The following is a 66,201-nucleotide window of genomic DNA, read 5'->3' on the forward strand; positions in this document are numbered from 1 at the left end:
TCATTACTGAAATTACTGAATTCACAAAACGAATTGCCAGAAAATTGTCGGTACGAGCAATTTTTTTCAAGTTCTATTCCCCTTGCACCTCTCTCCATCAAACAAAGACTTGCCGCAATTAAACTCGCCTAATATAAATTGGGACATAGTTAGTGATATTTTATTTATTATTTTGAAAATTTAATTCTATTAGAGGGGTTGGCCCACTGGAGGAAGCGATAACGGCAAATAGGTAAGAAAATAAAACGCTGTATTTTTTAATAATTATCTTCACATAATTCAAAAGAAACGATTGACTTTCATTGGCAAAAAAACAAATTTAATATTTTCTTATTACAGACTTACCAATGATGCATCCACTGTCCTTGGTCCATGAATCCCTATGTAATGTTTTCGTCCCAAAAGATATAAAATAAATATTAATTTTAAAAATGTCAAATATATTGCGTTTTTTTCTATTTTTTTTTTAAATATTTACATTTCTGTTTAAACCAACATAACTTTATAAGGAGTAAATGTTTAGAATTCATTTTGAAGCTTAAATATCTAAAAATTTGATTCGCTGAAGTATCCAATATTTTTGTCGTCTTAATATTTCCTCCTTTCTGCATCTCTCTTACAAAATAGGCTGACTATTTTGTGCGGAAAAAATATGCCTACTAAAGCAAATCTTTTTTGTCCTGAAAATGTGCAAAACCAATACAAAGGGAATAGATCGCAACAAATTTGATCCAAATTAAGAATATCGTAATATTTATATGAAACCTAGATTATGACCTATGATGAGATATATCGGTCTACACCTTCTGCTACTTCCTCCACTAAGTTTCTTATTTTAAAAAATTGTGAATATAATATCAAGCTAAAGCAGTATCCCATTTGACCCACATTTTGTACATTATCATATTTTTACCAAGCCTAGATCAATACCCGCCGGCCCTCTTCAAATTTAATAAAAATTTGCTCCACCTAGAAAGTCGAAACTGTTGATAAATATGTCTTGTACCTTAAATATACCCAAGCCGAGGAGATTGCGTTGGAATTGACTTTTTCATCGACAGTATTTTTTTTCCAAGTTGGTGTACCGTTGGTAAGACCTGTATGTAACTCTCTACACGATCTTATAAAATTTATTAAAGCTTTAGGTGTGTGTCAGCAAATCCAATAGATACCACTGAAAACTCACTTTCCTGAACCTACAAGTTTTCCAATGATTGCATTCACTTGTGTAGTAATGGTAATATTAAACCGAAATATGGCGCCCATTTACATATTTTCGTATTTTTCCGCTATTTGTCTACATACATCAATAGAATTGATATCAGATTAATGGTCAATAGCTCCTTATTCATATATTGCCAAAAATTCCGTATTATGTCTTCCCGGATTGAGCATATACGTCTAGGTAGCGAAAATGTTGGTCAGATACCCCTCATCGTGTAAAATTCATGATATTAGGGTCATAATGTTGGACCCTAAAGCGACCAGAAAAACACATTTGCGGTTCATTTGAAAAATTTAGTGAATATTAATCCATAACTGAGATCTGTACTTTGATTACAAGTTATATTGGATAGGCAGACAGACCCACAAAGCTATGTCGATTCAGTTAATCAATATATTAGATATGTAGAACTAGAACCACTATTTCGTGGTGTTAGAAAATCATGGTTCCAAACGAATATAATATCCTTGCAAACATTGTAATGTAGATTAGACCTTGTGTTGATTTCCCCAACCGAAATGACTCTTATTTGGCGTTGCATAGATAATAAAGTGATCTGGGAAATTTCTGGTCATTGTTTTGATATTACACCCATTTAAAAGTACAATGGAATTCCCAGAAAAATGTCCATGTCATGACTTGGGAAAGCCCCACATAAATGGGGCTTAATGGTTCCTGGTCCTCATATTTTCCATTCGATGTAGCTGTTATTTTGCATTTTTGTTTCATGGTGGATTTTGACATATTCACATGGGATCTAAAAACCTTATCAGCCTTACGACCGAGGGTATTCATATAACAGATATTTGAATAAATGGAGTTATATGGCAACATTATTGAAATAGTGGACAGTTCTGGGTAATTTGTATGCCCTTCACCACACTGTGGTACAGAGTATTATGTATTTGTGCATATGTTTGTAACAGGCAAAAAGAATCGAGATAGACACATGGTTCCTTTTTTGAGAATATGCATAGAATATCTTTCTGTGTCGATTTATGTATGTCCGTCCGTCTGTCTGTCTATGTTAAATTGTAAACAAAGTACAGGTCGCATTTATCATTGGAATTGAATGAAATTTGGCACAGTACATTTGTTTGACTCAGGAATGAACCCTATTGAAATTGGAAAAAATCGGTTCAGATTTAGATATAGCTCCCATATATATTTTCGTCCGATTTTATGTAAATGGTGTAGAAAAGTTCCTATATATCTCCCGATTTGCACGAAATTTGATATAGCGTAATGATTTAAGTTTAGAATAATGTGTGCTAAGTTTCGTAAAAATTGGTTCAGATTTCGATATAGATCTCACATATATATTATCATCCGATTGGTGTACAAAACTCCAATTTGTTTCCAATTGACACGAAATTTTGCACAACGAATCAAATTGAGACTAGAATAACGTTATGGCTCCCTTTTTTTGAAATTGGTGTAGATGCAGACATAGCTTCCATACATATTTCGAACGGATGCATACCGTATCAAGTGTTCTATAAATCGATTTACACAATTTTTTCGATTGTATGCAAACGACTCTAAATCTGCCGGAATGAAGTGAAATTTAGCATAGGTTGAAGAAAGGCATGTGTATGGATGAAAGGTCTCGGAATGTACTTTCAGAATATATACACCTTATACCGAAAAACAAACCTTCGCCTAACGGATTTTCTCGATTTTCATTGCAAGTCTCAGTGACAGTGGGGACTCTGTGTAGAAAACGCCATATAGCGCAAAAACTAAAATGGATGCAGTATGAAGACCCACATCAATTGAAAGGTCTCGAAACGTACTTTCAGAATATATACACCTTTCGATCACGTTCCTTACTGATTGTAATTATTTTAATTTTGCCAATTATTTTAATTCGTCACACTATTTGCAATACATTCTCTGTGTGATATATAAACCTCCAAAAGACAATCGAATATCATTTCTAAACGGATTTCAATATTTCGGACTTGATATAGGGTTGGTGAATATAATAGGTTGTGCAATGTTTGGTTGAAATATGGCATTCCATTCGCCTGATATTGAATTTACAAATATTGAAAATTCTGACCATTTGTGGGAGAGGTGCCAGAAGCAGTGGACCAATGGGTCCCATCTTCCTACTTGATCTAGGTTTGGTAAAGATAATAGGTTGTGCAAGGTTCGGTTCAAATCTGACATTCCATTCGCCTGATATTGCATTTATAAATATTGAAAATGTTAACCATTTGTGAGAAAGGTACCAGAAGGAGTGGACCAATGGGTCCCATTTTCAAACTTGGTCTATTCTTGGTAAAAATAATAGGTTGTGCAAGGTATGGTTCAAATCAGTCATTCCATTCGCCTCATATTGGATATACTAATATTGAAAATGTTGACCATTTGTGGGGTAGGTACCAAAAGGAGTGAACCAATGGGTCCCATCTTCGAACAAATGGGTCCCATCTTCAAATTTGATCTATTCTTGGTAAAGGTAATAGGTTGTGCAAAGTTTGGTTCACATCGGACATTCCATTCGCCTGATATTGGATTTACAAATATTGAACATTTTGACCATTTGTGGGGCAGGTACTAAAAGGATTGGGCTAATGGGTCCTATCTTCCTACTTGATCTACGCTTGGTAAAATAATAGGTTGTACAAAGTCTTATTAAAATCGGGTAGTCTGTATCCATGTTATTATAAAATAATTTTTTAGAACAGTTTTGACCATTTTGTGGCTGAGTTACCAGAAAAAGTGGACCGATGGGTCCCATCTTCTAACCTGATCTAGGCTTGGTAATGGTAATATGTTGTAAAAATTACGTTAAAATCGCATAGTCAGTTAGCATGTTACTAAAAAATTAATTTTTAGCACAATTTTGAATATTTTGTGTGGGAGGTACCAGAAGGTGTGGACCGATATTCCCCATCTTCGAACTTAAACTATGTTTGGAAGAAATATTAATATGTGCAAAGTTTGAATGAAATCGGTTGCTGCCTTCGAGAGTTATCGTGCGAACCAGCCAGCCATACAGACAGACGGACAACGGACGGACATGTGCAAAACGACTCCAAATTTTCTGAAACGAATTTAGTCCAAAGAAACATGGGGTCTAAAATCAATATTTCGATGAGGCACATTTTCACCGTACCAAAGTGTATATACCCGCATTAGCCATAAGACGGAGGGTATAATAATTGAATTCTTTTTTCCCAATCTAATATATAGGGAGAGGGGGGCACCTTTGAACACTTTTTGCTTTCAAGCCTTATAAAATTTTTTATTTTATAATTTTTGGCTTCTTATAAATTTTAACTCATAGGTACATATGTAACCTTTAAAATGAATATACATATGACATACTATAAGCTTGATAAATATATTTTATTACTGTTTTAATGGACGAACTCAAAGTGTTCAAAACTGCCCCCCCAGGGGGGCACCTTTGAACAGGGGTTGGCATTTTTGAACGACATGGTTTTTTACAGTGTTTATGTTCAAATATGTATGTATTTTATTTATGCATATCAGAAATGCATTTATTCATTAAAAAATATATAAAAAATGTTCAAAATTTAAAAAATTTAGATCAAAAGTTATTAAAACATAAAATGACTTAAAAATGCAAATTAATATGGTGAAAAATGCAGTTAATTTCGTAATCTTATTAGCCCATTTGAAATTTTGAGAAATCGAAGCCAAAAGTTAAAAACTCCTTTTTTTACTCGAGTTTAATGGGCATGTTCAAAGGTGCCCCACCCATGGCATTTTACGGAAATTTAAAATAACTTTTTTTGTAATAAATATATATGAAAGAAATTACATTAGTTATGTTTGAAATTATTGTTGGAATGCAAAAAATTTGTTTGACGAAAGAAAACTATCACAGAATTCTTCCTGCGCCCTTACAACCAAATGAATAAAAGTTTACAATGACACTGAGAAAACATCGTCACCCATGCACAATTTTTCGACAACTGAAAAAGCAAGCCAAAGTGGTTTACGCATATAGAGAACAAGATTGCCATATACAAAAATGTGGTTGCGGGTCGGAAAAATATTAAACCAAGATTTTATGAGCGCTGTTCAAAGGTGCCCCACGTTCAAAGGTGCCCCCCTCTCCCCTATATATATGAACCGATTTCAAAAAAAAATTGATACGAATTCAATACGTTATGTAATATTTCGTGTTAATCGAACAAACGTAGATTCGCTGGTCCATCATATATATAAAATCGAAAATATATATGGTAGTAATATCTAAATCTGAACCAATTTCAACGAACGGTACGACGCAATGCAATATTTAATTTCAATAGGACAATATATAGAAGATCGCTGCATCTAAATCGATTCGGAAGAAAATATATATTAGAGTTATATTTAAATCTGAACCGATTTCGACGGGCTCAATTTGGTATACTCTGTAAAATTTCCTAAAATTTCGAACGAACATTGGAACTTTTATGGACCTTAGGCCAAATAAATACGACCTGTACTTTGTTCACAATAATACATGGACAAACGGACTCAGAATGTGATTCTATGTACATCCTCAAAAGTAAATATTGGACACAATAATACATATGAGAAATTACAAAATTCTTTTAAAATTCCATTAAACAAATTTTAAATTCTTTTTTGCGAGCACATTCATGATTTTTGGTACATAGTTTAAGAAAAATATGCTGATTCTAAATCTGTTCGCGTTCACAAATTCGGATGCTGCGCACAAAAGTTATAGCGGTTTTAAATCATGTAATTTAAATATAAATTAAATGAATTCCTATTTGTTGTAAATCGTGAATTTCTTCACAAATTGTTAAACACATTTCTTTTCTTTGCATACTTGTCAAATCACATTCAATTGCGGTTACATTGTCGCGAAAAACAAATAGAAGCATGAAGATATCTGAAAAAAAAACAATTTTTTAATTAAGACAAAACGTTTATTTGAATTTTCGATTTTTTAGTATGGTTAAGGGAATAAGGTTTTACCTTAAGGGGACCCCCCCATTCTCGGTGTGAAAAATTTTGTTGATATAATTCGAATCTACACTAATTAAATAATGTCCCTACAAATTTTCAAATGAAAATCTCAAGAACTCTTGAAGATATAGCCGATTTATTGTGTCAGCATCAAGTGGCTAAAGGGCTTCTCAAACTTTAAACGCGTTTTTCTCTAAACATTTTTTTGCGAATGGCGGGCACGATAACTCAAAAACTAATAACCCAATCGATTTCAAATTTTTACACGTTTCTCTGTGAGTGTATAGCTATCGTATGAACAAGAATAAAGCCAATCGGTGAAGATCTTCCTTATTTTTTGACTTGGGTTTTGGTAAAAATTCGGCGATTTTCCAAAAATATTTTTTCAAAGGTCCGCCATTTTGTTCATTTTAGAGCGAAGTCATTAATGCTAGTTTATACGAGAGCCAGACATGTACTCTTTCTAACACCGTTGGAATTTTCGGATTCCGATGTTCCAGTGAGGAGTTATCATGCCCGCCATCAAAAATAAGGACTTTTCTTTAATTACAAAAAACAACAACAAAACAACAACAATTTTTTGTAAATTATTTTTCTTCTATTTTAAATCTTCTATTATATATGTGTAAAGTTACAAACCTTAACAAGCATTGGTATTGATTTACCAGCCCATTGAACATCTTGAAAAATTAAAATCGAGAATGGGGGGGCGCTTTCTTTAGCAAATACTTTTATTCGTGGAAATCAGTTGTTGCGCATGTGGTTTTCGTATAAACCGAATCAATCTCTTCCAAAAATTATGAATTTTTCGATGTTTAATTTAGCGGTCAAAGTGTGCTGCTCGATGCACTTTACTATGCAAAAACCCTAAAAATGGCTAAAAATCACACAACGTGCATACGATTTTTATGCGCATCCGATTTCAGTAATCTCCTATGAAAATACACCACCTATTTTAAAATGATCGGTTAAGAACCGCGGATTTTGGATAAAATACGCATATTATTCGCGTATCGATATGTTTTTGACCTATTTTCACACAGATTCGCGAATATGATAACACAAGAATGAATGTATGTGAAATCAATTCGAAGAAAAACGCGTCTTATTGGGCAGAATTGAACATGGATGAGCTCATTAGATCCGGCACGTAAAAAAACTAAAATCACGCGGGGTTCCACGGAATTTGAATGGACCTTCTTAAATTAGGACTCAAAAAATGAGTTTTTATAAAAATTTACGCACCTAATTTTCGTCTTTGGAACCCAATTGCAAATAAGCTACGGTGAGCACATTCATAAGATATATACTAAACGAAGCAAAATCACGAGCTCTACAATCCTATAATTAGTTTAGTCCATTATCTGGATGCGCATCCTAATTATAAGAAAAATTCTAAAAACACCGAAAATCCGGCTTCAAAATGACAGCATCCATTTTGGGTGGATGCACTGATTATATCAAAAAATCATACATTATAACCATATTGTCCATGGGGTATTCTGCAACTTAGTCACTGATCACATGTGTGTGCGTTGGGAAGTTTAGCCACAAATCAGGAACGAACACAAAAAAACTCGTTGACTTCAACCGTTTTTTACCCATTTTTATACCCTTCACCACACTGTGGTACAGGGTATTATGTCTTTGTGCATATGTTTGTAACAGGCAAAAGGAAACGAGATAGACACATGGTTTCTTTTGTGAATATGCATAGAATCACTATCTAAGTCGATTTATGCATGTCCGTCCGTCCGTCTGTCTGTCCATGTTAAATTGTAAACAAAGTGTAGGTCGCATTTATGATCCGAATTGGATGAAATTTGGCATAGGTGACCTTTTCGGCCCAAGGACGAACCCTATTGAAATTGGGAATAATCGGTTCCGATTTAGATATAGCTCCCATATATATATATATATCCGATTTAATGTAGACGGTCCCTATATAACTTTCGATTTGCACGAAATTTGGTACAGCCTAATCATTTAGGTCTAGAATGATGTCTGCCAAGTTTCGTGAAAATCGGTCCAGATTTAGATATAGCTCCCATATATAGTTTCGTCCGATTTCATGTAAATGGTGCCCCAAAGACCATATATATCTTTTGATTTGCACGAAATTTGGCATAACGTACTCAGTTAAGCCTAGAGTGATGTCTGCTAAGTTTCGAGAAACTCGGTCCAGATTTAGATATAGCTCCCATATGTAGTTTCGTCCGATTTCATGTAAATTATGCAACAAAGTCCCTATATATCCTTCGATTTGCACGAAATTTGGCATAACGTACTGAATTGAGCCTAGAGTGATGTCTTTCTTGTTTCGTGAAAATCGGTCCAGATTTAGATATAGCTCCCATATGTAGTTTCGTCCGATTTCATGTAAATTATGCAACAAAGTCCCTATATGTCCTTCGATTTGCACGAAATTTGGCATAACGTACTGAATTGAGCCTAGAGTGATGTCTTTCTTGTTTCGTGAAAATCGGTCCAGATTTAGATATACCTCCCTTTTATTATACATTGATTTTAAGTAATTGACGCACCAAAGAACCAATAGGAACAAAACGTTCTGAAATTAGTATAACCTAACCTGTGACAAGTTTGTTTGAAATCGCTTAATATTTGGATAGAGCTTCCATATATATTTTCGCGATTTCAAGTAAGTTGGGCATCATACTCCTCATGTTAGTCAGATTGACATCAAAAATGCACAACGTACAAAATTGAGCATAGAATTACGTAGTTGCGTTTTCTAGAAGTACAGACATAGCCCAACGGATGACCTATTTATATTTGTTTGAAGTCGATTTACATACTTTATGGATAGATCTTGGTAGATTCACATTTAAATAAATATCACATATTTTATTTCATCCAATTTCATGTTAATAGTCTTGTTTAATATACCCATAGTGGTGAAGGTCCGTCCGACTTTACTACTTTCCTTACTGGTTTTACATTACCACCATCAGAGCTTCGACCCAACTTATTATTTATTACCAATATTTTAAGATTTTGACAAGAGCACTTCATTTTATAGAAATTAATTTAAATATATGCAATATTAATTTAAATATTCGCGAGTTATAAACTTCCAAACCTCAGCTTCAAGGAACTTAAAAGATTTTTGTAATTTCCCATATGTGGAATTGTGTAAATTCGATTTATATTATATACCATTCTTGAAAATATATTTCCGATCACGTTCAGAATTTGTTTTACTACAAAAAGACCATAACTGGCATTCGAACATCATTAGTGCTCATATAGTCACAAAAATGAAAGTACTATCGCTTGGATTGATTGCATTTACATATATATTGTGTATTGGAAGATGTAAAAAACCTTATGTAAGTAAATATTATATTATTATATTTTTTTCAGCAGAATAAGAAATTTTGTACAAATATAATGTAAAAATTTTCGGACTAAACTTTGTTTTTTCAAATATACAATAAGCAAATTTGAAATTTGATATAAGTTCTGCGAAAATATAATATTATGGATCCAGTCGCATGCTTTAACATTTATGTTGATAAAATTTAAAATAAATTCAATTGGATAGGAACACCGCAATTTGAAATCAAATCTGGAACTATCACGGCAATGTATGATTTTTTTAATATAATTATTTTTATTTTTTTACAGATTTGTGATTGCATTCCTTGCCCTTGAATTACTGCTGTATGGACGATATTTGAAATTTGTTTTTAAAAGCATATAAATTAAAAACACTTCAATAATACCAACAATTTTAGTATTCAAATAATTTTTAAGTATCGTATTCAGTATACAGTTCTTTCCCTTATATTTAGTATTTAGTATGGATATGCGTTTGTCTCAAAATAAACATGGGGATATTATCAATTAATAGCAATTTTCTAATTCATTACCTATTGAAATAAAATGCAATGTGTAAATTACATGGCCCAAACAGTGCCATGTACGTTACACATTTTCGAAAAAATCCAGTATTTTCACTCTTTAAGCATCTATTTTGTTTCTATAAATTCATTTTGTTTGTTTATTTAAAACCAAGAATATCTGCTTTAAATTATAATTATATTTAGCATTTTAATTATGATTTCAATCAAAATTATAACGGTCTTGTTTCGAAAAAAAAAACCAAAGAGATATAATGAATACAAGGCAATGGACAGGGAACAACACAAACAACCGTAAACACGTTTCAATTGGACCGTAACCGATTTGTCGAATGGAACAAATAATTGCAGAAACAATTAGAATATACCTATTTTTTTAACTTTGCAACTTGTTTAACACTTGTTCTGTTCAATTTCTGGATAATCGCAATGTTAATTAACATTTTAGGATAAAGACGAAATATATTATTTATTTTATGGCACCAAACATAGGTTTTTTGTGTTTGTTGTCATAGAATGAATAAAAATTGGAGTTATACCTTAATTATATATTGAAAAAACGACTACTAAATCGACATTTGGGGGTGCATAATTCCTTATGACACCAAAAGAACAAATTCCCCATACGTCAATGATTTTTTTTGGTAACTTGAAATTCGGAAGCTAGAACAATAGATTCGGTTGTAGCTTCAAGTCGTAAAAAATGGAACCACAAATCAGTTCAAATTTTCTACCATCGGATTTAGGTGATCACTTTCAATAATCCAAAAATCGGGTTTGTTATCTGAAAATCCGGTTAAAACTATAAGTGATCCTGATCTGTATTCCGCGAATAAATTTTATTAATGATATATATTTATTGTAAATATTTCAGATAAATTCGACAGTTTTTCTGATGTACAATTAATTTAAAATGTATCAATGTTTTCTGAACAGGGATCGGGTAAAATTGGAAAACGACGATGGCAATTTTTCTTTGAGGACCCTATATATAATGTTATGGTCGAAATTTTTGTAGACTATTTCAAAGCCAAAAAAATCCCCTCTTGTGGTATTTAGTTTACGGATCAACAAAACAAGGACAATAATAATGTACAAGGACTCGAAATCGAAGGAAGATATGTTTTACAAAAATAGTTCTGATTCAATTTAACTGCAGGCATGTCATCTCAAAAATAACCTGCAATAGCCGGAAGCAAAGATGTAAAGATATATAACATTTCCGATTCTATTATGTATATATTCTTGATAAAAATTATATGACGATCTATAACGAATTTAGATAGACCGCAAACCTTTAGCATAGAGTCATCTTTTGTCTGCAAAGAGATAATTTAAGTCCGTAAATTGACTACATCGGTCCACTTTTAGGCATAGCTCCCATATTTTGGGGTTCTTGAGTGCATTCGTAAATAAGATAAATATAACGGTACCCCATATTTTCAGTTTTCTGACCGAATTGGATGTAATTTAGTGCTTTGAGTCCACTAAAAATTATAATTAAAAATTATTATATAAGGGTACCCCCAATTTTTAGTATTTTTGGTTCTTGAGGCCGTTTTTTAACCGAATTCTCTGTAATTTGATTTTTTGTAGCCGTATATGGTACAAAATCTCCCTCCCAAAAATTATTAATATAACCCTTTTTATACCCTTCACCACACTGTGGTACAGTGCATTATGTCTTTGTGCATATGTTTGTAACAGGCAAAAGGAAACGAGATAGACACATGGTTCCTTTAGAGAATATGCATAGAATCACTTTCTGAGTCGATTTACACATGTCCGTCCGTAGATGTTAAATTGTAAATAAAGTACAGGTCGCAATTACGATCCGATTTGGCTGAAATTTGGCACAAGTCACTTATTTGGCCCAAGGACGAACCCTATTGAAACTGGGGACAATCGGTTCAGATTTAGATATAGCTCCCATATATAGTTTCGTCCGATTTAAGGTAAATGGTGCACCAAAGTCCCTATAAATCATTCGATTTGCACTAGTCGGTTTACTTATAGATAAAGATCGCATTTTAAGGTCCGTAATTTCATGTCAATGTTCCTTCGAAAAGACTACATCAGTAAAGATAAATATGTAGAATATCCCCAAAGTGGTGAAGGGTATCATATAGTCGGCCCAGTCCGACTTTACTGGTTGAAATTTGTAATTGGTGTACATTATGGTTTACATAAATCGATTTGTAGAATTGTCGTTGTATTGGCCCACTTTTTGGTATGTTCCCTATATTTTCATTGCAATTATTTGTCAGTATATCCATTCAAAGTTCGGTCCGGACAAACATAACGCGCTTTTCACTTGTTCGTTTAGGGGTATTGATATTATCAGCGAGGACTTTCTTCCCCATATGGAATTTTCCATCCTCAGCTTTTACGCTATCCTTCATTTTTAATAAAAACAAAACCCGAAAAAGATTTTGCAATCTTTTCTAGAACGCACAAGATCACAAAAATTTGCATTGATTTTATTGTATTTTGTAAAAATAAAGTACGAACAATGCTATGAGACCCTATGCTGCGTTCTAGACTTTAGGGGGCTTGTCAATGCCACACAACTTGATGTAAATAAGAAATGTAAATTTAAATAATACATATAGAGTAATTTAGCTACTAAATATTTCAGACAGCAAAAAAAGTGAAAGGAATCCATAACATATTATGATATACTACAATTGGCTTCATGGTTTCATAAATGTTTCATATAACTTTTGTCTACAAGAATATTTAAATCACGTACACAACAGATGCGCTGGAGATTATTTCACACGTCATGTCGTGCCGTTAATCTTTTCCGAAACATTTATTAAACTCTTCTTGTTAACTGGAATTTATGAGAACTTTTGGCATTTCCTTCTACTTTAGTGCTAGTTTAAATTAATATTTCATTTTTTTTTATTTAAAAATATTCCACAACCTTGTATGACGTTGGCTATTCTCGATACACAACACAGAAGTCATTTACACCGGAAATGTTTTAACTGACCAGCGACAAAATGTGATTTTACCACCAAAATTTACCACGAATCCGAAACAGATTATAAAAAGCAAAATTAATATTTTTCGGCGAAGCTGCGGCCAAAGGATGTATGCAAAATAAAAAAAACAACAACTTTATAGACTACATAATGCTCGGCAGAGGTCGTCGACCGGATTGACCAGTTTCGTAATCAAAATATTACATATAAAATTGCATTGCGCGTGTTGTATGATGTGGTTTCGTCCATAAGGACTGTGTTGTATTAATTTGTGCCGCATGTGCACATATGTAGGTATATTGATATTCTAGGAAATAACTTAAGTTTAATTTGTTATACTCCCCTTAATGAAGGTTCTTGCCAAGAAGATTCCTGTAATTTTATGTAATGACTAAACAGTCATTATTGGCTTCAGTTAGTATATTAAATACTGTTTAAAAAGAAATAAACCACCCATGTTACGGCTGTTCACTTTTGTTTGTGAATAAGGGGACAACCCTGCTTCACGATTCCAAATGTTGTTGATTTTCGATAATATGGTAAATTAGCAGTAAAGAAAGGACAAAAGAGTCTTCACCACTGTTCAACAGGATTTTGAGGAGTGGAAAAGGTATGAAATTAAGGAAAGGTTGATTACCAGCCGAACTATTCAAGACCGGTTGTCAGATATTGGTCAGGAGTATGCACCAGCTGATTATTACAATTTGTGTAGAGCAGCGGTAGTCAACCTGGTCCCTACCGTCCACTAGTGGGCGATATGGATTTTTTGGTGGGCGGTAGGATTTTCCTAAGTATATTATATATTTTAAGACATTTTGAATTTGAAGACATTTTGAACTTACAGGTGTACCAATGGATGAAAAATCAATTTACAGCTAATGCTAAGGAAGCTGTTACAAAGTATCAAGAATATTATTAGAAATAAAATATGATGGAGATTCTAAACTTTTATATCCAAATATGTGGAAAGAAGTATTCAAATTCCAATCAGGATTTGGTGCTGTTAACCACATCATGAACAAAAGAAGAAACCGCCTTAATATTTCTGAAAGAGGAGACCTTCGCTTGTTTTTGACGAAAATAGAACCAGATATTAAATATTTAATTTCGCAGCATCAGCCTCAGGGATTCCATTAAATACTTAACATTTCACTATACTTAATTAAAATTACTTAATAAATAAAAGTAGTTTATCAATAAACAACACTGTGGATTAGGTGGGCGGTAAGGATATGTTTCTATCACTCGAGGTGAAAAAGTGGGCGGTAATTAAAAAAAGGTTGATGTAGAGGAATGCATGCCTAATGATTGGAACCTCAGCATCCTGTGTCCCGTGCACAAAAAAGGAGACAAGACTATAAGCTATCCAGCTTACTGTGTGAACGATAGAAGCCTATGATCAATACCATTATTGGACCATACCAATGCGGCTTCAGACCTGCCAAATCCACCACTGACCAGATTTTCTCTCCTAGCCAAATTCTGGAAAAGACCCACGAAAAACATATCGACACTTTCCACCTATTCGTCTACTATAAAGCCACATTTGTCAGCCCTAAAGCTATGTCTGCATTCGGCATTCCTGCGAAATTAATATGGCTATGCAGGATAACTTTAACTGACACTCTCGGAGCCCCTACATACCGAACGAGGATTCAGACAAGGTGACAGTTTGTCGAGTGATCTTTTTAACATCCTGCAGGAAAATAAGTTATAAGCGAGGCAAAAGTGAACAGAAATGACACTCTGTACACCAAACAGTATATGTTACTTGCGTACGCCGACGACATCGACTTAACGTATCGAACATTGTAAGCTGTAGCATCCACTATTAAACGAATTGAGAAGGAGTCGGCCAAAGTGGGGCTGGCAGTAAATGCGAGAAGACCAAGCATATGGTATCAACGCGCAAAACGTCCAATAGACTCGAACCAACTGTGGAACTTGAGAACTACAACTTCAAGGTTATGAATAATTTTATATACCTCGGTCCCGGCAAAAGTAATAACGTCAGTTTTGAAATTCGGAGGAGCATAGTGTTTGCCAACAGATGCTACTATGATCTGAGTAAGCAATTCAAAAGCAAGGCCACCTCTCGCCAAACCAAACTCACACTATACAACACGCTGATACTGCCCGTGCTGTTATATAGATCTGAAGAATGGTTACTTGCAAAGGCATATGAGGCAGCTCTTTGAGTGTTTGAGAGAAAAATGCTCCGAAAAATCTATGTTGACGGTGCATATCGCCGTCGAGTGACTTACGAGTTGTACCATCTATTCTTAGACATTGGTCAGACGTATCGAGCTGCGGCGACTACGTTGGCTAGGTCATGTTGTAAGAATGGATGAGGATGCCCCAGCACAAATGGCATATCAAATCGAACCAACTGATAGCTCGTGGGGGCCACGAATTAGATGGAAAGATCAACCAGAAGAAAACATTTTGGAACATGGTATTTCAAATTGGAAAAACCGACGCGCCTTGAAATCTTATGGGACAAATATTCTGTAACAAGTCAGCTAAGTAAGTAAGGGACCAGATTATCGGATACACTTGAAAAATTCAAACGAAATTCTGCTAAATTATTAACATGAAAATTTTCGTCCAAAACTGCAACATTAATTTACACTGATGCAGTTGAAGAAACAATGCAATAATAATGTTTACCTAGCCTATACTGAATCCAAAGGTGGCACCCATGGATCCGCTTCTTCTAAAAAAGTTGTAAATTTAATTAGAAACGAATAGAATGACCCAATCCATTTTTTAACCAGTAAGGAAAGTAGTAAGTCGGCCTGGGCCGACTATATGATACCACTTTGGGTATATTCTACATATGTATCCTAAAAGACGTCGCTATACTGTTTAAAATTTAATCTCAATCAGAAATCCATTGATTATTTGGTGTACAATTAACATAAATAAGTCGAAATTATATATGAAAGCTAAGTTATATCTATATCTGAACCGATTTCAAGCAAACCTGCCAGAGATTAATTTATATTAACTTCAGTACGTTGTGTCATTCGGCCTAGCTATCGATCTTTAGTGCACAATGTACCTCAAATCATCACATCATTCTAGACGTAATTTATGTAAATTTCGATTTGCAGGGACTTCGGTGCACCATTTACCTAAAATCGGCCGAAACTATATGGGAGCTACATCTAAGTCGGAACCGAATTTCACGAAACTTAGTACACGTCATTCTAGACTTAATTCAATACGCTATGCAAAAATTCGTGCGAATCAAATGATTTTCAGGGACTTTGCTGCACCATTTATCTAAAATCGGCCGAAACTATATATTGGAGCTATATCTAAATCTGAACCAATTTTCACGAAACTTAACACACATCATTCTAGACCTAATTCAGTAGGCTATACCAAATTTCGTGCAAATCGGAAGATATGTAGTGACTTTGGTACACCATTTACCTAAAATCGGGCGATACTATATATGGGAGCTATATCTAAATCTGAACCGATTTTCACGAAACTTGGCACAAGTTTATCTAGACATAATTCAATACGCTATGCCAAAATTCCTGCAAATCAAATCATTTTCAGGGACATTGGTGCACCATTTACCTAAAATCGGCCGAAACTATATATGGGAGCTATATCTAAATCTGAACCGATTTCACGAAATTTAGCATACATCATTCTTGACCTAATTCAGTAGGCTATACCAAATTTCGTGCAAATCGATAGATATATTGGGACTTTGGTACACCATTTACCTTAAATCGGACGAAAATATATATGGGAGCTATATCTAAATCTGAACCGATTTTTCCCAATTTCAATAGGGTTCGTTCTTGGGCCAAATATGTGAGCTGTGCCAATTTTCATCCAAATCGGATCATAAATGCGACCTGTACTTTGTTTACAATTTAACATCAACAGACTGACGGATGGACAGACGGACGGACGGACATGCATAAATCGACTCAGAAAGTGATTCTATGCATATTCTCAAAAGGAACCATGGGTCTATCTCGATTCCTTTTGCCTATTACAAACATATGCACAAAGACATAATACCCTATACCACAGTGTGGTGAAGGGTATAAAAATCGTAATATTTTCCCAAACCTACATTAAATTCGAAGATGGCGTCCACAGGGGTATGGTACCTCTCCACAGATAGTCCACTCTTTGGTAAAAATATAACCACCACATATATTTTCTCCCGATTTTAAGTAAATGATGCACCACGATCATAAAATGTGGTATGCACAAAAAATAATCTTACCTGTGACAAGTTTTGATGAAATTGGTTTAGATTTCGATATAGCTTTAATATATATTTTCGTCCGATTTTAAGTAAATGGTGCATCAGATATTTATCCAAATAATCAACGAGTGTCCGATTGATATTTGCTTTAAATTGATTTACATAAATTTGTCCCATTATAAGAAACAACTCTATATCTGACCAAATGAAACATTTAGTATAGGTGGCAGAATGACATGTTTATGGATCCAATTTCATTTTACTGGTCCTTCAAAAATGCGACGTTTGTTAGGATTCATCTGTTGAATATACCAGAAGTTGTGAAGGGTATCATATAGTCGGCCCCGTCCGACTTTATTACTTTCCTTACTGATTTCTTTATGAATTTTAGTGTTTTCAACATGAAATAATTTTGCAATCTTTTAAACATATATATTTAACCATTTTTCAACCTGTTCCGGCATTTTAACAGCTTTTAATCACTAAGATATCAAAATTAAATATTTTAAATTCTTTTAATTGCTATTGTTTGGAAATTATAATTTTGTTAATATTCATGCTGTTTAAAACAAATCCCATTTGTGTTTAGGCATATCTGTTTAATAACTATTTTTTTAATAAATGATATTCAGAGCAGAAACAAAAAAAATTATTTATAACAATAGACACACGTTCGTGTGTGTGTTGGAAACAAACCTAACCTAACCTATTTTTAAAGAATGAAATTTTAATATATTTCTGAAACGTGTTATTTTTCTGTTAACATAAATGAAAACATCTAATACAACATACATAGATACAACCTGTGTAGAGGTGTTAGAAACATACTATGTGATGTAATCGCTAAAGTGTGTGTGTTTTTTGGCGGTTTCTTGATTTATACAAGCGGAATTATAATTTAATTACAACTCTGCAAGATGAGTTAATCTGTCAAGGTTATAAAATAAGAATGATTTATTTTATTTAATTGCCAGAAATATGCAAGCAACATTAGGATGCCCATATATCGGAAATGTATATTTTTGTATTAAGACATTATGTTATTTCCTTAGATTTTTACTACGATAATATTGACCGAATGTTGAAAATTTCCTAAATATAACTTTAACATTTTGGGTAATACTTGGGTGGACATTTTTTCTACCAGAAGGGTATCAATATTCGACAGTTGGCTACAATTTAAATTTTTATACCCTACACAAATATGTTGTCAGGGTATTATAGCTTTGTGCAGCCCCAAGAGTTTGTAACGCCGCGAAATATTGGTCCTAGACCCACCTTTAAGTATACCGATCATATCTCGACTAGCTGAGTCGATCTAGACATGTGTGTCCGTCCGTCCGTCTGTCCATTATAATTTGTAAACACGATACAGGTCACAGTTATGGGCCAATCTTCACGAAATTTTGCATGTAGAATGGGTTCTGGCCAATGAAGACCCCTATTGTTTTTGGAAAAGATCGGTTAATATTTAGGGGATGAAATGGACCAAAAACTTTATTTTTGTCTGACTTTCTGGTCAGACAGGACGGAAATATAGCGCTGATCGCTTTGAAATTTTCCATGAGATTGAGTCCGTCTGTCTGTCTGTCCATGTAAAATTGTAAACAAAGTACAGGTCGCATTTATAATCCGATTTGGATGAAATCTGGCACAGCTCATTTGTTTGGCCCAAGGACGAACCCTATTGAAATTGGGAAAAAATCGGTTCAGATTTAGATATTCCTCCCATATATATTTTCGTCCGATTTAAGGTAAATGGTGCACCAAAGTCTCTATATATCTTTCGATTTGCACGAAATTTGTCACAACGTACTAAATTAAGTCTAGAATGATATGTGCAAAGTTTAGTGAAAATCAGTTCAGATTTAGATATAGCTCCCATATATAGCTTCGCCCGATTTTAGGTAAATAGTCCACTAAAGTCCTTGGAAATCTTTTGACTTGCACGAAATTTGGCACAGCGTAATGAATAAGGACTAGAATGATGTTTGCCAAGTTTCGTGAAAATCGGTTCAGAGTTAGATATAGCTCCCACATATAGCTTCGCCCGATTTTAGGTAAATAGTCCACTAAAGTCCCTGGAAATCTTTTGATGTGCACGAAATTTGGCACAGAGTTATGAATCAGATCGAGAATGATGTCTGCCAAGTTTCGTGAATCGGTTCAGATTTATATGTAGCTCCCATGTGTATATTCAACCGAATTCTTTCGATATGCACGAATTTTGGTATAGGGTACTGAATTAAGTCCAGAATTATGTTGCTAAGCTTCGTGAAAAGATCCATAGCTAGGCCGATTAACACAACGTACTGATGATAAATTAGTCTATGGCAAGTTTCCCTGAAATCGGTTCAGATATAGGTTTATAACAAAATGCGTCGTCTGTTAGGATACATATGTAAAATATACCCAAAGTTGTGAAGGGTATCATATATTCGGCCCTACTACTTTCCTTACTGGTTTTCTTTATACATAGTGCCGAAGATGAAGTATCCTACAAAATGTATACAACCACCTCGTTTTTTAAATTATTCTCAAAATTATTTTGCGGATCCCTAATTTTTGTGGGTGTGTGTTTTAATTACAATCATTTTTTTTTCATTTCGTTGACTATTTCATTAACCTACTTCGCAAAACTTATGAGAATTATTTTAAAATATTTCGTTTTTTTTATTTTGTCCCTTCTTTTCTACCATAATTTAAATTAATTTCATATCTTTTGCACGATCTCGTTGTTTTAGTTTGTCTGATATTGAAATTAATTGAAGCCACTTTAAAACCTTGTATCCATGATACAATCAATGTGTGTTTAATTTAGTACTGCAATTTATTCACCAATGCCGCCGCCTTACCATTCTTAATGTTCGCATATGTATATTGGCAAAATATCTGGTTTGTATATTTTTATTCAATTACAGTTATACCATCATACTCAATTATATATAATTATGATATTTAAAGAAAAAAATCTTTATACCCTACATCTGCGATTTCAGGTATTATATATTGAAGTATTGGTATGTAGCATGTATAAGTAGACACTACAGGCTCCTGCTTATGTTTAATGAACTACTTTGATAACACAATGACAATGTTAATTTGTGACAAAAGATCACAAAACTTTACACAAATCCAAAAACATTTATTTTTTTCAAAATTCATCTAATTTAGGCAATAAAAGAAGATTTTGTACCTTAAAAAATCAAAAAAGGGCAAGATCATTTATATGTCAAAATCTTAAAATAATATTGAAAAATCCACGGCTATATTGAGGTCTTAAAAATCATTCGAACAACAATGCCTATATAGCGGCCCGAAACGGACTTACATTCACAGTGTGGTTTAAGGGACACCCCCCCCCCCACGATTTTAATTTTTCAAGATGTTCAAAGGGCTGGTAAATCAATACCAATGCTTGTTAAGGTATGTAACTTTGCATATATATATTTGAAGATGTAAAAGAGAAGAAAAATAATTTAAAGAAAATTTTTGTTATTGTTTTGTTGTTGTTTTTGTAATTAAAGGAAAGTCCTTATTTTTGATGGCGGGCATAATAACTCCTCACTGGAACATCGGAATCCAACGGTGTTAGAAAGAGTACATGTCTGGCTCTCGTATGTACTAGGATTATTGACATCGCACAACAATTAACAAAATGGCGGAACTTTAATAAAAATATTTTAGGAAAATCGCCGATTTTTTACCTAAAACCAAGTTATAAAAATATAAGGAAGTTATTCATCGATTGGCTTTATCCTAGTTCATACGATAGCTATACACTCAGAGAGAAACGTGTAAAAATTTGGAATCGATTGGGTTATTAGTTTTTGAGTTATCGTGCCCGCCATTCGTTTAGAGAAAAACGCGTTTAAAGTTTGAGTAGGGACATTCTTGAATTAGGGTAGATTCGAATTAAGTCAAAAATTTACACAGATTACTGAATTAAGTCCAAATTGATGTATGCGAAGTTTTGTTAAATCGGTTTAGATTTATATATAGCTCCCATTATAGTTTCGTCCGATTTTAGGTGAATGATGCACCAAACTCCCAATTTTTGTCCGATTGGGACAAAATTTTGCATGGCGAATGCAATTGAGGGAAAAATGATGTGTGATAAGGTTTGTTGATATCGGTTCAGATTTTTATATAGATCTTATATATTTTCGTTCGATTTTATGTAAATGGTGCACCGAAGGGCCTATGTTTGTTCGATTTACACGAAATTTAGCAGAGGGTATTAAATTGAATATAGAGTGATAACAAAAAACAAATGATGTATGCAACGGCTGCTCAATTAGGTCCATGTATATGTACATAGCTCCCATACATTAATTTACTTGATTTCATACAAATTGTACACCAAAGAATCCAAGTCATCCAGTTTGTTTTTTTTTACGTTCGTTCCCATGCAATTTGACATGCAATTGTCCATTGATTTCGTAATGGTATGTGTATGGGGGTTTTCAATTGGTTCAAATATCTATCTAGATAGCAGACTTAATTTCGCCCGATTCCTCCAAAGATTCTATGTGTGTTATATGTACACCATATTATTATTAACATCTCTTGTATGTAACCAAAGTGATGAAGGGTATCAAATAGTCGGCCCCGTCCGACTTTTAAACTTTCCCTACTGGTTTTCTAAATACCTGTTGTGGATGCCTGTTATGTTTTAGTAATTTCTAATAAATAAATAATATATGTTACCGTAAATCCCTAAATAAAAACAAACAATATTTTTGAAAATTATTTTTTTCATTTCATTTTTTTTATTAATATTTTTTAGTAAAAATCATATATATATATATATATATATATATTTATACCAGTGAGCGGAGCAGTATAGTCGGACGGGGCCGACCATATGATACCCTACACAACTTCCATGAAAAACTAACTTTCTGTGGATTTATATTCTGAGCTTGGGCAATAATTCGCGATATTTGAACCATCTGGACCAACTAGAGGCCGACAATTATTACTAATGTTCAGTACAGCCCTTCTAATTACTTGCCCAGAGTCTCTTCCCTTGTGTTGTGATCTTCTTACCCATTGGAGACTATAGATCGACTCGAAAAAACCCAAAAAATTAAGTTTTCGGTCCACTTCATCACAATATAATTATCTGATCGTCACCGAAAATTATAGGCGTTGTCCTTGATCATAACTGAAACCTCATGGAACATTCATCTGCGCTATATTTCCGCATTCCAGTGTGCTAATGGCTTACTAAATAATATCTCAGAACGTAAGCACCTGTAAATATTTAAGTGTAACTCCCACATCTGAGTACATACGACCTTATATTTGGTATCAATTTAAGGTCAACCACTGCCCTTGGATGTACCAACAACTTTTTGGGTCTATAACTTTCAGGGGTAAATCTATACGCTATAGAATACAAATTTTGTAATTTTTCACACACAAGTCAGGGTCCATTTGACCCGCTAAATATTGACTGATCCTTATCGAAACAGGCATGCTTATACTTTGGCCCGATCGCCTTCTCTATGTAAAAATTCGCGATGTTTGGGCCATAATTGCGGCCTCTAGAGCGACCAGAAAAACCGATAAAAATTAAGTATTTGGTCCATTTCATCCCCTAGATATTAACCGATCTTTACCAAAAACAATAGGGGTTTTCATTGGCCAGAACCCATCCTACATGCAAAATTTCGTGAAGATTGGTCCATAATTGTGGCCTGTATCGTGTTTACAAAATATAATGGACAGACGGACGGACGGACACACATGTCTAGATCGACTCAGCTAGTCGAGATATGACGATCGGTATACTTAAAGGTGGGTCTAGGATCAATATTTCGCGGCGTTACAAACTCTTGGGGCTGCACAAAGCTATAATACCCTGACAACATAGTTGTGTAGGGTATAACAAACAATATTTTTAGTAAATTATTTTTTTCATTTTTATTAATTTTTCTTTTTTTTTTTTTTGTAAAAATCATATACATATAAAAACCAGTGAGCCGAGCAGTATAGTCGGACGGGGATGACCATATGATACCCTACACAACTACCACCGAACTATAAATTTCTGCAGATTTTTATTCCGAGCCTGGGCAATATTTCGTGATAGTTGCACCCTGTTGCCCGATTAGAAATAAACTTGAAACTTCCATTTCAACCTCTAAATATTAACCGATCTTTACCAAAAACAATAGCGGTCTTCATTGGCCAGAACCCATCCTACATACAAAATTTCGTGAAGAATGGTCCATAACTGTGGCTTGTATCGTGTTTACAAATTATAATGGACAGACGGACGGACGGACACACATATCTAGATCGACTCACATAGTCGAGATACGATGATCGGTATACTTAAAGGTGGGTCTAGGACCAATATTTCGCGGTGTTACAAACTCTTGGGGCTGCACAAAGCTATAATACCCTGATAACATTGTTCTGTAGGGTATAAATATTAATTTTATTATATAATTTTCCTATTCATAACAACTTCTCGGGGTCAAAATTTTTGTTGATATAATTCGAATCTACACTGATTAAAGAATGTCTCTACAAAATTTCAAGTGAAAATCTCAAGAACTCTTGATGATATTGTCGATTTATTGTGTCAGCATCAAGTGACGGCTGAAGGGCTTCTCAAACTTTAAACGCGTTTTTCTCTAAACAATTTTTTTGCGAATGGCGGGCACGATAACTCAAAAACTAATAATCCAATCGGTTCCAAATTTTGCAACGTTTCTCTGGGAGTGTATAGCTCTCGTATGAACTAGGATAAAGCCAATCGGTGAAGATCTTCCTTATTTTTTAACTCGGTTTTTGGTAAAAAATCGGCGATTTTCCAAAAATATTTTTTCAAAGGTCAATAATCCGAAGTCAATAATCCTAGTTCATACCAGAGCCAGACATGTACTCTTTCTAACACCGTTGGAATTTTCGGATTCCGATGTTCCAGAGAAGAGTTATCATGCTCGCCATCAAAAATAAGGACTTTTCTTTAATTACAAAAAAACAACAACAAAACAATAACAACAATTTTTTGTAAATTATTTTTCTTCTTAACAAGCATTTGTATTCATTTACCAGCCCATTGAAAATCTTGAAAAATTAAAATCGTGAATGGGGGGGGGGGGTTCCCTTAACCGACTATTTTGTTCTCTATTGTATAGCAATCCTTCCTAGTAGAATTGTATAATTGAGTGAACAGGAGCATCCCAAATGATATAATTATCGTTATAGGCGGACCTACCGAGCATACACAATTCACAACAATCTGGAATGCATCAGCAGATGGCGCTGCGGTCGCCAAAGTTATTTTAATTACACCAATAACTTGATTTTCCGTTACGACCTATCAATTTTGCGACTGGGCGCCATATATTAATGCAGTTGATAAAAAAATGTTCAATACTTTTGATCTACTTGGAGTAAAGTAATAAAATTTGTATCATATGAAAGCTACGAATTCTATGTATTTTAATATCCGAAATCTTCATAAATTGATAAATAGACATTATATTTTCGAAAAATTGTTTTATTGTTTAAAGTATTGTTTTGTTTTAAAGTATTAAAAATTACAATCATAAAAAAATTTTTAAAACAAATTGTGCATACCCTCATTATCCATTAGACTGAGGGTATAAAGACGTCATTTTAGGATTATCCTGGTACGCTTAGTAAAATTTTTACAACCGATACAACATTTTTAAATTTAAACATTTTTTAGGGTAAATCGCCAAATGTTCATATCGTCGAAATGTCTCTTTGGATTTGTTTTTAATTTTAAATTATAGCAATGCTACAGAATTTCTTGTTTCACTCCCACGAGTTAGCAGAATACAAATAAACGTTCCTTCTTATCACTTAATCCACCTGGAAAAACAACTTAAATATCGTCTTATCAACATTGCGTAAATCTATTTTAAAATGTCATAGAAAGAAACATTTGGGAATACTAACTATAATTTGTCAAATCCTATTTTATCTACCTTCTAAATAAAAATTAGTTCAAACTTGTTTACTAAATTCCAGTAATTTCCAAGACACTCAAAGCAACTACAACAAAAAAGTCAACAGATCGACCAAAAATATCAAGTTCACCTCGAAAAGGCAAATTCGGAATAGCTTTGAGACCACCGACTAGAAGACAACACAAAAAATATCATTGCAACAACATCTAAATAGCCAAAGGCACAACAAGAAATATGTATTTAGAAGAAAAAAAAACAAGAAAAAAAAATGATAAGTAAAGAAACAAATTCATACTAGTTCTTCCACGTGATACATATCAAATATATGAGATGTTGTCGCTCTTTCCTATAATTTTGTTGTTTCAGCATTTTTTGAATGACGTTGATAATGTTTTGTGATTTGTGTGTGTGTGTGTGTTTCTCTTGATTTTGCATAAATTATTCAAATTAATTAATAGCTGTCTTAGCCCTAATAAAATCAACATCTTCGGCATGACAATAAATACTATCATTATCATATTTAGTGTGTATGTCAGCCGGGGTAAGGTGTCACATAGACCTTTGACTGCCATTTTATACCAAACTGTATATATTTTTAATAAAAACCAGTAAGGAACGTAGCAAAGTCGGACTGGGCCGACTCTTCACCACTTTGGGTATATTCCTCATATATATTCAAACAGACGTCGCCTTTTCGAAAGCATGGAAGCTATGCTATATCTAAATCTGAACCGATTTCAAGAAAACTTTCCAGAGATTAATTTATTTTTTATTATTTATTAATTTCATTAATTTATTAATTTCAGTACGTTGTGTCAATCGGACTAGCTATGGGTCTTTAGTGCACCATTTACTTAATATCCGACGAAAGTATATATAAAAGCTATATGTAAATCTGAACCGATTTCAAGAAAACTTGAAACACGAAAGGTTGTAGTAACTTGAGTACATTGTACAAAATTGTGTGCCAGTCGGCCAAACATTGGGTCTTTAGTGCACAATTTACATTAAATCGGACGAAAATATATATGGGAGCTATATCTAAATCTGAACCGATTTTCACGAAACTTAGCACACATCATTCTGGACCTAATTCAGTACCCCATGCCAAATTTCGTGTAAATCGAAAGATATATATGGACTTTGGAGTACCATTTACCTTAAATCGGACGAAAATATATATGGGAGGTATATACAAATATGACCCGATTTTCTCACAACTTGGCACACGCCATTGTAGACTTAATTCAGTACTATATGCAAAATTTCACGCCAATCGAAAGATATATAGGGACTCTGTGCCCTTTTTACCGTAAATCGGACGAAACTATATACGGGAGCTATATCTAAATCTGAACCGATTTTCATGAAACTTGACACACATCATTCTAGACTCAATTCAGTGCACTATGCAAAATTTCCTGCAAATCGAAAGATATATAGGGACGTTGGTGCCCCTTTTACCTTAAATCGGACAAAATTATATACGAGAGCTATATCTATATCTAAATCTGAACCGATTTTCATGAAACTTGGCACACATCATTCATGACCTAGTTCAGTACTCTATGCCAAATTTCGTGCAAATAGAAAGATATATAGGACTTTGGTGCCATTTTTACCATAAATCGGACGAAATTATATACGGGAGCTATATCTAAATCTGAACCGATTTTTCCCAATTACAATAGGGTTCGTCTTTGGGCCAAAGTGACTTGTGCCAAATTTCATCCAAATCAGATTATAAATGCGACCTGTACTTTGTTTACAATTTAACATCTACAGACGGACGAACATGCATAAATCGACTCAGAAAGTGATACTATGCATATCTCGTTTCCTTTTACCTGTTACAAACATATGCACAAAGACATAATACCCTGTACCACAGTGAAGGGTAAAAAATGATTAGTTTTAACTTTATCATTATTTGGTTTCATCGTACATTGACCGACGAATCAATCGTTTTATTTATGACTTACCACCCTGTAATAAGTTTGATTCCAATGTTCCATTTATGTGAAATCGGCTGAAAATATATATGGAAACTATATCTATACCTGGCACGACTTTAATCCAATACGCTATGCAATATTTCATGTAAAGCGAACAGACATAGGCTCCTTCATTTGCACCATATCTACATCTGAACCGATTTCAACAAAATATCATGCAAATAGAACAGGATCTTGGTGCACCATTTACATAAAATGAGACTAAAGTATGTATGTGAGCTATATTAAAATCTGAACTTCAATACGTTATGCAAAATGTTGTCTTACATAAAATCGGACTAATCTATATATGGAAGCTATACCTAAATCTGAACATCAATCAGGACCTAATTCAGTACTCCGTGAAAAATTTTTTTTCTCAATCGGACAAATATTGGCAGTATGCTGCTCCATTTATATAAAATCGGACGAAAATATATATGGGAGATATATCTAAATCCGAACCTATTTCAACAAAACTTCACGGACATCAACCTGTAGTAATTTCAATACGCTATGCAAATTTTTGGGTCAATCGGACAAACATTGCAAGTATGGTGTTCCATTTACATAAAATTGGAAGAGTCTATATATGAGGGATTATTTACGTTTCAACCGATTCCAATAAATCAGGACCTAATTCAGTGTTCTGTGTAAATTTTCTCCAATATCAATAGGGTTCATCCTTGGGCACAATAAGTGACCTGTACCAAATTGTGTACACTGTGGTACAGGGTATTATGTCTTTGTGCATATGTTTGTAACAGGCAAAAATAATCGAGATAGACCCATGGTTCCTTTTGAGAATATGCATAGAATCACTTTCTAAATCGATTTATGCATGTCCGTCCGTCCGTCTGTCTGTCTGTCCATGTTAAATTGTAAACAAAGTACAGGTCGCATTTATGATCCGAATTGGATGAAATTTGGCACAGCTCATTTATTTGGTTTAAGGACGAACCCTATTGAAATTGGGAAAAATCGGTTCAGATTTAGATATAGCTCCCATATATATTTTCGTCCGATTTAAGGCAAATGGGGCACCAAAGACCCTCTATACCTTTCGATTTGCATGAAATTTGGCATAGAGTTCTGAATTAGGTGCAGAACGATGTGTGCCAAGTTTCGAGAAAATCGAGTCAGATTTAGATATAGCTCCCATACATAGGTTCGTACGATTTAAGGTAAATGATGCACCAAAGTCCCTATATATCATTCGATTTGCACGAAATTTGGCATAGAGTACTGAATTAGTTCCAGAATGATATGTGCCAAGTTTGGAGAAAATCGGTTCAGATTTAGATATAGCTTCCATATATAGTTCCGTCCGATTTAAGGTAAATGGTGCACCATAGCCCCTATATATCATTAGATTTGCACGAAATTTGTCATAGCGTACTGAATTAAGGCTAGAATGATGTGTGCCAAAATTCCAGAAAATCGGTTCAGATTTAGATATAGCTCTCATATATAGTTTCGTCCGATTTAAGGTAAACGGTGCACCAAAGTCCCTATATATCATTCGATTTGCACGAAATTTGGCATAGAGTACTGAATTATGTCCAGAATTATGTGTGCTAAGTTTCGTAAAAATCGGTTCAGATTTAGATATAGCTCCCATATATAGTTTTTTTCGATTCTATGTAAATGGTGCACCAAAGTTCCTATATACCTTTCGATTTGCATGAAATTTGGCACAGCGTGAATTAAGTCTAGAATGATGTGTGCTAAGTTTCGGAAAAATCGGTTCTGGTTTCGATATAGCTCCCACATATACATATATATTCGTCCGATTTTACATAAATGATGCACCAACCTTCTAATGTTTGTCCGATTAACACGATTTTTTGCACAACGTATCATGTTGTGACTTGAATAACTTTATTGCGTTTTGTTGAAATTGATGTAGATGCTGTCATAGCTTCCATATGTATTTCGAATGAATGTCTGAATGAAATTAAAATTTTTTACAGTGCGGCGACCGAATAGCATGTATTAATTTTGCTATAAGTCTTTTTTCATAAATTTGACCCATGGTACGAAGTCGACTTTAAATCTGCCCGAGTGAAATTAAATTTATCATAGGTTGCAGAAAGACTTGCGTATGTTCCTTGGAAGGGATACATATGTACAAGATACCCAAAGTGGTGAAGGATATCATATAGTCGGCCCAGTCCGACTTTACTGCTTTCCTTACTGGTTTTTTTCTGTTTTTCTGGTCGCTCCAGAGGCCGCAAATATGGCCCAAACACCACGAATTTTGGAACGGAGAAGGGGATCGGGCCAAAGAATAAGCATGCCTGTTTTGATAAAAATCGGTCAATATTTAGCGGGTCAAATGGACCCTGACTTTTGACCCACTGTGAAGGAAATCTGGACATGTAAATAGAGGGGCTGTACTGATTATTACTAACATTTGTATTTGTAGTTGTACTGATTATTACTAACAAATATCGCGAAATATTGCCCAATCTCAAAATATAGAACCACAGAAAGTTAGATTTTCATAGAAGTTGTGTAGGGTATCGTATGGTCGGCCCAGTCCGACTATACTGCTCCGCTCACTGGTTTTTGATCTATTGGCGGTATTTTCATGAAATTGGTGTCATACGAATGGCAAAAATTTGTATATTTCAAAATATATTCCTATTTTCAAAAATATGAATTTAGAGTCGATTTACAATGCCTGGCACGATAACTCTCGAAGGGAATAACCGATTTCATCCTAACTTCGTACATCGTATTAATATAAATTAAGTAGTTCTCAATGAGCGGAGACCTTAAAATAAAAATAATAGTTTTTTTTGTTTAAAATTTTTTATTTATTTCTTGTTGTTTACTCTTCTAAGGAAAATACATTTTGAGAGCCACACAAAAAAGAATTGTTTTTTCTGTATTGTGTATGAATCGTTGTAATTGTATGCTAAAGATTATAGTGTAAATATGGATACATTTCATTTATAAATATTCTTAAAAAAAAAACAGAGCTGAGGGAAAACTTTTGGTTTCTTAATTAATTTTAATTATTTACACTAATTAGGTTGTTGGGCTTATAAACAAATGCAAAAAGAAAAAAAATATGATAAAATTTAAAAAAAAATCTATATTTATATATGGTGGGGAAACAAATTAACAAATAATTAAGTGGAAAAAAATTTGGTATAATTAAATTATAAATGACGTACAAAATTATTGTTAATTTAAAATTTTGGTAAATGCTCCACTACAACAATAATTCATAATTGTGATTAGCATTTACGAGATTTTATTTTCTTATATAGAATTTTACATAGACTAACTATATACACTGATACATATATATAAATATGACTAAATAAGGACTGAATTACAAATTAATGACTTAACGAAAAAAGGAAATTATTTTTTACTAGATTCCTAGGTGATATGTTCTGAGGAGGGTATGAGGGAAGAGAGGGTCAGAAAAGTCTTTACTATCTTTGATGCTTAGATATTATCTTATTTTAAATTCTTTATCAAATTTATTTATTTTTTTTTATGTACAATTCATTTGGAAATGACAACTCCATTTCATACAAAAACTAGATTCGTTGTTTTTATTCTTAGCTTAACTTAAATAGCTTATTGGAAAATAACTAACTGATATATATTAGGTCGAAAAGAGAAATCACAATTCCGTTGAATATTCTTGAGGATTCATGGAGAATTTGCGCCAACATATGTGATCACCATTATCATCGTTAATGGTCGGTGGCAGCTTCGAGGAAGAATTTCGATTATTTTCCAATTTATTGGCATTTTGGGAGTTCCGCTTACCCGAATGCGGATGGTGGTGCGGCTCTTCTGCACTCGTTCGTGATGTGGGATTACGTGAGGTGGCGTACGAAATGGACTCATTGGATGGTGTAATTTCAATGCGTGTAGCATGTGAACCCTCTTCGGAGGACATACGTCTAATATAGACAATTTCTCGATGTTTTGGTGTATCCGGATTGGTGCTGCGCAGTTCAACTTGTCCGCCTTGCATGTGATGTGATGGATGTTGCTGATGGTGATGACTGCTGTTCGCGTAACCATTGACATTTATCTTCTGTTGTTGTGAAGGTGGCGGCGGTGGTGGTGCATGTTGCTGATTCCGAGATCTATGCGAATACCTCAACGGCTTGTGATTGTCATTGTTGTGAAATGGCACAAATTGTTGCGAAATTCCCGGAAACTTATCCACGCTGATATCCTCCTCTATGGCTGAATCGCCAAACACTGAACCACTATAATTGGGCGAACTGTTACCCGGTGTGGACGATTTCCAGTGCTGTTGTGTTGCTCCATTCGCCTGGCCATTGGCATACTTGCCCGATGTGGAATATTGGCCCTTTTTAATGGAATGGGTATAGTCACGGGTGCCACGTCGTCTCAAAGTGAAATCACGTTGGCCGGTATCTTGACACACTGAACGCCATTGTTTCCATGCATGGCGAGCCAACGGATCAGCTGGACCCCATTCCTTGGCCGATTTAGATGCTTCACATATCATACCAAAGAAATTATATTCCACCTGGCGGAATATTTGCACACAAGCAATGAGTAAAATTATGAAAATGACAAACAAGATTGGCGCCCAACGTGGCATTATCTGGGGTAAGATATCATTTTGATCATCATCCGAACACCACCACACCAGTAGCCCTGTTAAAATCGCAGGACATACACACCAGAAACCCAACCATATTTTGAATATGGGACGCCCAATGGAGAACTCCAGATCGGTATAAATATTCTTGACACCATATATCCAAGTGAGAGCAATTAATTCAAATACCAAGGCGGTGACAATCATTGTACCCACAACACGTGAATCCAAAACGCGGGCCACATAAAAATTCGGTGATGATAGAGATATAATGGCCGCCACCAGACCCACCAAACTTATGACATAATTTGGATGCCGCGGTACCAATCTCGTACAGGTGTAGACACCCACAACAATCGACACAAGACAGGCCACCACAACCAAACCATTTATCAGCGATGGCAGCAGTTTAACCCACAAGGCATGCTGAGGTGTATCGTACAGAATACGATCGTATATAGCAGTCAACGGTTTCAGTTCATCAATTAAATATCCTCCATTGGCGGAATGATCGAATTGTATCATAAACAATGTCACCGATATAGCATTGATCAGCAAATTGAAACATAAATACACCACCGATGTTCGTACCGCATCACCTTTATAGAGAAATTTACCCGTAACCATGGGTAAAACTCCCATGCCACAATTCAATGAGAATATGACTTGCATTAGGGCATTGAACCACAGATTACTTTCCAGTAGATATTTTTGGGTAAATTGCCACAGTTCGGGGAAATATGGAACCGAACGATGCAGTGTATTGTGTACTTCCCATGATGTCAGGCAGCAAAGTAGTGTAAAGCCCAGCAGACCCAATGTGAATAATACGCGCCGTACTACACGTCCATTATGTGTGCTGAAAAGGAAGAGAAAAAACGATTAGAATTTTATTAAAAAAAATACGTTTGAGTTTTGAATATTGCAGTATGGGAAAAAACTAATTGCCTAACTACGGATGCAGTCGAATTAAGTGGACCTCCCCCATTCTCGGGGACAACATTTTTTGATTTAATGTGAACCTACACTAATTCAAGAATGTCCCTACAAAATTGCAAGTGAAAAATCTCAAGAACTCTTGAAGATTTAGCCGATTTATTGTGTCAGCATCAAGTAACGGCTGAAGGGCTTCTCAAACTTTAAACGCGTTTTTCTCTAAACATTGGTTTTGCGAATGGCGGGCACGATAACTCAAAAACTAATAACCCAATCGATTCCAAATTTTTACACGTTTCTCTGTGAGTGTATAGCTTTTGTATGAACTAGGATAAAGCCAATCGGTGAAGATCTTCCTTAATTTTTAACATGGGTTTTGGTAAAAAAGTCGACGATTTTCCAACATTTTTTTTACAGGGCCGCCATGTTGTTAATTTTAGAGCGATTTTTAAGGCTCTCGTATAAACTAGGATTATAGACTTCTATAATCCTAGTTTATACGAGAGCCTTAAATGCGCATGCACGAAGTGGGAAGTAATTGAAAACACTACATAAATTGCAATCGTGATTTGAAATTTTACATTTGGCTCCTAGAACTTGTAGTACATATAAAATAGGGGAATATATCGATCCACATATTATTATAGACCAATTTAGGTATTTTCATGTTTTAACTTAGCCTCACATAAATGTGCCGCCCTGTTATAAGTATGTTGACTTTACTAGACTAATTTTCCAAACGAAGTAGATGTAATCTGGCATTTCGGTTAATTGGTGGAACGTAGAACATTTTCAATATAGGTCCATATTTAGACATACCCCTCAGTAATGATTCCTACAAATTTTATTTGTGTTCCACAGTAGTGTCAGAATTATCATAAATGGCCTTAGAAATATACTTTAAATCAAAAAAATGGGTTCGGCCGGACTTTTTATAACAATTTACAGTCACTATGATTGTAAATGTGACTAGGACCTTCAAATTATTTTAAATGGCGTGAATATATGGGGCGTACATTAAACATTTTCTGTTGTTCTTTTATTCTTTGAAAACTTGTAATGTCCAAAATAAACCTACTTCGGGGGCCGGTCGTGTATATGACCAACATGAACCAATATCTGCAAGAAAATTTAAAAGCCTTCAAGATCCCGAATTTTCATCATCGAAGCATACTTCAAGGCGCCGATATCAAACAATTCTGACTTAATAATTTGCGCAGGTTTTTCCTATCCCATTGTGATGCTAATGTATATATCTCATTCGATCCCTATAATTATAACCAAACATATTTTACTTTTTTTCTTACCAAAACATAACGATCATCCATACAGCGACCAAGCCAATAGATAACAGACCAAAATAAAAAGGATTCTCCCAAAATGGTATTAAAAATGTTTTCTGCATACATTCTTGGGCACTGTTATTGGTGAGCATATAACGATCCTGAAAACAAAAACAAAGAATTATTAAATTTACTTGTAATTCATTGAGATTCCATTACAACATACCGATAGGAGTCGTATATTACCGACACATTCACGAAATGGCATCGTATTGAATGAAAACATGCCAATGTATCCGATGGACATTACAGCTTGCAGTGATATCCATACCGTTGATATCCATGAGGCAAATCGACTAATTATACAGGCGCCTTGGAAAAGGAAGAAACGGGGAGAGTTATAAATTTTAATAAAATCAAGATGAAACAATCCGATGTTCGAAAGGGTGTAATAATTACACTATTATAATTAGTTGCAAAATTTCTATAAGTAGACACAAAATAAAAAGAGTTATACTTGCTCTGAAATCGAGCAATGATATCCAAAAAAGGTCGTATGGAATTATATCCATAAGAATATGGGATTTTTATATTGTCTAAAGTATTTTATAAATAATTTCTATGTTTTGAAAACCACAAAGATATAAAATGATAATTGCTGAAAGAAGCGACACCTATCGTTTATATTTCAAAACACATCTATTTTAGCTGTTATTGTAGTTACAAAAACTAAAGCATACTTTCAGGCGCTTTGAAGAAACCCAATTGATTTTAAGGTATTTCACGAATTCGTATATCGTAATTTATAGAAATAGCATAGCTATATTAATTTTTTTTTAACTCTGAACATATTGCAATTAAAATAAAAAAATAATTTCCTTTTTCGTTCTCACCTTTAAATATCGGAGATGCTCGCCACGTGTGTGCTGCTCCCTGTCCCAAAAATTGCCCCACTGATATTTCCAACAATACAATGGGCAGACCGACTAGAAATAGTAGTAAAATATATGGTATCATATATGCCAGACCATATTTATCCAATTCCCGTGGGAAACGTACAACATTGGCATAGGTGACGTTCAAGCAAAGGCACAGTACTAAACCACGAAATACTGAACATTTGGTCTGTAATGAAAATAGAAGAGAAAATGTAAATTAATAATTTTATTACATAAAGAAACATATATAATAATTTATCGGTAAAATATTAAAAAAAAAAATATTTATATTTTGAAAATAGCTTTAAATCGGCACATTGCAATAGGTCTGTGGGGATATTTCAACAATGGAAAATATTTTTGTTTTGTTTGCCATTTTTAAGGCATCTTCATATTGAAGTGACATAAGAACTCTGATTCAGTGGACCTTGTGGCGTAAAATTATGAACAGTGAATACTTGAGCTTGAAAAAAACTTGTCAGAAAGCAGCAAATAATTTACAGTCACATTTAAGGGCCCGTCAAAAAATAGGTGGAGGGCATAAAATATTCAGCAATTAGATATTTTAGAATTTTTGTTAGAGTAACTTCGGGTAATGTGGACTTATGCGTCTAATGTGGACCACCACCCATATGTAAGAAAATGCTTGAAATATGTCAATGCCGTCTTGATAAATGTTTTCCTAATTAGTGAAAACAAACATCAAACTTGGTTTTTAATAAATAATTGCAATGTTGAAAATTTAGTAGTAGAAAATGTAGCTCTGATTACAAAAGTGTGATTTGAACATTTTTAACCCAATTGTCGAATGTTTTTGTAAAATAGTCGAACACTTAGAAGTTATGTGGTTTTCTTGATTTCTTTAACATATTTACGTTCTGTAATTACAATCGGTAATTTTTAATTTTTATTAATTTTTGAAGTCGATAATTATTTTTAAATAAAAATATTCAATGTCGGGTAATGTGGACCACTATAAAAAAGTGGGACCTATTCATGAGCATGAGTTCGAAACATAGACACATTTGATATGCGAGCAGGTATTCTATCCTCGGAAAACTCGATATGCAAAATTACAGGTGCTTCGGTTGGATAATGCATTAAGAACCTTTAAAATACCGCAAATGGAGCAGTACCCTTAAATGGAGGCTATTCCAAAACATGAACCCATATATTTTCGCATTCATTGCTACCCAAGAGTGGAATAAATTTAAATTTATCACAACCAATCCACAACCTACCCTTAACTTACTGATCCTCATTTACCACACATACTGGTCCACATTACCCGCCATGTTATTTTTATTCGCAGTTCAGAGTTTTTTGAAACCGATATAACAATAACATTTTTTATAGACACATATATATAATGACCTAAAGATAGCCAACAAATCTACTATGTTATGAAAACAATTTATTTTTATTTTTTACCGTTGTTACGCCCATAATAGCAATTTGATAGCTGAATATCATATGTTAGATAGGGGGCAGTAAGCCCCTCTATGTTGCTTATGTAGAAGTTCAACTGTATTTACAAAATGGACTGATGTGACAATCTTTGGCCGAGTGACACTCAGGTCGTTTGTTAGATTCCGCTGTTGTGGAAACACTGGGATCTATTGTAGGGATAGAGCTTTAATTTTACCCCTACCAAACTATGTTGTAAGGGTTGTGTTGCGCGACTTCAAGAGTTTGTTATAGCGCGATATATGCCTTCCATTGTCTATATGTTTTAACGAATCACTCTATTATCACAAATGAAATGTCATATCGCAGGGCAAATGCTTTGCCTTTATTATAGAATACAGTAAAACCACTTATTTCTAACGAAATTTGCACATACAACATTTCAAATTTATGAAAGTATGAATAGATTTCGAAATAGCAAAACTTCGTCACTTTTGTATGACACCAATTTTATTCCAAATACCTCCAGTAGTTCCAAAGTTATGATCCAAAAAATCAAAGTCTTAAAATGTTCATTTTCGCCGTTTCTATGTACTTCATCAATGACGCTGCGGTCGATAAATTGTCTGTTCGTTGCGGAGAACAAGGTATTGATAAAGTTGGAATATAGGGGTCTTCATTGGCCAGAACCTGTCCTACATGCAAAATTTCGTGACGATTGGTCCATAACTGTGGCTTGTATCGTGTTTACAAATTATAACTGATAGATGAACGGACGGACACACATGTCTAGATCGACTCGGCTAGTCGATGACGATGGGTATACTTAAAGGTCGGTCTGGGAACAATAAATCGCTGCGTTACAAACACTTGGGGCTGCACAAAGCTACAATATCCTGACAACATCTATTTATACCCTTCACCACACTGTGGTACAGGGTATTATGTCTTTGTGCATATGTTTGTAACAGGCAAAAATAATCGAGATAGACCCATGGTTCCTTTTGAGAATATGCATAGAATAACTTTCTGAGTCGATTTATGCATGTCCGTCCGTTCGTCCATGTATTTTTGTTAACAAAGTACAGGTCGCATTTATGATCCGATTTGGATGAAATTTGGCACAGGTCACTTAATTGGCCCAAGGACGAACCCTATTGAAATTGGAGAAATTCGGCCCACGTTTAGGTATAGCTCCCATATAAGGGTACCCCCCAATTTTCGGTATTTCGAGGTTATTTAGCGCGTTTTTAACTGAATTCGCTGAAATTTGGTACTTTGAGTTCTTATTGGGTAGCAAATCTCCCTACTAAAAATTATAAATATAGGTCCATTTTTTCGGATAGTCCCCATATAAGGGTTCCCCCAATTTTCGGTATTTTGGGGGTTTTGATCGCATTTTCCGAACAAATTCGCTGATATTTGGTACTTTGAGTTCTTAATGGGTAGCAAATCTCCCTACTAAAAATTATAAATATAGGTCTATTTTTTCGGATAGTCCCCATATAACGGTACTCCCAATTTTCGGTATTTTGGGGTTCTTGAGCTCGTTTTATAACTGAATTCTCTGAAATTTTGTACATTGGGTTCTTATTGGGTACCAAATTACTCCACTAAAAATTATAAACATAGGTCCAGTTTTTCTGGTAGTCCCCATATAACGGTACCCCCAAATTTTTGTATCTTGGGGGTTCTGATCGTATTTTTCGACCGAATTGACTGTAATTTAGTACGTCGAGTTCTTATTAGGTAGCAAATCTCTCCACTATAAATTATAAATATAGGTCCATTTTTTCGGGTAGCCCCCATATAAGGGTACCCCAAATTTTCGGTATTTTGGGGTTCTTGAGCGCGTTTTTCAACCAAATTCATTGTAATTTGGTTTTTTGTAGTCGTATATGGTAACAAACCTCCCTCCCTGTATTTTTGTTAACAAAGTACAGGTCCCATTTATGATCCGATTTGGATGAAATTTGGCACAGTTCACTTAATAGGCCCAAGGACGAACCCTATTGAAATCGGTTCAGATTTAGATATAGCTCCCATATAGAGTTTCGTCTGATTTAAAGTAAATTGTGCACCAAACTCCCAATATTGTTCCGATTGAAGCAACATTTTGCACAGAGTACTGAATTAGGTCCCGACTGATGTATGCGAAATTTCTATATCTACAGGATATTGTAGATATTAACATGTCTTTCATTTACCCATAGTGGTGAAGGGTATCATATAGTCGGCCCCGTCCGACTTTTGAACTTTCCTTACTGGTTTTTTTTTAACATCAGCCTTATGGACAATGGAATATGCATATAGTAATATTATTTCCAAATTTAGTTTAATATTTATGTAAACAAAATAATGTTAGGGTGTCACATAGTCTGTCCCAGTATTACCATTTTAAACTATGAAAATTTAATACAAGAAAAGAAATATTTTTATTTTCACAATTTTTTATATTGACACACTTATCAAATTAACATTATACCACCCACGATGTTTGGTTTTGTTTCGAATACAGAGCTCATTAAAAATATTTATGCTGGTAAGTGGGTGCATTGAACCTCATAAATGTAAAAAAATAAAAATACTTAAAACAAAAATATATAATACGAAATAATTAAAATAAAATATAAATTGCTCACGGACACATCGGTACTTTAAAAACTTAATAGAAGAATTCTGAAGTTTTCAATCAAAAAATTAGTAATCCAGATAAAAATATAATTACTGTCTTAAAAATATTAACAACATTCTCCAAAGTGCAATAACAAAAATGTAACAATGGTGAATAATAAATGTATGTATACAAGTATACATATACGCAATAATTATTGTGTTGTTTAGAATCTACAGTTACGAGTAAAAACCCAACATGTTTTTCAAAAGCACCCAAGCAAAGCGAGTTCATAAGGCTTACAATTAACCCAGTTTATTATTAAAAAAAAAACAACACCAACAACATAAACTTTGTCAAGAATTGACGACATTTTATGTTTCTAAAATATAGAAGCTATTAACAAAAATAAAAACAACACAATGCGTTGCTAAACTCTAACTTTAGGCAGCCAAAGAAGTTTGGGCCCAATTCCACAAATTGTCATGCTTGTTGGTTAGTAGGTTTCAGAGATATATTTTTGAAATATTTTAGACTGTTTTTAAGTATTTTGGAAAATAAGCTCTCTTTTCTCTTCTCTTGTCACTTTTCACTCACATCTACATAAGTGGGGGCTATTAATATATGTTTGTGGCCAAATGAAAGGTAACAACACAGTATACTTAACTTTCTATGTCCGTCATACGAAATTACCCAATGCTATTTTTTTGCCATTACTAACTACCTTCTTAATTGACCTAGCATATGGTATGTATAGGCTTTCGCATTTTTGTGATTATTTTACTAATGATATGGGAAACATATTTTTTTGGCTGTTTGTTACTTTTGGTAAGAGAAATATCTTGGATGAAAGGGAAAATGCTAGGCGTAGTCAATAAATGAAATTGAAATTCTTTTTGGATGATTGTTAATGAAGTGAATAGTTTTTTTTCGCGAAAACAATAATGATGAAAAAAAATTAAACATTATGACTTTTTGTATAAGGCGAGAAAACATCTTTTAGTTGACCTCGTATCGTGTTTCAGATTTCTATTTCTTCCGGATCCATTATACTACAGTATTTAGTAATAATTTAAAAATATATATGCATATAATTCTATTTGTAATAGAGTAAGCTACATACTGAGTTTCAGATTATTACCACTTTAGTACTAATTTCCAAAAAAATGGTATGCATAGTATTCTATTTGTAATATTTGTAAGCTACATGCACAGTTTCCCATTTCTGTCGGTTTTATTGCAATATACTATCTATAATTTTTTTTCAATATTTTAGTACTAATTTCCAAAAAAAATACCAATTACATACCAAATTTCAGATATTTATCCCTACCTGTTCCATTGTAGTAAAATATTTAGTACTTTTTAGTACCTTTAGTACTAACTTCCAAAATTTGTTCACACAAATTTCAGAGTTCTACTTCCAACCGTTCCGGTGTAATATAGTTTTAGTACTTTTTAGTACCTTTAGTGTTAATTTCCAAAAAATATTATGCACCTCAGTTTATATGTAATAGCTTAATCCACATTCCAAGTATCAGATAAGTATCTCTTCAGATTCCATTAAAATATAATATTTAGTACTTTTTAGTCATGCGTACCACTTCACTCATCCTAGACAAAGCTACGTACGAAATTTCAAAGTTCTACTTCTAACCATTCCGGCGCAATACAGTTTTTAGTACTTTTTTGTACCTTTTAGTACAAATTTCCAAATCACACACACGCCTACGCACCAAACCCCACCTTTCTAGTTTCTAGCTTTAGCCGTTTCGTCTGGGCGTTGATGATCAGTCAGTCACTTATAACGCAACTCTTTTATATATATAGATAAAATAAATAAACAAAACAAGTTTTTCTATATACCTCGTAAATGGCGTTTCTTTAAGAGCTATAAGGACGTATCTTTGCAAGATAATATTTTTAATTATAGGCCATATTAAGATGATTGATAGTGAAACAAAGAATGACACGTGTGTGAAAAAAATGTTAATAAATATTTTCATAATTTCATTCATTGTTTTTTTAAGTAAAAATGTTTATAATCGTGAGAAAGTCATTGTTATTATTCCATTAATATCAACACTATATTCAAACTTCTCTCTACTTTACCACTATTTGCGCTCTCACTCCCTCTTTTGACAACAAAAAATGTTTCTCCGAAGAAAAAAATGCCATCACCAATCATTGTTCGGCTGTCTCTCAACCCGTTTGGCTAATTTTGCATTCCGTTGCATTTTATTTCAGAAACTATTACCGAGCTCTGCATTGGTGTTATAAAATTCGCATATGTGATTTCCAAATTATATCGATATAATTGCCAAATATAAATATAACATTTAACTTTGTATAGGATTGTTAAAATGACGCAAGACAAAAAATGTAAGTAAGAAAAATCGAGATAAAACAATAAAAGAAGAGAACATAAAATAAAAATTTAAGAATCAAAACGAAAAACGACAATTCCACAGTAGTTTTTTTTGCTCTCTCTGACAGGAAACCAATATTTAAAGTTTTATGAATTGCGTTCATAAAATGACGAAAATCAGACAGACATTGGAACATTTTCTGAACACTATTCATATGATAAACGAATTTAAAAAATTTAATAGTGAGCGGCGCTTGATCAAGGACGACGGTTGTGAAGATAGTTCGAAGTCGCCGTTGTGGCACATAATTTTAACCTTTATGGTCCAATGTTGCCCACAGGCAACAAAATTTTTTAGAGTCCATATTTAATACACAGCTAGTAAATATATATTTTTTGGAATACAAAAAATTTTTATAATTAAGATCTAATTATGGACGACACATATCAAAAGAAAAATTAAAAAAAATAAAATTTTTTGCAAAGTTATGAGGTTTTCAATATAGAGAAGAGGGCAAAAACGGGTACAGTACTAATTTGTGTATACAGTCCAAATTATATAAATCGCTTCGTAATCGAATTGTACGAATTCTGCCATCAAATTTATTTTTGATTCTTTTAAAAAAGAATATAGATAATAATTTAAAATGATTTTTCTGTCGATTTTGCATTTGGTTTTCTTGATATTGAACTTTAATTTTTCCGAAAGATTGTACTGTATCTCCCGAATGCAAGGATGGAGCGATGTGCATATCCTATTTAGGATAGTTGCAAAAAATCTTTGAACAGAAATTTTTTCTAAGATTGCTGAAAAAATTCGGGTCTCAAAGGGTTAATGACGTGCGTGACCTGATATAGCAATATCGTCATGTGACATATCGTAATATAGAGGATTGGAAACTTCTTACACCAGCATAAATTTAAGTTTGTTATTAAAGGGACACGCACGATAGCTTGGCTTCAATAGACTTTTATAAAAAAGCGCTACCTGGTCATGTGGCGACTGTACTGATTTAGTCACGGTGGAAGGCCAATTCTGATAAAAAGCTGAAATAGGTGGATCATATTTCGTAAGGCCCTGACTCGCTCATCAAAAAAATGGGTGGCCCGCTATTTTCGCTGCCAAAAGACATGTTTTAGTCAGAGCGATATTGTGTGTATGTTTTACTAAAACATTCCTGATTCGACTTGAAAGAAGACGTGTAATCACTACAATAACCTGCTATAGCCGCAAATAGAGATTCTAAAGATTTTTCTTCAAGAACTCAAGAATTATCAGCCAAAAATTTATCACGCCATAACTCAGAACTTTACCTATTTTTCCTTCTGGGTTCTTAATGTACTCGCCGAGGGCTTTTCTCCTCATAAGTTGATGTAGCTTAACGTGTGCCAAGTTTCATTGAAATCGGTTCAGATTTATATATATTTTATATTTTCGTCCGATTTTTAGCAAATGGTGCACCAAAGAGTCAAATTTAATCCGATTGGTACAAAATTTTGCACAGAGTCCTGAATTAGGTCCAGACAGATGTCTGCGAAGTTTCATTGAAATCGGTTCAGATTTAGATATAGCTCCCATATATATTTTCATCCGATTTTTAGCAAATGGGACACCAAAGAGTCAAATTTAACGCAATTTTGCACAAATTTCTAAAGTGTTAGTTTTATGAAATCTGATATACCCTATGGCTAAGAGGCTCTCCATTAGAATATATACCTTAAATCTATAGGTACTTAAATATTTCTGCAGTTTTTGGAGGTTTTCTAAATACAAATTTTCAAAATACAATGCGTAATATGGAAGCAACTACAATAGAATGATGAACATGACCATAAAGCCATTCAAATTCCTTAACTCTAAATCGTGATCCTGAGAACTCCAAATAGACACTTATTAAATTATTTCCACTTCAAAAGAACGTCGGCCAAAAACATTAAAAATACGCAATTTCGGGCATTTATTTGACCAATTTTCAATTACCATAATTAATATCGGTGTCAAACCACTACCTACAATATTGCAAAAGTAAGAGTAAATATTGCAACTTCTATAATTTTCTATTGGAAAATAAGAAAAACATTTCCTTTAAAATCCCATGAAGCATGACACCATCATTTTCAAATTAGCAGTGGTATAGAACACAATTTTATGCTTGATTAGCATCAAATTGTTTGCCATTGCCAATGTACAGAGCAACCACAACGTCATCACCATCAATCGCTGTTACTATGGGCTAGCTGGGAAGTGAAAGTCTTTCTCAGTGGCAAACATTAGAAAATTGGCCGTCATGATTCGCACATTCATCAATGAAAAACCCCACATTCACAACAAATGGTAATTACTTCGGCATTAGTACGAAAATATATAATGAAATTAAATAACGAAATATTTTTTTCTAATTTCGTTTATTTTCAATATCAAAATACAAATGAAAACAAAAATATGCATTTAAACATGAGCATGACGATTAAACATCAGCATGTCAGGAAAAAATGTTTGTTTGAGACCGAAATTCATGTTATCATTGCAGTGAAATGTAATACCAATTGCCATGTTAGCCTTATACGGAATAAACAATTATCAAACTACAACAACAATTATAACAACAACACCAGAAAAAACAAACAGCAAATAAACCACAAGAAATGCTCAAACTCAAAAAAAATTGCATAAAAGAAAAATAAATCAAAACAAAATAATTTAAACATTGTGGAAAAGTAGGGAGTTAAGACCAGGGTGGTTCGTTGGCACTCTACACTTTAGGAAAACAATAACTAAAAGGAATAAAAACTTCACAATGATGTTGACATTGCAAATACCTTAAATACATCGGGGCACATATGTCGGGAATGCATTGTAATTGTATTTAAATATTTGTTTATATTCTCAGAAACCCGATATTCACTTAGGTAGAAATATTCGGCTGGGACTTTCAACATACCGAAAATATGGCCTATATATAGGGCTCTCCTATCATCTGAAAACCAGAATTGCCTACTACTACATTAAAGCCACTTCCGTTAGGATATGCTACTAAACCTTGAGAATATCGAAAATGGAATGGTATCGTTATATGGACGCTATACCTAAATCTGGACAGATATATCCCATCCTACAAATACTAGCAATAAATGTAGAAAATATAGAAGCTCGCAATATTTAACATTGCGATCTCTGTCGTTAATTCAACAGACGGACGGACAGACATACTGTCGAACATGGTTTAATTAATTATTTTTTACTCTGATCAAGATTATATGAGAGTCGTCGTAGAAGTGTTTCAAACGAAAGAAAAAATTTGATATTCACCTCACCTTAAAGCTATACTATAAAATACTCTAAATCGAAAACAGAATGTTCGCACTACGACTTATAGCCTAGACAGACGACAGCCTTAATTTGCATTAACAGCCTTAATTCAAATTAATTTGTACATATCCTCATTTTTATGTGTTGTTAATGCACAAAATCAAACTGAATTTATACTGAATTAAGCAATTTCAGTATGGCAATGCTGTAGAAAATAAATTGATTGTTTCAAATTTGTTGACAGCGAAAAAAATTAAAAATAAAGGCAAAATTCAACATTTCTTCAAATTTGGAGCTGTTTTATCTTCATTATAGCTGTTAGTTTTCCTTCCGGCCATGTATCAATTTCAAAAAGATGTAATCCTAAAAAATATTGTAAAGAAATGTCAATATTTTCTTCCTACACACAGACACACAGAATCAAAAAACTGTTTAAATGAAAGAAACTTTGATATTCTGTCTAAATTTTAATTCAAATTAAGAACTTTTTAATGCAAATTAAGGCTGTCGTCTGTCTATGGTATTAGTCAAATCTTGAACAACTTCTCATATTCTGTATGAAAAGAACGTTAAGGCTTCTATATAGAAAAGAAACCTTTGTGACAGAAAACTTGATGGCCTTCTTCATAAAAATAAGACCTTCTATATAGGAGGAAAATCGAATGCTACTGGTCTTCAAAATAAATATTCGTATTATCCTCTATAGAGAAATGCATCTTTTAGAGAAGAAGATCACCTCCTCTTCTGTAGAAGAAGATCGTCTCGCCTTCTATGGAAAACGTCGTGATATTTTACAGATGTAAACCTCATCATCTTTTGCAGTGGAAGACCAACTCGTCTAAAAAGAAAAAGGCCTTCTCCACAAAAAACATTCTCCATACCTAAAAAGAAGACCTCGTCGCCTTCTAAAAGAGATGTCCTCCTTGCCTTCTACAGAATGATACCTTCTCATTCTACGGAAGAAGATCTCTTCACCTTCTATAAAAGTATACCTCCTCACTTTATACAGAAGATTAGAAGTCCTCATTTCGAAGAAGGCTTTTGGATCACCTAAAAAAGAAGTCGTTTTTATCCTCTATGGAAAATTATCTCTGGTCTTTTAGAGAAAAACGATTGATTATATTTTTAGAAGAAGGCTTGCTCCTTCTACAGAAGACTTTCTCGTATTCTACAGAAAAAACCCTTCTCGTCTTCTCCAAAACTGGATCTCTTCGTCTTCTTCAAAAAAGAAACTGTTCGTCTTCTACAGTGGAAAACCTCCTCGTCTTCTTCAGAAGAAGAGATACCCATTTTCTATAAGACCTCCTCGTCTTCTGCAGAAGAAGACTTCTAGAAGATATGATATAATCACTTTCTACAGAAAAAGAACTCTTCGTCTTCTACAGAAGAAGAGCTCCTCGTTTTGTATAAAAGAAGACCTCCCATCTTCTATTGAAGAAGCCCTCCTCCCCGTCTCCTATAGACATAAAGGCTACTGGTCTTCTAAAAAACAAAAGAAGGTCTTTTCCACATCTAAAAGAGATGACCTCTTCACTTTCTACGGAATAAGAAACCCTCATCTACTATAGAATAACACCTTCCTTATTCTAGAGAAAAATCCTCCCCCTCTTGTCTTTTATAGGAGAACAATTCTTATTCTACAGAAAAAGGTCGTTGGTCTTTTATGGGAGGTAACGTACCAGTCAACTATGAAAGTAGACCTACTAGTATTTTTCAGTAGCAGACATTTCCGTCTTCTAGGTAAGATTAACTTGTGGTCTCCTATGGAAGAAGACCTACTGACCTTCTTTAATATTATACCTTCTGGCCTTTAGTTTTATATAGCAGAAGACTTATTTCTTCCCTGAATGAGGAAGAAGAAGTGGGCCTTCTGGTCTTCTATGGGCAGACAAAGTAGACTTCTGTAGGAGCAGTTTTATAGTCTGGACTTCCAGTTGATCTTCTACGGAGAAGAAGATCTATTGCTGCTTTATATAGTTTACTATGGCAGAAGATCTTTTCAACAAGAATATCCTCTAGTTTCTATAGGAAACCCCTCTGGTCTATAAGAAACCCATATGATCTGCTCTAAAAGGAAGACCTGCTGGTTGTCTCCATAATGAAGACCTTCTGTTCTTCTCTACAATAAGATGATATGTATCTATAGGAAAATACCACCTGGTGTTGTAGCAGGAATTCTTGACGTCTATACAAAAAAACATTTTATTTTTCTGTACAAAAAGAGCTTATATTCCTCCTTAGACCTCCTGGTCGTCCATTAAATATGAGCTTGAGATTGATCTTCTTTACAAGAAGTACTTCAGATATTGTGCCATATTGTTTTCTATAAAAGAAGACCTTCGTTATAAGAGGACCCTTTGGTCTGCTCTATTCGAAAGTATTCTAGTATTTTCTAGAAAAAGTCCTTTTGGTCTTCTCTTTAAGAAGATTAACTATTTCTATAGAAATAATGGCAACTGGTGTTTTATAGCAGAATAAATATTAGTCTTCAATAGAAAAAAAAGACTTCTGATATTCGTTAGGCTAACTGATCGCCTATTTAAGATTAACTTTCCAACGTCTTTGTAAGAAGATCTTCTGATCTGCTTCCGTCGCTTGCTTTCCCACGAGTGTGTTTAATGATTATTTATAAAATCATTATCAAACAAATATTACCCAATGTAGGGCATCGCACAATAACAAATGGAATACAACAACAACAAAACAAATAACAAACAAACTACAGTTCGTTAAACTTGAAAAACAAAAAAATATGATTGAAATAATCAACAACAATAACAACATCACCGCGTGGTGTACAACCGACATATTTGCTTTAAAATACTCTATTTGTAGATTTGCATAAATAGATTGATAGACATTGCCACATACATACATATATTTTTACAGACATGTGTATGTACGTACATAGAGCCGGCCAACTATGCCTACAAATGAACTCTTAATGTCAGTTTATTAGTAATAATAAGCGAATATGGATTTATAAGAGAATTGGCTAAAAAAGAATGAAGTGCTAATTATTTATTAGCCATTGCAATAAACGACAGTGGCATAAGCACATACAGTGCACAGTGTTTTAAAGTGGAAAACTGGATAAAATTTTAGAAATAATTTTAAAAATTTATTTTCACATATTGTAATATGAAGTGGGCATTCGGAGAATATCTAAACTTCCAACTACGGTAACAATCATATTCTATTTTTCACATGTTATTTTATTTAAATTTCTAGATAACTAAAATATCGTTTAATTTATTCCAAATCCACTGTGCAGTTTTTGCAAACATGTGAGAAATTACACATAAACAATATTTATTAGCAAATAAGTGGTTGTATATATATAGATACACATACATATTTGGGCCATGTGATTGCAAAATAATAAGAATCTCAACAACAACAACAGAAAACAAAAAATAAGCGGAGAATAAACAAAAAAACTTACTTTGCGATAATAACGAAATGGCACATCCTCATGCACAACATAGAGATAATCCGCTAGATACTTTGTGGTGGGTATCTCCATTTTGGGACAGATTTTATAACGTTTACTGCTCGAGCATAGGAAATTGTCATTTTCATGCATTTGGACACGAAACACTTGTCACACAAAAGAATTTGACCGTTTTTCCGTGTCTGTCCATCTGCTAATGGATGGCTGAAGACTGAATCGATTACGCACGCGTACGCACACACGCACACACTTCTTCGTTGATGCTTACTTTGTAGCAAATATGGGTTATTGAAACTTCTTTCAATCACATATTATTTGAGTTGATATAATGATTCTTTTTATCGATATTTAATTACAATTTTTTATGTTTTACTTCAGTTTTGTTTCTTAACTTTCTTCTCACAAAATCGTGCTAAAATATAAATATATATTTTTTTATTTTATTTATTTTTTTTTTTTTTGAAACCCCTGTCTTGTGAGGGCGTTCCATTAATGTGTTTTTTGTAAATTAATGCCACCACCTTCACACAGTTCCAAACCGGAAACTTGGCTAGAGTTGCGTGTGGTTTCGGTTTGGGGTTTCTTTGCCGGCTTTGAAATTCATTATGTTTTTGTGTGGTTTAACATTTGCGTTTTTGTTTTTAATTTATTTATTTTTTATTTCTTTTTGAGATATTTTGTTTATGTTTAGTTTATATATAATATTTTAGTGCCGGATATATTAGTTGTATTTTATTGTAAATAATATGCATATTTGAAAAAGCTTTCAGTCGAATATGAAATAATTTACAGCTGTGGGTTTTATATCCATATATGAAATCTCTTCGTCTAGACGTCAGTATGAACTGAAAATATCTTTCTACATTGGTCAGCATAATTATTTGAACTAATATCTTGTTCTTGACTATACCCTTCACCCTTCACCACACTGTGAGAGATAGACATATGGTTCCTTTTGAGAATCAGTTGCATAGAATCACTTTCTGAGTTGATATATGCATGTCCGTCTGTCCGTTTTTCCATGTATTTTTGTGAACAAAGTACAGGTCGCATTTATTATCAGAAAAGGATGAAATTTGACACAGCTCATTTATTTGGCCCAATGGCGAATTCGATTGAAATTGGGAAATATTGATTCTGATTTAGATATAGCTCCCATATATATTTTCGTCCGATTTTAAGTAAATGATGCACCAAACACCCAAATTTAGGCCGATTGACACAAAATTTTGCACAGCGTACTGAATTAGGTCCACATTGATGTATGCGAAGTTTTGCTGAAGGCACATTTTTGCCATATCAAAGTAAGGACTAAATACAAGCGGATTAAAAATAAAAAATCAATGGCTAAGCACAATCGTGGATTTTTGCGGCCTTTTTTGAAACATTTGTTCAAGCATTGATTTATAAGTGCAAAGTTATATTGATTATATTGATAGCATATCTAGGAATTAGCGAATATATGGTGTTATCATTATATGAGGGGCTATGCTTAATTAATGACCAATATAGCTCAATTTCGAACCCACTATTTTAGTTTTGTATCTCAATACTTTCCTTCGGGAGGTATCATTATATGGGAGATATGCCTAAATTCTGGCCTGACGATGATGAACGTCAGGTTCGAATTTCTTTGGGACTAATATTCATAAGGAGACTACAAAAATTGACATATATTCACCCTCCATACTATGGTGGAGGATATTAAAACCATAGGTGATTTGAAAAATATTTAATCAAATGCACTTCTCAGGAAGATATTTATTTTTTAACAAATTACAGTTCCGGAAATGTCAAATTACATCCTCTACGATTAGGAAAAAGACCATGGACTTTAAAATATTGAAAGTCGATCAAGACCCTTATATAAAGTCTTTGTCAAAACCATTATGACCTAGGCTATGACCTTAAAAAATTGAAAGGGTTCTTTACATGAGGGGCTATGTCATTTTATTCCCCGCTATATTTTATTTACCGCAAAATAGAAATGCCCAAATTATAGCCACAGCGGTTGATGAGACAGGCCGGAATATATCAAATCATAGACCTAAATTGAAAATGTTCCGAAATGCCAATTTCCAAAAATGGAAATCAAAGTTTATGATTCTAACTATATTGGCTTACCAAAAAACCAAGTGTACTAAATTTTCCTCCGATTTAAGGTAAAAGCGGCACCAAAGTCCCTCTATATCTTTCGATTTGCACGAAATTTGGCACAAAGTACTGAATTAGGTCCAGAATGATGTGAAAATCGTGAAAATCGGTTCAGATTTAGATATAGCTTCCATATATATATTTTCGTCCGATTTAAGGTAAATGTGCACCCAAGTCCATATATACCTTTCGATTTGCGCGAAATTTGGCACAGCGTACTGAATTGAGTCTAGAATGATGTGTGCTAACTTTCGTGAAAATCGGTTCAGATTTGGATAAAGCTTCCATATATATTTTCGTCCGATTTAAAGTAAATGGGACACCAAAGTCCCTATATAGCTTTCGATTTGCGCGAAATTTGGCACATCGTAATGAATTAGGTCTAGAATGATGTGTGTTAAGTTTCCTAAAAATTAATTCAGATTTAGATATAGCTCCCATATATATTTGCGTCCGATTTAATGTAAATGATGCACCAAAGTCTCTCTATATCTTTTGATTTGGACGAAATTTGGCACGGAGTACTGAATTAGGTCCAGAATGATGTGTGCTGAGTTTCGTGAAAATCGGTTCAGATTTAGATATAGCTTCCATATATATATTTTCGTCCGATTTAAGGTAAATGTGCACCCAAGTCCCTATATATTTTTGCACGAAATCTGGCATAAAGTATTGAATTAGGTCAAGAATGACGTGTGCCAAGTATCGAGAAAATCGGGTCCGATTTAAGGTAAATGGGTCTCCAAAGGTCCTATATATTTTTTGATTTCCACGAAATTTTGCATAGGTACTGAATTGGGTCCAGAATGATGTGTGCTAAGTTTCGTGAAAATCGGTTCAGATTTAGATATAGCTCCTATATATATTTTCGCCCGATTTTATGTAAATTATGCACTAAAGAACCAAAGATTGGCCGACCCGCAGATTTACATATATATTCGACATTTTAAATTACTCTCTTCCTTTGCAATTTTTCGGTTATCCTATGTACCGTTACAATTGATGTCTTTGTTTTTGCTGAAAGCCAGACAAAACTGTCCGAGGGTTAAAATAAGAATTGTTTTTTTTTCTAAACTCTGTGCCTTCATATGATTTTAAGTACAAAATTTTAGATTTTTATTCCGACAAAAAATATTTTTGACACCGAAAGGGTTAAGTAAATGTTGTACTAAAGACCCATAGCTAGACCGATTGGCAAAACGTAATAAAATTAATATAAATTAATCTCGGGCAAGTTTCCTTGAAATCGGTTCAGATTTAGATATAGCATAGCATAGCTTCCATATATAATTTCGACATGTTCATTGTAAACCCAATAATCAATGGGTACTTGACTGATATTACATTTTAAACAGTGAAGCTACCAAATAGTAAAGTTTGCGTGAAGTCTATTTACAAATTATGGAATAGATTGCAGAATGACATGTGTAAGGATTGATGTTACTCGGTTTATTTATAGATAAAGATCGCATTTTTAAGTTCGTTTAATTTCATGTCAATGTTCCTTCGAAGAGGCCGCATCGGTAAAGATACATATGTAGAATATCCCCAAAGTGGTGATGGGTATCATATAGTCGGCCCAGTCCGACTTTACTACTTTCCTTATTGGTTTTTTTAAGTACTCTGATTCAGTCATGTAGCTCGTTCTTCGTTACAATGTACGGTAATTTGCAAAAACGCACATTTTTTAACGACTTGTTCATGTCAAATCTACATACAATTTTTTTGTACTTCAGTATTTCCCTATCGTTTAACATCGGTGTTAACATATTTAGTACAATTTTGGCTAATGTTCTACGATGCTGTGATAATATCAAACCCGTTATATATATATATATATATATATATATCGCAACCTATCCATGGCCAATATTAATAACAACTGAATGCGGGTGTGAGTGAGTGTGAGTTTGCTATGAAATTATCACCTCGTTCTAAACCTGTCAGTTACCCATTAAAATGCAGATGTTGTGCGGTTTAAAATTTTATCGCAATGACATCATTCTTGCAAATTGGCAAATATTTAAGATAAGAATAAAAGGTTTGAAAAATAAAAAAAAAATATGAACTCAATAATAGTTTTTTTAATATATTAGAAAAAAAAAACCTTTAATATATACAAAATGTCAAATTCAAATGTGTCCATTTCAGTTAACTTTCGATTGAAACCAGAAATAATTCTTTATCTTTGCACTTTGCAATATTTCAATATTAAAAAACAACAACATGTGTTGTTGACAAAAAAAAAGTTTGCATGAAAATCCATTTTAATCCATTGCGAATGAGACGCATGCTTATTTCCTGTTCAGAGAGACCATATCAAATTGTTGTTTCGAAAACGAAAGGGATTTTATTCGAATTTGTTTTTGATTGTCACATAAGAAAGGCAAACAAAAAACCGGCATATCACAGAGTGACCTTCAACAATGCCGGCTTGATAGCTTATAAAATGAGAGATTACAATATAAACATACAAGTAATATTTTGCCGAAAGTTATTTTACAACAAAAAACGGGGAAACAACAAACAATATCTTGAGAATGTATATGAAGCTAAGAAATATTATCGAAAGTTTAAATTCAATGAACTTCACAATTACACAGGAAATAAATTAACTTAAACTTGAATTTTTGCTGAAGCAGTTTCGATATTATATTTTTAGATATTCAATAAATAATTCATGAACATGAACACCCTGTAGTGTAGGGTATAAACACAGAAAACAACAGTGCGTATATTATACGAATAGTGTTCAGAAAGTGTGGTCAATGTTCGGATTTCTGCATTTTATGAATGCATTTCATAAGACTTAAAATATTGGTTTCTTGTCAGAGAGAAACACATAAACACAACACTAAAATTGGGTTGTTTTAAATTTTGGTGTTGTGTTTATTGGTGGTGGCGGATTTTCTATGGCACAGAAATTATTTGTCGTTTTGATTTTTCTATTTTGATTTTATGTTTTCTTCTTCATTTTATCCTGTCACGACTTTTCTTTTTTTGCATCATTATAACAAATCCTATACAATGTTACACTTTCGGTTAAGCGCTTGTTGTTCGTATCAACAATTTTTTGTTATATTGTATTTGGCATATATATCGAAATAAATTTAAAAACACATATGAGAATTTTATAACACCAATACAGACAGAGATCGATAACTATGTCTGAAATAAAGAAACAGTGGAATGCAGAACTAGCCACAATCGAGTGAGTGGAGAGACTGCGGTTGTAAAAAAAGAGAAACAGGTTGCAAAACTAAAAAGGGGAGAGACCAAAAAACCGCACAGTCAAAATATGAATGGTGTGGTTTTTTAATACATTTGTTTTTGTCAACAGAGAAAGAGAAGAGAAACGAGGGCAAGTAATTGTAAAGTACAGCGAACTATGAATGTACTATGAATATAGTTTTGATAATAATTAAATGTTTATTTTTTAGAAAATAGTGGCTTTCTCATGTTTATAAAAATGTTTACTTGCATTCTAAGCGAGGTACATGTACAATATGGAAAAGCTATGAAATTATGAAATTTTTCTGGTAGTATGGCAATGAGATTTTTTTAGGATATTTTTACAATATATTCCGTAATCGGTCAATTTTTACACAAAGATACATCGACATAGTTAACAACATAAGAAGCATACCGAAATTAATGATAATCGACATTGCTTCGTACCAAAAATTTATTTACAAACTTTCGATTCCCAGCAGTGTTTTCAGTAATGGTCTCCTCCAAATGAGACTGCTAAAGCCCCGCTCTAATAGTCCTCTCTTAAAAATATCCACAAAAAAACAGATCCAAAAACTCCAACTCTAAAATTTTCTTTGCCTACCCTCCACCACAATCAAATCAAATTGTAAGAAAATATGAATCATGGTCATATCCCACCACTTTAACCATGAATAGTAGGCTAATTAAATATTTTGCAAACGTTTAAAATTTTGGATGTCCATCAGTGTCATCTGGCAAACAAACTTCGTCTTCAGACAATTTGATTTGTAATATAAAAAAATAAATAAATTTTGTTGATTTTATTTTCGGGTGTTTATTTGGTATTTTTGGATATGTAAATAACCGACTATCGGATGAGCGGATGTTTTGCTGTCAGAAATTGTTGTTTGATTTTTTATTAAAAAGGTTTGATGACGACATTAGTCTTTTGAAATTTGAAGGAACGTTTGTTTAATAATCTATTAGAATTTAAGGGTACTTAAAAACAAATAATATAGAAAGCATACGCCAAATATTACATCTGGGTTATTTGGATATAACAGTTACATTAGGACCATTTAGATTAACTACTCATTCCCTTCACTACAACATCTGGGGGAACATTATTTATTTTAAAATATCCGACTAAGTACCGTTTCTTATTAAAGTAGAAATTTTGTAATAGAGACATTAGAAGACCAGTGAAATATCATAATCGAATTTAATGTAAATAAAAATTTTACCATGAGCATTCCGTAAATGAAATCGGATACTTCATTCGCTTCTTATTAACCTTCGCCTATTAAACATTTGTGAGGAGGTACCGCAATAAGTGATCTGATGGGTCCCATCTTCGGATAGAGGCCCTGTAAAACTATTATGCTCTGCAAAGTATGTACATCTCAACTCGAATACTCAAATAACTTACGAATAATCGAAATGGGAACCGTTGTAGGGGATGTGCCAGAAGGAATGGGCCAATAGAGTCCATTTGTAATATTTTAACATGTGTTAACTATATTTTGCAACTTTGTGCGAAATGTACAGAAATGCATGATTAGCATATATATATATATATATATATATATATTACATTTTAAATTTAAGATTCTCATTGGTTCCAAAATCTCCCTCCCTCCCAAAATATTAATTTTCGCCGAAATTTCTGGGTAGCCCACATATAATAGTCCTGGATTTCAGACACGAGAGAATTGGTTTTAATTGTATATATTTTAATATTACAAATATCGGTATATCGGATCACGTATAGATGATATATTTAGGGACCTATGCAATTTTTCAACTTGAGTCTCGATTTGATTCAATTTGCATATTGAATGGTAAATCGTTCTCCTACAAATTATAAACATCGGTTGATATTTGGGTCATAATTTTTGATGATCATGGACGCATTTTCAAATCGACGTGACTATATTTTAATTTGGCATTCTGGAAAATTGGTGGATAAACAACTTCTTCACAGAACATTTTCATTCTGGAACATTGGTGGATAAACAACTTCTTCACAGAACATTTTCAATATTAGTCCATGATTCCATATGTTAATTCGGTTATTGAACGAGAAGATCTAGATGATGGGTCAACGGGAACTAGGTGATCGAGAGCAAAAATTCACGACTACAGCAAAGGAAATTAGATCTATAAAAAAACCGGGCCTAGTACACATCGCTTCTTGGAGCTAGTTCCTTCCGAAACGACTCAACCCATCTTATAAGTTTTAAGCTTTGGTGTATAAAAATAGTTCCTTTGAACTTGTTCGCTTCGGAACGACTCAACCTTTATATGGTTGGGGAATAAAATATGATGTGGCCAACGAATTGATTTTTCATGAACATAAACATTATTATGGACGGATCGGATCCACAAATTATTGAGGTAGCTAAAAGTATATACGTTGTACAAACAGCTAGTCCTTAACTTCAAGATCGTCAAGACGACAGTAGTTTTAGCTTTGCTCGCTTAGAGGATAATTTTTTCAAGTCACTCTATTGGTCATAATTATGATATTTCAGACCCTGAGATATTTTTCTTTTTAAATGTATTCTCCTGATTTCTCGTAGAAATAATTCTATCGGATAGAACCTAGTCTAATTAAAAATCCTTAATATGACGATGTTGCCGGTGATGCCGACAGATATATACCCTCACCCTATGGTTTGCGGAGGATGTTCACCATTTGTGTGGGAGCTACCAGAAGGTGTGGACGAATGGGTCCCATCTTAAAACTTGATCTGGGCTTGGTAAAGATAATAGGTTGTGCAAAGTTTGGTTCAAATTGCAAATTCCATTCGTCTGATATTGGATTCATAAATATTAAACATATTGACCCTCTGTGGGGGAGGTACCAGAATGAGTGGACCAATGGGTCCCATCTTCTTACTTGATCTAGGCTTGGTAAAAATAATAGGTTGCACAAAGTTTCGTTAAAATTGGATAGTCCGTTCGCATGTTATTATAAAATTAATTTTTAGCACAAGTTTAACCATTTTGTGGGGTAGGTACCAGAAGGAGTGGTCCGATATTCCCCATCTTCGAACTTAAACTAAGCTTGGAAGTAATATTAAGTTTGGACGACAGACCGGTATGTGTAATCGATTCCATATTTTCTGAAACGGGTTTGGTCCAAAGAAACATGAGGTCTAAAACCAATATTTCGATGAGGCACATTTTCACCGTATCAAAGTGTATATACCCTCATTCGCCATAAGGTTGAGTGTATAAAAACACTCTGCTGAGTCTTGGTAGATACTTTAGAATGGATTATATGCCTTCACTTATGACGTTAAAATGACACAACTATAAATTTTTATAAAAAAATATTTAGATAAAGATAATAAATTTCGTAAAGCACGACAAGTTTTCTCCCATTTCCTAGGAATCGTTAGGAGTTTTTACGTTTCAACGGTTAGCATGAGTAATTTTTTTCACCACAGATTTTAAATGTGATTTCTTATTAATTTCATTTTGGTTCGGTGACATTTGTTTTATTTTTCTGCACAATACAACAATTTGTGGTTTATTTTCGAATTTCATGTAATCACGTCTTTTTTGCACTGCTAATATTATTTTATTTTTTTTACGAACTAAAAAGTTCCACACTACCGGCATTAACAACTGCACCTAATATGCAGTGATTAAATGAAAAAAATCATTATTTTCAACTAGGTTTATCGCCCGAATGCCCGAATTTTCACTTGCAAGTCCCCGAAGCGAAAGGGTGTCAATGGGCTACACAAAAAATATGTGTCAAACTTGCTGAACACATCAACCGGGCAGAGAATTAATGTTGTTGGTCACAAAAAAAACATGGGCGGACAGTTTTTTCATCAACAGTTTTCTTCTTCGATGGCGTATAACACTACCCAACCATACAAACAATGGTCCGTCTGTGTCTACCGAACATTAGTGGCTGTCGCCAAAAACATTAGCGAAGTAAACGCAACACCAGCACAACACCGACAACAACAACAAAACATCTATCATTCATTCATCAAAATATTTTGTTTGTATGTTTGTTTTTGTTTATTTGTTTTCTTTAAATTACTTTTCTTTCACTAAGGAGTTTGGGAGAGATGACGGGGTACCGCAAACCAGCAACTAAATCACCGAAAATACGTAAAAGCCAACAAACCGACCGCACAGTGACGTTTTAGATTATTTTCCTTGATTTGTGATATGTCGGAGAGTTATGTACGTTTTTCCGACACAAAAAAGAAAACATTGACGAACGGCGACAACAATCTAGCGAACGACCGACCGACTCACACTCTCATTAATGCAAAACTAAATGTGCGTTTTCGAATAACATCAAACCCAAGTCTGTGATTTCGAAGTTGGTCTCAATGTGACGTCGACGTTGACAGCGACAGCGCAGCAGCTTTGTTGGAAAGTCAAGCTTGGCGAAGCGTTACGCTTTGTTGAGCCCAACAAGAGAGTTAGCAAGACGCCGCCAAACACCCTGTCAGTAATGGTAACACGGTTAGGTGGTACGCTTGCGCTCACACTCTTTTAGCACGTCAGTAATAGTGTTGGCGCTTTTATGGAAAAGCTATTAACAATCAACAACATGTCAACAATTGAAAAACAATGCACATTGATATTTTGTCAAAATAAAACAAAAATCATATGCTAAAAGACCTTGAAAAGGGAGGGAAAATACAAGGGGTTCTATAAATGAAAGGCAATGTTTCTATGGAATATCTTCTTGTGAAGAAGACAAGTCTAGGAATCGAAGTGTTGACAGAGACACACACTTCTACAGAATAGGAGCCCCGGTTCTACAGAATAGAAGACAAACGTCTTCTATAGAAGGGAAGACCAACTTTTCTATAGAATGAAAGACCAACGTCTTCTATAGAATAGAATACAACCGACCAACCCATCATCTATAGAATAGAAGACAAACGTCTTCTATAGAATAGAAGACCAACCCGTCTTCTATAGAATAGAAGACCAACGTCTTCCATAGAATAGCAGACCAACCCGTATTCTATAGAATAGAAGACCAATGTCTTCCATAGAATAGAAGACCAACGTCTTCCATTAAATAGAAGGCCAACGTCTTCCATAGAATAGAAGACCACCGTCTTCTATAGAATAGAAGACCAACGTCTTCTATAGAATAGAAGACCACCGTCTTCTATAGAATAGAAGACCACCGTCTTCTATAGAATAGAAGACCACCGTCTTCTATAGAATAGAAGACCACCGTCTTCTATAGAATAGAAGACCACCGTCTTCTATAGAATAGAAGACCACCGTCTTCTATAGAATAGAAGACCACCGTCTTCTATAGAATAGAAGACCACCGTCTTCTATAGAATAGAAAACCACCGTCTTCTATAGAATAGACGACCACCGTCGACTATAGAATAGACGACCACCGTCGACTATAGAATAGACGACCACCGTCGACTATAGAATAGACGACCACCGTCGACTATAGAATAGAAGACCATCGTCTTCTATACAATAGGAGACCACCGTCTTCTATCGAATTGAAGACCATCGCCTTCTATAGAATAGAAGACCATTGTCTTCTATAGAATAGAAGACCATCGTCTTCTATAGAATAGAAGACCATCGTCTTTTATAGAATAGAAGACCATCGTCTTCTATACAATAGAAGACCACCGTCTTCTATCGAATTGAAGACCATCGTCTTCTATAGAATAGAAGACCATCGTCTTCTATAGAATAGAAGACTGTGGTCTTCTATAGAATAGAAGACTGTGGTCTTCTATAGAATAGAAGACTGTGGTCTTCTATAGAATAGAAGACCACCCCGTCTTCTATAGAATAGAAGACCACCCCGTCTTCTATAGAATATATGACCATCGTCTTCTATAGAAGACCATTGTCTTCTATAGAGTAGAAGACCACCGTCTTCTATAGAATAGAAGACCACCGTCTTCTATAGAATAGAAGACCATCGTCTTCTATAGAATAGAAGACCATCGTCTTCTATAGAATAGAAGAACATCGTCTTCTATAGAATAGAAGACCATCGTCTTCCATAGAATAGAAGACCATCGTCTTCTATAGAATAGAAGACCACCGTCTTCTATAGAATAGAAGACCACCGTCTTCTAGAGAATAGAAGACCACCGTCTTCTAGAGAATAAAAGACCACCGTCTTCTAGAGAATAGAAGACCACCGTCTACTATAGAATAGAAAACCATTGCCTCGTTTCCATGTGTCTGTTCGTCATAGTGATGAGGGTATATTCTATTACACAAAAATATTTGTCTTCCGCAGGTTGAAATGAACCTTTTCGTAAATAGGGGCTTTGGATAGTTAAAAAGTCAATATTTAAAACTAATGACATTATCACGCCAGTCTTAGTCGCCATTATTACCGGTACAACTTCATTCGTTTAAAGTTTCATGATCATCAGTTTATCTACCACATTTCCCTAATACTATGTTCTTGGATAAAAATCTAACTGTTGTTTTCAACTAATTCTAACCAAAATATATAATTAGTCAAGCCAACCTGCATGTGATGTAATAAATTAAAACAAAAAAACAACAACAAAAACATTAAGGTAAAAAAGATATACTCCCAGCTTGCAACAAACTCCATGGCTCGTTTTAGAGGCTTAATGGTAATGAAATTCTTGACAATGAATTCGACATGCATCCAGCTAAGACATGCACATAGCTACCAAAACTGTTTTTGTTTCAACTACTCTTGAAGTGAGTTCTAGCAATTAATTTGAAGCAAAACCCAAAAAAGTATAAGCGGTAAATAAATGAATCCATTGCACCTTCTTCTTCTGGCTTCTTTTCTCAATCGGCACGTTGAAGAACAAAGCCATAGCGCTGCTGCTAAATAAGGCAGCACTATTCCATGGCATCTATGGAGTAATGGCTTTGTTTTCGTTCAATGAACTTGACTGTATTTGAAGTTTACTTCAAAAAAACGCCCACTTACAAGATTATTATCGGCAACAACATTAGCTTCTATTTTGTTTTGGCATGATATCCACCAACTATGATGGTCATTAACAATTTGTTTTTGCAAAAAAATAAATCCAAAATTTGTTAGGATTTATTGTATGTGTATGCAAAATAAATTGACCATACTTGACACAACTATTTTGAATAAGTTTTTGGAAATATATTTGACAAAAATAAAACGTTTCGGACAAGTAAACTTTTTAAAGAATTTGTATAATATATGTCTATTTATTTACCTTTAAAATAAATTTCTATTTAAAGAAGACTATCCATTCTATAGAAAAATGGATACTCTATTCTATAGGAGACTTAAGTATTCTGTTTATGCAAAATTTGAGCATTTTATATACATAAAAGTTTTGTGTTTTATGTCGAAGAAATGTCTCTTCAATCCATAGAAAAACATCTAGGAGATCGGCCTTCTAAAAACGTAGTATTCTATTCAAACAAGGACTCGGCACCAGGTCCACAAAAGATCTTTGTCTCACATTCTATAAAATACTTGGTCTTCCAATAGAAGTCTTCTTTTTTATTCTAAGAGGGCCTGTTCAACACTTAGAGGCACCATCTGACATTTCCATTGGAAAATTTGAAATTTTTTAACATAAAAGTACTCCATATGGTTTCACGTAACACCATGTGTTGGGTATACGCATAATATGGAACTACCTCATAAACTTTTTCGTACATAATTGTTCACAATTTTCGACCAGGCCTAAATCTGGACCGATTTTCACGAAACTCGGCAGACATCACTCTAGGCACAGTTCAGTACCTTATGCCAAATTTCGTGCAAATATATGTGGACTTTGGTACACCATATACCTTAAACTGGACCAAAATAAATATGGGAGCTATATCTAAATCTGAACCGATTTTTCCCAATTTCAATAGGGTTGGTCCTTGGGCCAAATAAGTGACCTATGCCAAATTTCATCCAATAGTGTTTCCATGCACATATGGTTTGACGTACCGTCATGTGTTGTGTTGTTGACAGTGATTTGAATAATCCACATGCCAGAAAAATGAAACTAACTCATGAACGTTTTATTGCCATAATTTTTCGCAAATCTCGACAAGAGTGTATAGCTGAATTTTGTCTCTTTCTTCCACAAGCATACATTCGATAATCCATAAACCCCTGAACGTGAAAAGTGTTTGTTCTCCTTGAATCCTCACACAATTTTCTATCGCTCAAACAAAGCTAGTGTCGAATAATGCGAAGACATTTTGAAAATTTCGATCGCGATGTATAAAAATAATTTTATAGTTGCTTCGCATGTGACGAATCTCCGATTTATACGTATAAGCCCGATACAAAGCTGCAAGCGACCACGTGGGTCTTCGATGTCATTTGGCAACTGTTCCGCTTGATCAACTTAGGGTCAATTCTGAGTAGTAAAAAATCATAATTTGTTTGTCTGAAGTCTTAGGAAAACGATAAAAAGAAGACGAATCAATCGCACCATGATATTGCGATCCCGAACACATCATCTCAAACCAGTGCCTGGTTGACCGTTCAGAACTTGGATTTCATGGTACATCAAGAAACAGGTAAAATTTAAATTTACAAGTTTAAAAAAAATATTAACCATTTGTGGGGGAGGCCCGACGGGTCCACTTTCGGACTTCATCTTATCATGGTAATGACAATACGTTGTGCAAAGTATGGTTCCTATTCGCCCGATTTTGGATTTAAAAATATTAAAAATTTTGACCTATTGTGGGGGAGGTAACAGAAGGAGTAGGCAAATGGGTCCTATATTCGCACGTACATTTGTAAATCCACTACAAATTGTCTGCAACGGATTTGGTCCAAAGAAAAATGGGATCTTTAACCAATATTTCGATGAGGCACATTTTTACCGTATCAATGTACCATAAAGCCAAGGTATAATTACAGACACTAACTAAGCTAGACAATTTAAAATATGAACAAGTGAAAAAGCGTTAAGTTCGGCCGCGCCGAACTTTGGATACCCTCCACCATAGATATACTAAAAGGTAGTTGAAATGAAAATGTAGGGAAAATACCAAAAAGTGGACCTATACCGACATTTCTACAACGCGATTATGTAAACCATAATGTGAACCATGTTCCAGAAAAGTTTGATTTCATCCAACCTGTGCTTATCTTATTATTCTTCCAAACTTAGTTCAGGTTCGAAGATGTGGACTAACGGTCCACTCCCTCTGATACCTCCCACACAGGTGCTAGGAACTAAATGCGGGTTTTAGTTCATGTATAGTTCATTATCGAACCTTACGTTCTAACTTTATCTCGATATCCTCCGCAGGTTAAATGATTACGACAGACTCTTTGAACCAAACCCAAAACGCGGAACAAATTAGATAACTATTTTAATATAAAAAAGGGGGTTATATGGGGACTACCCCAAAAAGGGGGCGAATATAAATAATTTTTTGGTAGGGAGATTTGTTACCATATACCACTACAAAATACCAAATTGCAGCGAATTTGGTTGAAAAACGCGCTCAAGAACCCCAAAATACCGAATATTGGTGGTACCCTTATATGGGGGCTACCCGAAAAAATGGACCTATATTCATAATTTTTTGTGGAGAAATTTGGTACCTATTAAGAACTCAAAATACTAAATTACAGCCAATTCGATGTAAAAATACGATCAAAACCCCCAAAATACTGAAAATTGGAAGGTGCCGTTACATGGGGGCTACCAGAAAAAGTGGACCTATACTCATAATTTTTTGTGGAGACATTTAGTACACAATAAGAACCCAATGTACCAAATTTCAGCGAATTCGGTTGAAAAACACGGTCAAGAACCCCAAAATACCGAAAATTGGGGGGTACCCTTATATGGGAGCTATGCCTAAACGTGGACCGATATATCCCATCTTCGAACTTGACCTGCCTACAGACAAAAGACAATCCTATGCAAAATTTCAGCACCCTATCTCAATTCCATCAGAAGATAGCGTGATTACAACAGACGGACGGACAAAGCTAGATCGTCTTAGAATTTTACCCTGATCAAGAATACATATACTTTATAGGGTCGGAAATGAATATTTCGATGAGTTACAAACGGAATGACAAAATTAATTTACCCTCCATACTATGGTGGAGGGTATAAAAATTAAGCGGGATAACTGATCAACAGCCTTTTCGGCTAGAAGCCTAAAAATCCCGAAAATTGTGCGTTCCAACACACCAAATGCCAAATTAAAGCCTTTTCGACTGCAACAATTGAGATAAACCCTCAAAAATGCCGCAAATTGGAGGTGGGGGTGTACCTACGTCAAGACATAGATCTGCAGTAATAATTTTCTGCATATATGTCTGTTAGTCTTCAAATAATGGATAATAATTTGAAAATATTATAAATATTTTAATTTTCATTTTCAGTTCCATAAAAAAACAGAACTTAGTAGAAAATTTCGAGATGTTAGGGACAAGTTAGTGATGTGAAGAAAAAAACCATACACATCATTAAATAGCAACTGAGAATATTGCTGATGAGAGTTACATACAAGGAAATTATTGGGAAAAATCATATTGACTTCTGAGGGCCATTTCCACAGCCGCCAAAAAACATACATTATTAAATTAAATTATTATTAAATACATAAATTATTACTGTTTGACGTTGTCTTCTATTTCATAGAATACCAATTCATAGCATCCAATGGAAAATATGTATTCAATAAAAATCTCTTGTTTAGCCATATATAGTAATTCACATACAATTACCAATGGAAAATATGTATTCTATAAAAATTCCTTTCTTCTGTTTTTTTTCTTGTTTAGCCATATATAGTAATTCATATCCTTTTAAAACCCTTTCCAACAAGCTATCTACCTTTGAATATTGCACACAAACTATTCATAGAAAAGCTTGTGCATTTAAATAACCTGCCATAAAGCTTGCACCACTAAAGAAACTTGCAGCATCCTTGTATATAAACTTTCCGCAACAGATGACATCAACAATAAAGCTTTGATATTAAAGCTTGCAATGGCATGGCATACGGTGGCTACTACAAAATGCATTTCCTTGTTTGCGCTAGGACAAGCAAGCAGCCAAACGCCCAAAAACATCCACCCACCATGCAAAGGAGTCTGAACTTTTCATTTCATTCAATGTACATATTCTTGTGTGTGTAATTTTTAACTGTTATCCTTGTACGAAATAATTCACAGATGCATTTTTCACATTTTCTTCGTACAAATAGAACTTCCCATGGCATCGTAGATGTGGCGGTCTGTTGTTCCAATTTGACATTGGGTTGCTACACATCCCCATTCCCCAATTGTGTAGAACGATTATATAACATACAAATGAACTTAAAAACTTTCGTTAAAAAACAACAAACTTGATAACAATTACAAACACCAACAACAACAAACTACTTGAAGAATATTCAAAAAATACCAAATCTCAATTTAAATGAAAAAAACAACATGGAAAATGTCCCGGCTTTGTATATGGAAAAAACAACCAAAAAAATGCTAAAATTCCTCCTCATCTCTCAGGATGTTGTAGTATAGACCAGAAGAAGAAGTGGTTCCATCACACACCACCACCACTACTGGAATACATAACGTTGGAGGGATTGTGGGTGGGGTAAACTAAAACTCAAACAGTATAAAAAATGGTCAGATCAAAAACCTATAAAACTATAAAAAAATAATCCATAGACATTTGTGGCGCAAAAAAATATAAAAAAAACAAATAGCAATAAAAATGGCGGGTCAAAAAAAGATATCAAATTCAAAATGTTGGAACAAATGTGGTGATCGCCCTTTTTGTTGGTGACTTTTATGAAACATATTTTTTTTTAAATTAAAAATTCTGATATACAGAGAGCTCGGGGATGGATATAGTAACAATTTCCTATAAAGAATTTTGTATATATTTTTAGCCACATAACATTATGAACCTCTCTGTCGAACATTGCAAGTTGTTAGCATTAACCTACCCCACTTAAAGTTGTTTTCCCATGTTAGTGCAACTTCGTGACATGACGTCATATCTGTATATGAGGGCTATTACTCATCTCAACATTTTGAATTTAATTAACTAATAGCATCTCCTTGAGGTGTTGGAATTAAGTTAATGATTGTAACAAATTTCAGCATCGCTGATTTCCGTATTTTATTGAGCAAACAAATACCAACCAAAACATAAAATGCAGTGACCAACAATAACATTATTCCCTTACATAGAAAGTACAACAACAAGTAATTATATTATTTTGAAAATTGAAATGTAATTCCTAATTTGAAAAACTAAGAAATTAAAAAAAATCTACCGCACAGGCACTTTAAATAGTCTTTAAATAGTCGCTAACAATTAACACGTAAAAACATCGTTCACCATGAGGAGAGCATTCAAAATGCCTAAAACCGATCGAATCTTCCAGGAGAAAACCACATACCAAACTAGAAAGTCTTAGGTTATGCTACAAAAATGACGCGTAAAAAAATGTCTTTAATCCTTAAATTACCCAATATGGAGTTACTGTTATATGGAGACTATACAAAAAAAACGGGAACGGATATTGATAATTTTTGGTTGAGAGATTTTACACCCAAAACGTATCCAAATTTTATACTTACAGCCAATTCGACTGAAGTCCTCAAAATATCGAATATTCGGGTACCGTATATGGGCCTACAATACCCA

General features: G+C 34.0%; 1 protein-coding gene across 1 annotated transcript; it reads right to left on the bottom strand.

Annotated features, from left to right (window-relative positions):
• Window positions 1-30,904: 30,904 nt before the first annotated feature.
• Window positions 30,905-48,385, bottom strand: LOC133336552 (sodium- and chloride-dependent GABA transporter 1). Its single transcript, XM_061544835.1, has 5 exons — window positions 48,170-48,385; window positions 34,981-35,212; window positions 34,314-34,459; window positions 34,112-34,248; window positions 30,905-32,727 (listed from the first exon to the last, which is right to left on the bottom strand). The coding sequence occupies exons 1-5, from the start codon at window positions 48,308-48,310 to the stop codon at window positions 30,906-30,908; spliced, it is 2,478 nt and encodes an 825-aa protein (XP_061400819.1). The 5' UTR covers window positions 48,311-48,385; the 3' UTR covers window position 30,905.
• Between the last annotated feature and the right edge of the window lie 17,816 nt (window positions 48,386-66,201).

The sequence above is a fragment of the Musca vetustissima genome, unplaced genomic scaffold (assembly GCF_032173495.1).
Source record: "Musca vetustissima isolate MV318-11 ecotype Yass unplaced genomic scaffold, APGP_CSIRO_Mvet_v1 utg2419, whole genome shotgun sequence".
Classification (NCBI taxonomy): Eukaryota; Metazoa; Arthropoda; class Insecta; order Diptera; family Muscidae; genus Musca; species Musca vetustissima.

What these genes read in the sequence shown, in the direction of transcription:
- LOC133336552 (XM_061544835.1), bottom strand. Translation starts at nt 48,310, where the DNA reads ATGCATGAAAATGACAATTTCCTATGCTCGAGCAGTAAACGTTATAAA. An exon ending in AGCATCTCCGATATTTAAAG is followed by an intron (nt 34,460 to 34,980) that starts GTGAGAACGAAA and finishes TCCTTTTCCAAG; the next exon opens with GCGCCTGTATAATTAGTCGA. An exon ending in TGGATGATCGTTATGTTTTG is followed by an intron (nt 32,728 to 34,111) that starts GTAAGAAAAAAA and finishes CTTCCTTTTCAG; the next exon opens with CACACATAATGGACGTGTAG.